At 48.5% G+C, this 72,089-nt stretch overlaps 2 protein-coding genes across 4 annotated transcripts in view; both read right to left on the reverse strand.

Annotated features, from left to right (window-relative positions):
* MNAT1 (MNAT1 component of CDK activating kinase) overlaps positions 1 to 3,464 on the reverse strand; it is a 432,825-nt gene extending 429,361 nt beyond the window's left edge. The window contains exon 1 of one of the 3 annotated variants that reach the window (XM_063947711.1): positions 3,262 to 3,462. In XM_063947711.1, the coding sequence (XP_063803781.1) occupies positions 3,262 to 3,350 (89 nt within the window). In that variant the 5' untranslated portion in view covers positions 3,351 to 3,462. Of the gene's footprint in view, positions 1 to 3,261 lie in introns of all 3 variants that reach the window. The other 2 variants (XM_063947710.1, XM_063947709.1) reach the window with 2 other exon arrangements.
* Positions 3,465 to 28,397: 24,933 nt separating this feature from the next.
* LOC134979930 (WD repeat-containing protein 82-like) lies at positions 28,398 to 29,312 on the reverse strand. The gene has a single exon (XM_063946541.1). It carries the CDS (start codon positions 29,310 to 29,312, stop codon positions 28,398 to 28,400), a length of 915 nt encoding a protein of 304 aa, XP_063802611.1.
* Positions 29,313 to 72,089: the final 42,777 nt, after the last annotated feature.

Below are 72,089 nucleotides of genomic sequence, written 5' to 3' on the forward strand. Positions count from 1 at the left end.
TATCATGGCAGACGCCGTATTCTCAGGAGAAGCTAGAAATGCTGAAGGTGTGCAGACAGAAGGAAAATATGGAAAGATGCACTGTACAAGAATAGAAATGTCACATCAAGGTCCAACCTCTCACCACTGTACAACTGCCCCTGTTAAATAATATTTTTTAAAGAGTTTTTCTCTGAAAATGCTGCTACATTTAAGGTTCTTGTTAATCATGCAAGTGGTGCGATGCCTTGAAATGCGCTTCTCTGCTGCCACATAACTGGAAGGTGTAAAATTAGCGATTTTAAAAGTACAGGACTATTCTACATCAGTTTAGAGTTTGCCAAAATAAAGTCCTATAGTACAGATAAAATGTCTACGCACTCCTGCAAAATAAATGCCTATAAATGCCCCTCTCCATCTCTTCATGTCATTCCAATCATCTTGCTGTCAATAATGAAATGTTGTTTGCACCACTCTGTGCACTATGGGCATAATCCAGACCTAATCGCTGCTGTGCGTTTTCGCACAGCAGCAGATCAGGTCTGAACTGCGCATGCGCCGGCACATGCCAGACAGCCGACCGCCGTCTCAGCCCTGCGATCGCCTCTGCCTGATTGACAGGCAGAGGTGGTCGCTGGGCAGGAGGGGGCGGGCTGGCGGCACTTGGCCACCGTTTTAGGGGCGTGGTCCGGGCAACGCAGACGTGCCTGGACCGTGCAGGGGGGGGGGGGGGGCGCGGCAGCTGCGTGACGTCACACACAGCCGCATGCAACCCCGAGAGCGATGAGTAGCTCCCTGTCAGCGTGCAGGAGCTGCGCTGGCAGGGAGCTACTCTTCAGGTACAAAAGCATGGCCACCGTGCGATGCTTTTGTACTTGTGCGGCGGGGCATAGACAGACATGCGGGGCACGGCTACGATCAACTCTGAATTAAACCCTGTGTACCTACTTCACATTTCACAAGAAACACTCACTCTGGCTGGTCACTGCAACTGCTCCCACACAATCATCTCTATCTTTCTTTACAAACCCTTCTATGGGGTTGAGTCAATTCAACACAAATTGAACAGCACCAGGTAGGAGGCCCCGGAGCTAGTTAAGTCCGACTAGTGGATTTCTGCTCGCACCCCTCCTCCTCCCCTGTTTAAGGAGCGAGTACTGGCATTCTCTGACATAGCAGCATTGAATTGCTTCGGGATCTCCTTCCTGGCGCTATTCAATTTGCGCTGAATTCAATAGACCTCTATGTAATTTATATCGGAGAAGAATGAAATAATGAAAGATTCAAGTCACCATTTGAAAAGCCAAGACTCAAAGGAAACGTGTCACGTTTTACATGATAATACATCTGTAGTCAAATACCGGAACTCTTCTAAACAGTCATACAACATTTCACTATATAGTCACATACCCTCCAACAATTTACACAGAAAAAAAATCGGTACAAATTCGAAAAGGGGGTGTAGCCATGGGGTAAAGTGGTGTGACCACGCCCCTTTTCGTATACTTTCAATGGAAGTTTGGAGAGCCAGAAATCAGTACAGACCACAAAAAAAAAAAAAAGTACAGTCGGAGTCATTACAGGTAATTTCTTTCCTTTAGCTTTCCTGGCCCATGCACACTCATGAGGAAGGGGAGTTGTGATGTAAGAAAGCAGGTGACAGGGTTTTTTTTTTTTTTTTTTTACAGAATTTGCAATAACCAAATTAACCTAACATGGAAATAACATCAAAAATTAAAATTTGGCGCTGATGTAATGAAATATACTAGATTTTTCTTGGATTTCAGACTAATAGGTAAGTTGCTCATTGTACACTGCCATATTGCAAATACATGTGAACTTAGCACTGCATATTGATGTGATAATAAAGTATGCAGTCAAATTGTCGATATTCAGACTGTCGACATGGTCTACGGTCACATAATTTTGACAGCCAATTTTGAGTTAAGGTTAGATTAGGCTTAACATTGAAAGGTCTGTTGTTGACATTCTGAATAGGTCATCCCACATACATGTCCGGCATATGACCACAAGTATATTGCACTAACGTCAAACCACAAACATAAGAGGGGTGTACATACATATATGGATTTACAGTTTGTAATAAAAGTATAATACATACAAGATTTGTGATGCTGTATAAAAGCTTGTGAGAAAGACTTGAGCAGCATGCCAAATAGAAACAGAAACCATGAACTTTACATATAAAAAATATTTTCCAGCATTATGTCCACTATGGGGTGAATTGAAACAGACTAGCCTTGTGCGTCCATGTGGCTATATGTAAGTGGTATGTGGACATGTTCAGTATGTCGGCAATAGGGTAGTGTACAAAAACCTGTGAGTGTAGGGCGAGATTGTGCTTCGTGAGGGCAAGATGAGGTGCTGTTACTGACGTCTCCCACGCCATTGTAACAGCAACTCACGGCTAACTTATGGACACTTATGGGGGAGATGCAATTGTTTATTTGGGCGCTCTAAAGGTGCATACACGGTAAACGATGCGGCGTCATCTAGTGTTTCTCCTCCCGGGCCGGGCGGTCGCGACCTGCCGTACACACTGAGCGATATGACCGTTCATGTCGCTCAGTGACGTCACGCAGCGGCCGGGCAGGCAGCTCCTGGGTGACAGTCCAGATTGAGCATGCACGCACTGCCGACACCAAGGGTCATTAATGTCCTGCGGTGCCACACATCGGTCGTCGCTGCCGAGAAAGTGAACGGCGTTGCTCGGGAAGGGTGAAAATGAGCGATGTCGTTAATTTTATCGGTAAGTGTGTATGCACCTTACGTAATGTGCACCTCATGAAGCTACTTAATCAGGCACGACTGCTGTGGTCGCCTATGATTTCTTATTGCACCCTCCTGAGGCGGCTAGTGGAAATTGTCGTAAAGTCTCTACTGGGTGCCCAATAGTTTAATCAGGTTTAACCACGGCATTCGCAATTAGTAATGGGCTCCCGCAGCAGTCACTCCCAATCACAGCAACAACTGAATAGCTCCTTTGGGTGAAAAATTACTTTGAGCACCAACAAATTACAACTGAATCTCCCCCTATGAGTCTAATTTACTTTGTACTCAGTATCCACTTTATTATTGCCTCTAGTACTTACTCAAGTAGCACGGAACTACAAGTCCCAGCATGCTCTGCCTAGACTTCTCTGTAACACCTGGAAATCCACAAAGGTGACCAGCTATAGAGACGCCATGGAGCTACTGCAGGGCACACACAGCCACCCCCCTCAAGGAACACAACAGACTGGCAAGACGGGTCAGACTTACAGAGTGTGCCCACACACGTTCACCATCAGCTTCAGGGAAGGGTTGCGGTATTTAGTGGTCTTACACCGTGGACAGCCCAGATCATCCATGTCTGCTCGAGCCTCTGTCGGCGTGGTGCGCCGCAAACACCGTACCCCACAGGAACTGCTCCCTGGCACATTGGTTCCGTCTCCACTCAACGTCCGTGCATGTGACAGACACAGAATGATAGATACTTATAATGAGTTACTAAAGTGTGTCCGACTCCTGCTACTGACCAGTACTCTCCGAATACTTCGCATTGTTTGAATCAAATTTATGTATTCTATTATCACAAGTGCCAATATAATTCTTATTAGAATAACCGAATTGGTGACTGTTACTGATTGATTTTAGTTTAAAATAATGATGATTATGATATTATATTGACCTCCCCGCAAAAAATAATATATATATATATATATATATATATATATATATATATATATATATAATATTAATATATATATATATATATATATATATATATATATATATATATATATATATATATATATAGCGATCCAATTGAAAACGGCACTCGGAGAACATAAACCATATGAAAAAGTTTTAATTCATGGCATTAACGTTTCGGGGCGGCAAGCCCCGAAACGTTAATGCAAAACTTTTTCATATGGTTTATGTTCTCCGAGTGCCGTTTTCAATTGGATCGCTATCATTCTGCTTTAACTGGCACCGGAGCATGCTGATTGTGAGATTTGAGTGCCGGCACATACTGGAAGGATATATATATATATATATATATATATTAGTGCTGGGCATAAGACAATATCGGCGATTAATATTTTTTACGGAGTTAACGCTGCTGATGCTACGCCGGAAGCAGTAATTCATCTGACCCCCTGGATAGAGAAGCCGCTTAATGCCGCCGGAGAAAAGGAAGCCGCCAGCCGCCAAAACCTCTTGAGACTGAGACTCCGGTAAGCTTGTCCACAACACACATAGTTAAATGGGGAAAAAAATTGTGTGGGGACCCCCTCCTAAGCTTAACCAGCCTCGTGCTCTTTGAGCTGGTCCTGGTTTTAAAAATACAAGGGAAAAATTGCGTAGGGTTCCCCCATATTTAAACAACCAGCAGCGGGCTCTGCGCCTGGTCCTGGTTCCAAAAATACGGGGGGAAAAAGACGTAGGGGTCCCCCGTATTTTTAAAACCAGCACCGGGCTCCACTAGCCATAGAGATAATGCCACAGCCGGGGGACACTTTTATATAGGTCCCTGCGGCCGTGGCATTACCCCCCCAACTAGTCACCTCTGGCTGGGGTTCCCTGGAGGAGTGGGAACCCCTTCAAACAAGGGGTCCCCCCCTCCAGGCACCCAAGGGCGAGGGGTGAAGCCCGAGGCTGTGCCCCCTATCCGTGGGCGGTGGATGGGAGGCTGATAGCCTTTGTGTAAAAAGTAGAATATTGTTTTTTGTGGTAGAACTACAAGTCCCAGCAAGCTTCCCCGCAAGCTGGTACTTGGAGAACCACAACTACCAGCATGCGGGGAAATAATGGGCCCGCTGGTACCTGTAGTTCTACTACAAAAAAAATACCCCAATAAAAACAGGACACACACACCGTGACAGTACAACTTTATTACATACATGCACACCAACATACACACATACTTACCAATGTTCCCACGAGGCTCGGTCCTCTTCTCCATGTAGAATCCTAGGGGTACCTGTGAAAAAAATAATACTCACATAATCCAGTGAAGAATCCGACCTTTGAATAATCCACGTACTTGGCAAAAAAATAAAACGGAAACCCGACCACGCACTGAAAGGGGTCCCATGTTGACACGAAGCAGTCGGTCCTCTTCTCCAGTAGAATCCACGGGGTACCTGAAAAAAAAGATTATACTCTCAAACAATCCTGTGTAGATCGGTCCTCTACTTTTCCGACGTAATCCACGTACTTGATTAAAATAAAAACACGGAAACCCAATCCACGCGACTAAAGGGGTTCCATGTTTACACATGGAACCCCTTTTCCCGAATGTCGGGACCCCCCGTGACTTGTGTCACTGAAGGTCCCTGTAGCCAATCAGGGAGCGCCATGTCATGGCGCTCTCCTGATTGGCTGTGCACTCCTGCCCTATCAATCAGGACGAGCGCACTTCCTAGAATGGAGGGGAGCGCCCCTCCATTCTAGTCAATGATGGGAACTTTGCGGTCTGCGGTAGACCGCGAGGTTAATTGGCGTCGCTCTTGTGGGTGACCCCAATTAACCTCTTGCACCAAAGTTGTACTTTTACGGTGTGTGCGTTGTGTTTTTTGGGGGGTATTATTTTTGTAGTAGAACTACAGGTACCACCGGGCCCGTTATTTCCCTGCATGCTGGTACTTGTGGTTCTCCAAGTACCAGCTTGCGGGGGAGGCTTGCTGGGACTTGTAGGGGAGGAGCGGAGCCAGGCTGCATTTGGCAACATGGCCCCTGTAAACAATATTGCACATGAGACCTGAGGTGCAATGCCGAATACAACCCGGGGGAGCATGCATCGTATCCTGTATCAAGTGTACACACTATACAATATCGCAACGAACCAGCCGATATCAGCCGGATCGTATGCGATAGTGTGTATGCACCCTTACTCACAACTTCAGTTTGACATAGCAAGTTGATGGCCTTTCTCAAAACAGAACCTCCGCAATAATGCAGAACAGGTCTCTTCGCATGCCTCGCAGTAGTCCACGTGGATGGTAAAGCATGAAAAAGTTGAAAATATTAAAAAACTCACCAAAAACTTGTCGACCATATATTGTGTCAACCAATGTCATGTCCACCATTTGAACTTGTCAACCTTTTGACCATGTCAGCTATATGATGTCGACCTATGGACAGGATACTATCAGGGCTGCCAAGAGAAATCCTGGGCCCCAGTACAATGACTTCCCAGGCCCGCCGGAGTCGGTGTAGCCATAGTATGTATATTTATCTCTTTCAATATATAGGTATATATATATATATATATGGTGTGCTCTGGCCTGGGCCCAGGTGATCTGTACCTAGGCTCCTCCCCCCCCCTCTCTCGACACCACTGGATACTATAATGGAAGTCTGTTTCTGACAGATATCTTGCACCAAGCATAAGGCTGGTGCAAGTGCCTATAATAACAATGTTGCTGTACAGACTCTCACATTAGCCTATGTATACAGGTACACCATTGATCTTCCGGCATCCTCAGTTCCAGTGCCGTGCCAGATTGATTTTGCCGGATTAACGGTGGAACGTTTTTTTTAACTAATTTTGCACCTTCAGACATTTCTAAAGCAATAAACAGTAAAATACTGTATATGCTACAGTATAATATTAATTAATGAATAAACACAGTAGTGTATATAAAACTGTTTATAAGCAAAACAGGTATCAGGCACATTTTGAACAAACATTAACAGTAAGTAAAGTAGCCTCACTGATGCTTGCTTTGTCACCTGCAGTGCCCGCAGAAGCTGTACTAACTGACGCTTGCTCATGCTGTGTGTTCTGCCCATGTGCGGTACTTGCTGTGACCTTGGACGCCATAACAGCCCCACTGATGCTTGCTTTGTCACCTGCAGTGCCCGCAGAAGCTGTACTAACTGACGCTTGCTCATGCTGTGTGTTCTGCCCATGTGCGGTACTTGCTGTGACCTTGGACGCCATAACAGCCCCACTGATGCTTGCTGTGTCACCTGCAGTACTCTCAGAAGCTGTATTCAATGACACTTGTGCGTGCTGTGTGTTCCGCCCAAGTGCGGTACTTGCTGTGACCTTGGACTCCATAACAGCCCCACTGATGCTTGCTGTGTCACCTGCAGTGTCTGCGGAAGCTGTACCCACTGACACTTGCGCGTATTGCGTGTTACGCCCATGCACAGAAAATGTTCCGGATTAAAAGACGTCCCTAACCTGCTTTAATCCGGACAAAGCAAACTTGTCCAGATTAAAAGAGGTTCTGGATCATCGGTTGCCGGAAAATCGGTGGTGTATCTGTATATGCATATAGACATTTACATATAGCACAATTAGTCAGGTCAATAATGTTGCAGGGGTCCCATCCCTCATTGAAACTAGGGGCGGATTGGGAACTAAAAGTGGCCCTGTAAAACTTTGCAGAAGTGGCCCGACATGGGCAGCACAAGATGTATAACATACCGTGTAGCCATGGCACGGCCATGTACTGCAGAGATGGTATAACAAAATTAATGGGGACAATGCAGTGTACCGGGGGTCCGATTCAGACCCTGACACAGATGTGTTAAAATCGCTACGAAGCGATTTCTGCACATGCGCGTACACTGGTACGCGCATGTGCAAGGTCCTAAACTACGTTCTCTTCAGAACGCAGTTTAAGACCTGAAGGGGGGCGGGAACCGGGCATCAATGCCACGTTTTGTCGGCGTCAACGCTCTGTTTTAGGGTCGCGGCCTGGATAAAGGAGGAGTGTTCGGACAGTTAGAGGGGTGTGCCACGGTGGCTGCGTGACACACACAGCCACTGCGACCCTTAACATGGCAGGTAGCCATCTGCATTCTTAGCTAGGTTGCGCAGGCAGAGGGCTGCTCGAAACATGCAAAAGCATCACCGCCATGCAATGCTTTTGCCCCTGCTGGGCCTCCCCCCGCATGTTAGAGAAATTGATCGTAGATGTGCGTTTTCTCGCACGTCTACGATCAGGTCTGAATTAGGCCCTGAGTGTGGTGGGCTATCTTGTGGGGGGATGGAGGTCACATGACAACACACAAAACAGGCCCCACAGACGCGTCAGCCTACCGGGAATCTTCCTTGTGAACCCTATGGACAATTCGCCCCTGGGGGAGAGGGTACAAATTACCCGGGTCCAGGTCTGATGGAGGGGACCAGTGGAGCCCAGGACCCCTTACCCCCTTACCCGGCAGCAGCAGCAGTAATTGCATCTCTTCTCCTTAGCCTAGCACACGCTGCTGTGTGCTGGGGTGCAGTGTGGCCAGGGAGACGCTTCAAATACAATTTCTCTAGCATCCATAAGGGATATTGGGGAAAGATTAGTACGATGGGGTATAGACGGGTCCAAAGGGGCCAGTGCACTTTAAATTTCTTCAACTGGGTGTGCTGGCTCCTCCCCTCTATGCCTCCTCCTACAGCCCAGTTTAGAAAAAAGTGCCCTCAGGAGAGGATGCACACTCTGCGAGCTCCAGAGTTTTTCTTCAATTTCTTTTTAAAAGTTTTATTTCTTTCGGTATGCTGTTTGGGCAACAGCATACCTGCACCCTGGGAGTTAGGGAAGGGACGGTCACTGGCCTCTTGAGGTGCAAAGCCGCTTCCCCGCTGCAGGACCACTGTCCTGAGGGGCTGTTTGTTCAGCGGGGCATGGCGCCTTGGCTGTCGCAGTCACAGCATGCTGCACACACCTAACGCTGCCTGAAGGTGATCATCGGTGGTGAGTACCAACCGGGGGCCCCGCTAGGGGGGGTCCCCCGGTTTTACTGTGCGGCTGAAAGCGTGGGTGTGGCCTACGGGTTCCTCCTGGGGGGGACCTGCTATAGCCCCTGCGTGAGACTAAATATAGTAAACCAAGCATTTATGTGAGGTTGTACATATTGGGAGACATGGCCAGTATAAAAATACAGAAGCAACTCCGGCGCCATGGCGGGGGGACGGAGAGCGGGCTCAGTGGCATTTTGGCACCTTCCTCTGCATAGCAGCAGCAGCCTCCACAACTCCTCCAAACAGTCCCTGGGTCGCTGGTACCCGGTGTAGAGGGGGAGAGCCGCTATACTAGAGCACAATAACATCCTTCTGTGCGATTTTATCATATTACAGTCTCACTGAGTTTACACATAAAAACGCTGACAGCCTCACTGGGGCTGTACAGCGTGGGGTGTGTTGGGGTCCTCTCTCCTGTGTCCTCTCACATGCAATAGGGCAGGCTTGCAATATATCAATATCATGCCGTGTTGTATGTGTATTATACCTGTTTTTCTGATTCACAATGGTAAAACAGAAGTCATGCAGTGTATGTAATGCTAGATTCTCTCCTAGTTCATCTGGCTCAATATGTGAGCAGTGTAGTCAGCCATCTCAGAATGCTGATTTCAGTGTGGGGGAGAGTCCAGAGCCCTCCTGGTTGGGGGCTATCAGAAATATGATGGGGGTCTTTACGAGTTGATCGCTCTTTAGCTAATTTTAGCAGCCGTGCAAACGTTATGCCGCCGCCCACTAGGGAGTGTATTTTAGCCTAGCAGAAGTGCGAACGCATGTGCAGCCGAGCTCTGCAAAAACAGTTTGTGCAGTTTCTGAGTAGCTCTGAACCTACTCAGCGCTTGCGATCACTTCAGCCTATTCGTGTCAGTATTTGACGTCATACACCCGCCCAGCGAATGCCCAGCCACGCCTGCATTTTTTCAGACACGCCTGCGTTTTTGCAAAAACTCCCTGAAAACGGTCAGTTGACACCCAGAAACGCCCCCTTCCTGTCAATCTTCTTGCGGCCGTCAGTGCGACTGAAAACTTCGCTAGAGCCTGTGCACAACCACAACGGGCTTTGTACCCGTACGATGTGCTTGCGCAGAAATGCAGCTTTTAAGCCTGATCGCTGCGCTGTGAACAACAGCAGCTAGCGATCAACTCGGAATGACCCCCGATGTCTGATATGTCATCTCAGCTCACTGCAAATGCAAATAAGAATCAGGAACTGTAACAAGCAGTGGCAAGTCTACCTGCTAAACATCCCCCCCCCCCCCCCCTGTCTACTACAGGTGCACAAAAACGTGCTCTACCTGCACTCCTATCAGATACTGATGATGGGGACGGTGTGGACCCCATAAGTGGGAATTCCACCCCTACCCAGGGTATTGAACACCCTCATATTGGCCATTAGGGATGTGCTAAAGCTCCCCCTGGAGTATGCTACTACTCAGCAGTAATTTTTCCTCCCACAGGACAAACTGACAGTCACATTTCCTGATTCCAAGGAATTGGATGACTTATTTAAAATAGCCTGGAAGACTCCAGATAAGAAATATCAGGTGTCAAAACGGTTTTTGCATACATTCCCCTTTGCCCCTGAAGGCAGGAAATTCTGGGAGGAGTCTCCAGCAGTTGACGTCTCAGTCTCTCGCTCAATTATGCTCAATTGCAAATTTGCAAAAGGATCATTCCGACAACCAATACCATTATTCATTAGTATCCCTTTGACCACTGTTTCTCCTAAACCATGGTCAATCTGAGCATAATTGAGCATATCTCAACTTTTCTAATATTTTTCATCCGTGTCATATCTCAGAGTTGGTGCATCACCTGATACTGTAGCACTGCACGAACGGCCACAAAGGTTGAATAATGATACGAACTATCAGTTCTTCCACAAGCCACATGTGATATAGGGCAATATTATCCATTAGCGTGTTATATCTTCCAAGCACAAGCTAGACTTTATTTATTTCTGTGTGAAGGGACTATCATTTTGTAGTGTCTATAGTGCTCAACCTGCTTAATTTTTAGGCTCTGTGGTAATATTTACCTATTGTGTGTATGAGAAGACTATCACACTGCAATGTTTATAGTGATCAACCTAGCCTAATCTTTACGCACCGAGGCAATACTTACTTATTTGTGCAGCAGTCATATATGGGTGTAGTACTGTATGCCGGCGGCCGGGCTCCCGGCGACCAGCATACCAGCGCCGGGATCCCGACCGCCGGCATACCAACAGCGCGGCGAGCGCAAATCTACGCGCGCCACGCTATTTATTCTCCCTCCAGGGGGGTCGTGGACTCCCAAGAGGGAGAAAAAGTGTCGGTATGCCGGCTGTCGGGATTTCGGCGCCGGTATCCCGACAGCCGGCAAACTGAAGACCACCCGTCATATATAACATGCACGCAAACTACTAAACAATCAGCCAATGGTCGATCAGCATTTGTTATATTTAGAATAAGTATTAAAAGTATCTCACCCAACTATAGTTGTTTCCTTTCCACAATGGATACAGAGTCAGGTTATCTATACTAAAAAATGTAACCTGTGAATAAAGTTGGAAACTCTACTACACTTATTCGGTGAACTCTCACCTGTGATCCAGGACTAATCTCCTGCCTAACACAGACAGCAGATTCACCATACTGTATTTTTCACTTTCCTAATACTTCTTTAGGACACCTGCCCAACGTATATATTCTCTGATGTAATCTACTTTTCTGGTGCTCTCTCATTAGTGGTTTTATCAGTTCAGAGACTCTACTACCATACCACACCACATATGCCCGATCTCGTCTGATCTAAGAAGCCAAGCGGTTTGGGCTTGGTTAGTACCTGGAAGGGCGACCGCCAAGGAATACCAAGTGTTGTAGCGGTCTAGAGAACCACTAGGACATCGATAAAACCTTTAACATTAACAGCAGAAGCACCTCTATCTTTCTTCCATATAGCACGTGTCATTATTTCTATATGAGGGGATACTTAATAATTTTTTTCTCTATAAAATATCATTATTACATGTACAGTGCCACCTAAACCCAGGTGGGGCTCTTTGTAATGCCTGGCCATTTGTGGCCTAATTAATACAGTTTATCTGTACTGGTCAGGGTGGCAGGTTACAGTCCAGATATATGGCTGCATACCCCCAACCCATATTATATGGAGATTGACCAGAACATACAGAATTTTTAGCATCACTATTTTTTATTGTAAGAGTGCGGGTGAACCCCTATATTTGGAGACTCTAATGATGAAGTTGCACATCGCAAGATAATTCGTTCACCTTGCATTTTTCCACACCGTGTATATCTTTTCTAGCTGTTTTCTGTGAGCCAAATAAGCATTTAAGATGCATATTATTAAACGTTATGTTTTAGAGTCTATATATAATACACGGCATTTACCGACTGTTAAGAGTGCGCACACAAAAGAGTCGTCCTTAAATCCTTACCTGAAGGTTGTCACGCCGCCGCCCCGGGCCCCTTACTTACCTCTCCGGGTGCGCTGGTCCTGTCTGCGGCCGTCCTCGCTGGCGGCTCCCGGCTCCCGTCGCTCGGCCCGGCGTCTCGGCGGGTGATTTCATCAGGCACTTCCCACCAACCAGCTGGTGGTGGGAAGTATAAATTCAGGCACCAGGAATCATCAGTGCCTGAGTATCAGGCATCAGTGCCTAAGTATCATCAGTTCCCCAGGAGTGGTGATCGCCAGACTTCCGTGCCTCCAAGCACCTCCGTGCCTCCGAGCATCTCCGTGCCTCCAAGCACCTCCGTGCCTCCGAGCATCTCCGTGCCTCCAAGCACCTCCGTGCCTCAAGCACCTCCGTGCCTCCGAGCATCTCCGCGCCTCCAAGCACCTCCGTGCCTCAAGCACCTCCGTGCCTCCAAGCACCTCCGTGCCTCCAAGCGCCTTAGCGCCTCCAAGCACCTCAGTGTCTCCACGCGCCTCAGCGCCTCCAATCGCCTTAGCGCCTCCAAGCACCTCAGTGTCTCCACGCGCCTCAGCGCCTCCAAGCACCTCAGTACCTCCAAGCGCCTTAGCGCCTCCAAGCACCTCAGTGTCTCCACGCGCCTCAGCGCCTCCAAGCACCTCAGTGCCTCCAAGCGCCTCAGCGCCTCCAAGCACCTCAGTGTCTCCAAGCGCCTCCAAGCACTTCAGCGCCTCCCTGCACCTCAGTGCCTCCAAGCACTTCACCGCCTACAAACACTTCAGTGTCTCCAAGCCCCAGCGCACGTAAGCGCAGTTGTGCCTCCAGCACCTGGTAGTCTTCTCTGATTCACCAGCACCTTTCAAGTTCTGTTTCAGGAGACCTTCAGCGTCCACGTGTGCCTCCTGTTTGCCGACCCGATCCTGCATGAGGAAAACTTACATTTGGCCATCTCTGCTGCGGCCCAGTTGCGGTTCCTCTTCCCGGTCACCGGAAGAAACCATAATGAGGCTCTGAGAGCTGCTTTCTGGAACGGTCTCTCAGATCGCCTGAAGGATGAGTTGGTCACTCGGGAGCTTCCGGATTCTTTAGAGGAATTGATCTCTCTCTGTGTCAAGGTAGATCTCCGGATGCAGGAACGTGGAGGTGAACGTAGTCGATCGGATCGTTCTAGGTTCCGGCTTCCCCATGCAAGGCAAGCGGTGGTCCCAAGTCCAGACGAACCCATGCAGATTAACCGATCCCGATTGTCCCCGGAGGAGCGACAGCGTCGTCATGAGGGTAAACTCTGTCTGTACTGCGGAGCTGCGGGGCACTTCATCAAGTCTTGCAAATCCCGTCCGGGAGACGGGCAGGCCTAGCTTGTTCCGGAGGAGTCAAGTTGGGGGTTACGACCAAATCTTCTCCGACTTCGGACTGTTTGCTTCCTGTAACGTTAACCACCAAGGTTACTTCCAAGTCTTTTGAAGCCCTGTTAGACTCCGGGGCTGCGGGGAATTTTGTTTCTTCCCTCTGTGTCCAAAGCCTGAATTTGGAAGTACGGTCCATCGAACGGCCTATTTCCTTGACAGCTATCAATGGTACTAGGATATCCAAGGGTATCATAACAGAACACATGGTTCCAGTTAAATTACAGGTCGGGGCTCTACATCAAGAATATTTGGAGTTCCTGGTGATTCCGGAGATGCATCACGATCTGGTTCTCGGAATGCCTTGGCTCAGAATTCACAATCCCCATATCGATTGGAAGACAGCACAGATTCGGTCTTGGAGTTCTTTTTGTCACGCTAACTATCTCACTCCTGTCTGTCCACTTCGTGTTTCTACTAAGGCGGAGGAAGAACTTATCCCGGAGGCGTACCAAGAGTTCAAGGATGTGTTCTCGGAACAGGCGGCTGACCAGTTACCACCCCATAGGTCTTGGGACTGCCCCATTGACCTCATCCCAGGTCGCATTTATCCTCTGTCCCTTCCAGAGACACAAGCTATGTCAGACTATATCAAGTCCAATCTTCACAAGGGATTCATTCGCCCCTCTATCTCCCCGGCTGGAGCGGGCTTCTTCTTCGTGAAAAAGAAGGACGGAGGGTTAAGACCATGTATCGACTACCGCGGCCTAAATGATATTACCATCAAAAATAAATACCCCTTGCCTCTAATCACAGAGCTATTTGATAGAGTTCGTGGTGCCCACGTTTTTTCCAAGCTCGATTTGAGGGGGGCCTATAACCTTATACGCATCAGAGAGGGAGATGAATGGAAGACCGCCTTCAATACCCGGGATGGGCATTATGAGTATCTGGTGATGCCGTTCGGTCTTAGCAATGCTCCTGCTGTCTTCCAGGGATTCATCAACGAAATCTTCCGAGACATGTTATACCTAAGTGTCGTGGTGTATTTGGATGACATACTGATTTTTTCCAAAGACCTTGCTGAACACAGGATACAGGTCAAAGAGGTACTCTGCCGTCTACGTGAGAATCATCTCTATGCCAAGTTATCCAAGTGTACCTTCGAAGTAACATCAATACCGTTCCTCGGTTATATCATCTCGGGGATGGAGTTTTGCATGGACCCGGAGAAACTTTCCGCCATTCGGGACTGGGCACAGCCACTCTCCTTGAAAGCAATACAGAGATTCCTGGGTTTTGCAAACTATTATAGAAAGTTCATTAGAAGTTTCTCCACCATTGTTGCACCCATTACCGCCTTGACGAGGAAGGGTTCCAACCCGGGTTTGTGGCCCCCCGAAGCCATAGAGGCCTTTTCCCACTTGAAATCGGCTTTTATGTCTGCTCCAGTACTCCAACAACCAAATTTCGAGGAACCTTTCTTCCTAGAAGTTGACGCATCCTCGGTCGGAGTTGGGGCCGTTCTCTCTCAGTACGCCTCAAATAAGAAATTACATCCGTGTGGCTTTCACTCTCGTAAATTCTCTCCGGCTGAACGAAATTACACTATTGGAGACCAGGAACTCTTGGCAATTAAATCTGCCTTGGAAGAGTGGAGATATCTCTTAGAAGGGGCCAAACATGTGATTACCATTTACACTGATCACAAAAATTTGTTGTATATCAAAACCGCACAGTGCTTGAATCCTCGCCAAGCTAGATGGGCACTCTACTTCACTCGATTTTCTTTTGTTATCAAGTACCGAGCCGGGACTTTAAATACTAAAGCGGATGCACTGTCCCGTTCACAAACTCCCACAGATGAAGAGGATTCTTTTGAGCGGAGTTTAATTCTGAATCCAATTTCTGTCTCCGCTGCCTCAACTACTCCAGGTCCTCCCCCTGGAAGAATATCCGTACCAGCTAAATTCCGGTCGAGGATACTACAGTGGGCCCATATCTCCAAGTTTTCCGGTCATCCCGGCGCCCAGAAGATGTACAAGTTTCTGCAAAGATCTTACTGGTGGGACTCCATGAGGAAGGATGTACAGGATTACGTTAATTCTTGTCCACAGTGTACACAGCATAAATCTCCCCATCTACCTCCTGCTGGGTTACTTCGTCCTCTGCCCATTCCTATGAAACCGTGGACTCACATTTCCATGGACTTCGTCACCTACTTGCCCTATTCCAAAGGTTTCAACACTGTCTGGGTGATCGTCGACCGTTTTTCGAAGATGGCGCATTTCGTTCCTTTGACTGGTCTGCCGACAGCTCCTAAATTAGCTCTAATATTTGTCAGAGAACATTTTCGGTTGCATGGGTTGCCTCAAGAAATAGTCTCTGATCGAGGGTTACAGTTCACCGCAAGGTTTTGGAAAGCTCTCTTCTTGGCCTTACAAATTAAACGTAAGTTTTCGTCCGCTTATCACCCCCAAACTAATGGGCAAACGGAACGAGTCAATCAAGACTTGGAGACTTTCCTCCGCCTGTATCTATCCCCTTCACAGGACAACTGGGTAGAGTTATTGCCTTGGGCAGAGTTTGCACATAACCATTCATTTCAATCCTCCACTGGCGAATCTCCGTTCTTCATCAACTATGGCTTCCACCCACAAATTCCGGAATTACCAATTCTTCCAACAGGAGAGGTTCCAGCTGTGACTTCCACTCTACTACACTTCAGACAAATTTGGAGTAAGGTTCATGCTAGTCTTAAAAAGGTTTCTGTCCGATACAAGTTCTTCGCGGACAAGAAACGGCGAGCCGTTCCTCAATACAAGGTTGGAGACAGGGTATGGCTCTCCACACGTAACCTCCGGCTAAAGGTACCAACCATGAAGTTCGCCCCAAGGTTCATCGGTCCAAACCCTGTGCTACAAATCCTGAATCCTGTGGTCTGCAAGTTGGGATTACCTTCCCATCTACGCATACCAAATGCCTTTCATGTTTCTCTCCTTCGTCCTCTCATCCTTAATTGTTTTCATTCTAAGCCCTCAAGCCCCACTTCGGTAGAAACTGAAACTGGGACAGACTTCGAGATCAAAACTATTCTGGACTCTCGTTATCTTCATAAGAACCTGCAATATCTGGTAGAATGGAAAGGTTATGGTCCTGAGGAGAGAAGTTGGATAGGAGCTTCTGAGGTCTCAGCTCCTCGACTAATCCGGATCTTCCATGCCAAGCACCCTACGAAACCTGGGAAGTGTCCAGGGGCCACCCCTAGAGGAGGGGGTACTGTCATGCTGCCGCCCCGGGCCCCTTACTTACCTCTCCGGGTGCGCTGGTCCTCTCTGCGGCCGTCCTCGCTGTCGGCTCCCGACGCTCGGCCCGGCGTCTGGGCGGGTGACGTCATCAGGCACTTCCCACCAACCAGCTGGTGGTGGGAAGTATAAATTCAGGCACCAGGAACTGCATCAGTGCCTGAGTATCATCAGTTCCCCAGGAGTGGTGATCGCCAGACTTCCATGCCTCCAAGCACCTCCGTGCCTCCCAGCACCTCCGTGCCTCCGAGCATCTCCGTGCCTCCAAGCACCTCCGTGCCTCCGAGCATTTCCGTGCCTCCGAGCACCTCCGTGCCTCAAGCACCTCCGTGCCTCAAGCACCTCAGTGCCTCCAATCGCCTTAGCGCCTCCAAGCACCTCAGTGTCTCCACGCGCCTCAGCGCCTCCAAGCACCTCAGTGCCTCCAAGCGCCTTAGCGCCTCCAAGCACCTCAGTGTCTCCACGCGCCTCAGCGCCTCCAAGCACCTCAGTGCCTCCAAGCGCCTTAGCGCCTCCAAGCACCTCAGTGTCTCCACGGGCCTCAGCGCTTCCAAGCACCTCAGTGCCTCCAAGCGCCTCAGTGCCTCCAAGCACCTCAGTGTCTCCAAGCGCCTCCAAGCACTTCAGCGCCTCCCTGCACCTCAGTGCCTCCAAGCACTTCAGCGCCTACAAACACTTCAGTGTCTCCAAGCCCCAGCGCACGTAAGCGCAGTTGTGCCTCCAGCACCTGGTATTCTTCTCTGATTCACCAGCACCTTTCAAGTTCTGTCTTTCAGGAGACCTTCAGCGTCCACGTGTGCCTCCTGTTTGCCGACCTGATCCTGCATGAGGAAAACTTACATTCGGCCATCTCTGCTGCGGCCCAGTTGCGGTTCCTCTTCCCGGTCACCGGAAGAAACCCTGAGTCCACAACACTCCCAAACCAGGTCAGTGATAAAGGTTTTCAAATTCAAGGAATCTTTGACAGCGGTGATTGCAGGCCTGGAACAACAGGAATTCCTTGTGTCCCTGTATATCAAGGAAGCTTACCTACATATCCCAATTTGGCCTCCTCATCATGCCTATCTGAGGTTTGCCCTGCTGAACGATCACTACCAGTTTCAGGCATTCCCCTTCGGCCTGTCTACAGCTCCGAGGGTGTTCACGAAGGTGATGGCGGAAATTATGTTTCAACTCAGGGTCCAGGGGGTCAATGTTATTCCAAACCTGGACGATCTCCTGATAAAAGTGAGCTCCAGGGAGCTTTTAATACTCCATATAGATCGCACTATCCAACTTCTGTCACACCACGGGTGAATCCTCAATCTGCAGAAGTCCCACCTGGAACCCTCTCAACAGCTCCTGTTTCTGGGGATGCTGCTGGATACTGTAGCACAGAAAGTGTTCCTCCCAAAGGACAAAGTAAGAACACTTCAAGAAATGGTTTGCATGGTGCTCCGACCTACTCGAGTCTCCATTCATCTTTGCATAAAATTGTTGGGAAAGATGGTGGCCTTGTACGAAGCGATTCAAGACGGAAGGTTTCATGCCAGACCGTTCCAATTGGACATCCTGAACAAGTGGTCCGGTTCCCATCTTCAGATGCACCGGATGATTCGGCTATCCCCTCAGGCCAGAATCTCTCTCCTGTGGTGGCTACAGTCTTCCAACCTGCTGGAAGGTCGACACTTTGGGATTCATGATTAGATCCTCCTCACGATGGATGCGAGTCTGAGAGAATGGGGAGCTGTCACCCAGGGGGCGCAGTTCCAGGGCAGGTGGTCTGCCCAATAGGCCCTTCTTCCGATCAACATTTTGGAACTTTGGGCTATCTACAATGCTCTGATTCAGGCATCCCCTCTACTCCGGGTTCAGGCGATCCAGGTGCAGTCGGACAACGCCACAGCGGTGACGTACATCCATCGACAAGCAGGGAAAAAAAGCAAGGCCTGCGTGCGAGAAGTGTCAAGAATACTCCTCTGGGCGGAAAGAAATGCAAGAGCACTGTCCATGATCTTTATTCCGGGGGTGGACAACTGGGCAGCGGACTTCCTAAGTCGACACAACCTCCATCCGGGGGAGTGGGGACTACATCCTCAGGTGTTTCAGCAAATCATCGACAGGTGGGATTGCCTACAGATCGACTTGATGGCCTCTCGTCTCAACAAGAAGCTTCGCTGCTTCTACCTATTTCCTCTAATTCCGCTGATCCCAAGGGTGCTCAAGTGTATCAGATATCAAAGAGTGGAAGCAATCTTGATTGCCCTGGATTGTCCCCGAAGAACGTGGTATGCGGCTCTTCTGGACATATCCGTAGAGGACCCTTGGACTCTACTGCTAAGAAGGGATCTTCTTCAACAAGGACCATTCGTCTACCCGGACTTACAGCGGCTTCATTTGACGGCATGGAAGTTGAGTGGAACATCCTAGCTCACAAAGGACTTTTAAAAAAGGTCAATGCCATTATGGTGCAAGCCAGAAAACCTGTGATGTCAAAACACTATCATCATATCTGGTGGAGATATGTCTCTTGGTGTGAGGAACGCACATATCCCTCTGCAGAATTCAACATGGGAATTCCTGCAGGCTGGAGTGGATAAAGACTTACGTCTGGGATCCATTAAGGTCCAGATTTCAGCTCTTTCCATCTTCTTCCAGAAGAAGTTGTCTCTCTTGCCAGAAGTTTAGACCTTCTTGCAAGGGGTGCTTCACATACAATCTCCATTCATGCCGCCTACGGTACCTTGGGATCTGGATGTAGTGTTACGTTTTCTACAGTCCTCCTGGTTTGAACCTCTGACGACAGTAGAAGATAAGTACCTCACGTAGAAAACGGTGATGTTACTGCCCTGGCTTCTGCTAGGCGTGTCTCAGAAATGGGATCCTTGTCGTGCAAAAGTCCGTGCTTGATCTTTTACGAGAACATAGAGGAGCTCAGGACTAGACAGCAGGTCCTGCCGAAGGTGATCTCCGCGTTTCACTTGAATTAACCTATCGTGATTCAGTCCAGATCTGACACTTCTGCTCCTCCGGAGGCATTGGATGCTGTGCGTGCCTTGAAAATTGATATCAAAAGGACGGCTCGGATCAGAAAGACAGATTCCTTGTCGCAGAAAAAGGGTTTCCCTGCTTCTAAGCAGTCTATTGCTCGTTGGATTAGGCTTACTATCCAACAGGCCTATGCATCGGCAGCCTTACCGGATCCGCAGTCTCTGAAGGCCCACTCTACAAGATCAGTGGGCTCTTCCTGGGCGGCTGCCCTGGTCAGGGAAGAACACCTTTGTGAAGTACTACAAGTTTGATACCCTGACCAAAGAGGATACCCAGTTTGGGCAGGCGGTGCTGCAGAAGTCTACACACGTCCCCTCCCGTTCTGGAAGCTTTGGGACATCCCCATCGTACTAATCTGTCCCCAATATCCCTTATGGATGCTAGAGAAAATAAGATTTTAAATACCTACTGGCAGATCCTTTTCTCGTAGTCCATAAGGGATATTGGGCGCCCGCCTCTGTGCGGTGACTTTCTGCAGGTTCTGTTATGTGTTCCTGTTCAGCTGTTGCTGTTAATGTTGCCAGATGTTGCTTGCTAAGTTATATATTGGTGTGCTGGTGTGAAAATCTCACCACACTTTTTTTCTCTTACGTCCTAGAGGATGCTGGGGACTCAAAAAGGACCATGGGGTATAGACGGGATCCGCAGGAGCTTGGGCACACTAAAAAGACTTTGGGTGTGAACTGGCTCCTCCCTCTATGCCCCTCCTTCAGACCTCAGTTAGACTTTGTGCCCAGGAGTGACTGGACACACACTAGGGGAGCTCTACTGAGTTTCTCTGGAAAAATACTTTTTGTTAGGTTTTTTATTTTCAGGAAGACCTGCTGGCTACAGGCTCCCTGCAGAGGAGAGAAGTCAGACCTTCTTCTGCTTAGTTAAGGGCTCTGCTTCTTAGGCTACTGGACACCATTAGCTCCAGAGGGTTCGATCACTTGGTTCGCCTAGCTGCTTGTTCCCGGAGCCGCGCCGTCACCCCCCTCACAGAAGCCAGAAGACAGAAGCCGGGTGAGTATTAGAATAACCGAGGACTTCAGACGGCAGAAGACTTCAGTAACGGAGGTACAGTGCAGCGGTAGCGCTGCGCTCCATGCTCCCACACATACCACTAACGGCACTCACAGGGTGCAGGGCGCTGGGGGGGGGCACCTTGGGCAGCAGTTACTGAGGTATTTTAAACTGGTAAAAGACATATTCGGTGCCCGGACACCGTATATCGGACCCCCGCCAGTATAAAAAATTCAAATTCAGGCGGGACCGAAGCGCCCGGGAAGGGGCGGGGCTTAGCCGCACAGCTCACCAGCGCCATTTTCTTCTCTCCACAGACGCTGCAGAGAACGCTGGCCCGGACCTCCAAGCTCCTCACACGTAAAAGGGAGCAAAACGGGGCGGGGGGGGGGACACACAAATATTTTGGTGCTTTTATAATTTATCAGTACAGCGCTGGACATATATTGCTGTGGTGTAATATATGGGCGCTGGGGTGTGAGCTGGCATACTTCCTCTGTGTTTCTCTCTCTGGGCTTCCCTATAGGCTGTCCCCTTTATTGGTGAGTGTGTGTGTTGGGTGTCGGTACTTCGTGTCGGCATGTCTGAGGCTGAGTGTTCCTCCCCGGAGGAAGTTACTGGGGGCGCAGAAAAGGAGCTGGAAATGGCTCTGTCGACACAGTCGACAACTGATTGGGTTGCTATGTTGAGTACACTTAATGCTAATGTTGCTTTGTTGTCTAAGAGGTTGGATAAATCTGATTCTTAGACACAGACATGGAGAAAATCCATGGAGGATGCTTTGGCTCAGGTGCAGACCCCCTCAGGGTCACAAAAACGTTAATTTACCCAGATGGTAGATACAGATGCCGACACGGACTCGGATTCCGATGTCGATTTTAATGAGGCTACTTTACACCCAAGGGTAGTTAAGAGTATTCAGTACATGATTGTGGCTATTAAAGAGGTCTTACATATTTCTGACGAACCTGCGGTTCAGGAAACTAGGATTTGCCTATTTAAAGGGAAAAAACCTGAGGTGAAGTTTCCCCCTTCTCATGAAATGAATGCTCTTTGTGAAAAAGCTTGGGAGTCGCCAGACAAGAGGTGGCAGATTCCCAAGAGAATTTTTATGGCGTATCCTTTCCACTCTGATGACAGGGAAAAATGGGAGTCATCTCTGAATGTCGACAAGGCTCTATCCCGTTTGTCCAAGAAGGTGGCGCTGCCGTCCCCTGACACGGCTGCTCTCAAAGACCCGGCGGATCGCAAGCTGGAAACGTCTTTGAAGGCCATTTTCGTTAATACGGGTGCATTGCTCAGACCTGCTGTGGCGTCGGTATTGGTGAGTAGTGCTATTTCTAAATGGGCTGATAATTTAGCTTCTGATATGGATACCCTTGATAAAGATAATATTCTTTTGACTCTTGGTTATATCAAGGACGCTGCAGATTACCTAAAGGATGCGGCGAGAGATGTTGGCCTCTTGGGATCAAGAGCCAATGCCATGGCGGTCTCGGCCAGGAGGGCGCTGTGGATCCATCAATGGAATGCTGATGCCGACTCCAAGAAAAATATGGAAGCTCTCCCCTTCAAAGGTAGTGTCTTGTTTGGTGACGGCCTGGCTGACCTGGTGTCTACCGCTACTGCGGGTAAGTCATCTTTTCTTCCTTATGTTCCCACACAACAGAAAAAGGCACCCCATCAACAGATGCAGTCCTTTCGACCTAATAAATACAAACGAGGTAAAGGCTCGTCCTTCCTCGCTTCAAAGGGTAGAGGAAGGGGAAAGAAGTCGCCTGCAGGATCAGGCACCCAGGACCAAAAATCCTCCCCCGCCTCTACCAAGTCCACCACATGACGCTGGGGCTTCCCTGTGGGAGTCCGTGCCGGTGGGGGGCCGTCTCCGGATCTTCAGTCAGGTCTGGGTTCAATCAGCCCTGGATCCTTGGGTCTTAGACATAGTGTCCAAAGGGTACAAGCTGGAGTTTCAGGAGATGCCCCCTCGCCGCTTTTTCATATCGGTCTTGCCAGTTTCTCTTCCGGAAAGAGAAGTAGTAAATGCTGCGATACAAAAGTTGTGTCAACAGAGGGTCATTGTTCCCGTTCCCCCGTCCCAACGGGGGGAAGGGTTCTATTCGAGCCTCTTTGTCGTACCGAAGCCAGACGGTTCGGTCAGACCGATTCTGAACCTAAAATCCCTCAATCCATACTTGAAGACTTTCAAATTCAAGATGGAATCTCTTCGAGCTCTAATCTCCAGCCTAGAAGGGGGATTTTATGGCGTCAGTCGACATAAAGGATGCCTACTTACACGTCCCAATATATCCTCCGCATCAGGCCTTCCTGAGATTTGCGGTGCAGGATTGTCATTACCAATTTCAGACGTTGCCGTTTGGGCTTTCCATGGCCCCCGAGGGTTTTCACCAAGGTTATGGCAGAAATGATGGTTCTCCTTCGCAAGCAAGGGGTCACAATTATCCCGTACTTGGACGATCTCCTGATAAAGGCGAGGTCCGAGGAACAGTTGTTAAGAAATGTGGATCTCTCCCTGTCGGTTTCTACGACAACACGGTTGGGTTCTAAATTTGCCAAAGTCTCAGTTGATCCCTGCCACTCGGCTGCCCTTCCTGGGCATGATCCTGGACACGGAGCTACAGAGAGTGTTTCTTCCGGAGGACAAAGCTCTGGAAATCCAGACCATGGTCAGGGAGCTTCTGAGGCCGACAAGTGTGTTGATTCATCAATGCACTCGGGTTCTAGGGAAGATGGTTGCGGCTTACGAAGCCATTCCGTTCGGCAGGTTTCATGCCCGGGTGTTTCAGTGGGATCTGCTGAACAAATGGTCCGGGTCTCACCTGCACATGCACCGGAAAATAAGTATATCTTCCAGGGCCAGGATTTCTCTCCTGTGGTGGCTGCAAGGCTCTCACCTTCTAGAGGGACGCCGATTCGGAATCCAGGACTGGGTCCTGCTGACAACAGATGCAAGTCTCCGAGGCTGGGGCGCAGTCGCGCAAGGAAGAAATTTCCAGGGAAAATGGTCAAGCCAGGAATCTTGTCTCCACATAAATGTTCTCGAGTTAAGAGCCATTTACAACGGCCTGCTGCAAGCGAAGAACCTTCTTCACGGTCTACCTGTCCTGATCCAGTCGGACAACAACAGCGGTGGCGTACGTAAACCGCCAAGGCGGAAGAAGGAGCAGGGCGGCTATGGCGGAGGCCACAAGAATCCTTCGCTGGGCGGAACAGCATGTGAGCGCTCGGTCAGCAGTCTTCCTCCCGGGCGTGGACAACTGGGAAGCAGACTTCCTCAGCAGACACGATCTCCATCCGGGAGAGTGGGCTCTTCATCAAGAGGTATTTGCAGAAGTGACAAGGCGTTGGGGAATTCCTCTGATAGACATGATGGCGTCTCACCTCAACAAGAAGCTTCCGTGGTATTGTTCCAGGTCACGGGACCCCCAAGCCAGTGCAGTGGACGCCTTGGTAACTCCATGGGTGTTTCCGTCGGTGTATGTGTTCCCTCCGCTTCCTCTCATTCCAAAGGTGCTGAGGATCGTAAGACGAACAAGGGTTCAGGCAATACTCGTCGTTCCAGATTGGCCACGCAGGGCCTGGTATCCGGATCTTCAGGAATTGCTTGTGGAAGATCCTTGGTCGCTTCCTCTGAGAGAGGACCTGTTACTGCAGGGGCCCTGCGCGTTTCCGGACTTACCGCGGCTGCGTTTGACGGCGTGGAAGTTGAGCGCCAAATCTTAGCTCGGAAGGGTATTCCCGGGGAGGTCATCCCCACTCTCCTTAAAGCTAGGAAGGAGGTTACGGCGAAACATTATCACCGTATTTGGAGAAAGTATGTGTCGTGGTGTGAAACCAAAGCAGCTCCTGCGGAGGAGTTTCACTTGGGTCGGTTTCTCCATTTTTTGCAGGCAGGCGTCGATGCAGGCCTGAAATTGGGTTCCATCAAAGTGCAGATTTCGGCTTTATCTATTTTCTTTCAAAAAGAATTGGCCGTCCTTCCTGAGGTTCAGACTTTCGTGAAGGGAGTGCTGCATATCCATCCTCCATTTGTGCCACCTGTGGCGCCGTGGGATCTTGAAGTGGTGTTGCAGTTTCTTATGTCTCACTGGTTTGAACCTTTGCGTAAGGTTGAGTTAAAGTTTCTCACTTGGAAAGTGGTCATGCTTTTGATTCTGGCGTCTGCCAGACGAGAGTCCGAGTTGGCAGCTTTGTCTCACAAGAGTCCGTATTTGATTTTTCATTCGGATAGAGCGGAATTGAGGATTCGTCAGCAATTTCTACCGAAGGTGGTTTCTTCGTTTCACATAAACCAACCTATTGTGGTACCTGTGGCTACAGATGCTGTAGCGGTCCCAAAATCTCTTGACGTTGTAAGAGCTTTGAAAATTTATGTCGCTAGAACGGCTCTTACTAGACAGACAGAGGCTCTATTTGTCCTGTATGCTTCCAACAAGATTGGAAATCCTGCTTCTAAGCAAACTATTGCACGCTGGATTTGTAATACGATTCAGCACGCTCATTCTTCGGCTGGGCTACCGTTGCCGAAGTCAGTAAAGGCCCATTCTACCAGGAAGGTGGGCTCCTCTTTGGCGGCTGCCCGAGGGGTCTCGGCACTTCAACTTTGCCGAGCAGCTACGTGGTCGGGTTCAAACACTTTTGCTAAGTTCTACAAGTTTGATACCCTGGCTGATGAGGACCTCATGTTTGCTCAGTCGGTGCTACAGAGTTGTCCGCACTCTCCCGCCCGCTCTGGAGCTTTGATATAGACCCCATGGTCCTTTTGGAGTCCCCAGCATCCTCTAGGACGTAAGAGAAAATAGGATTTTAATACCTACCGGTAAATCCTTTTCTCCTAGTCCGTAGAGGATGCTGGGCGCCCATCCTAGTTAGAGATGAGCGGATTCGGTTTTACTCGGTTTTACTCGGTTCTCAAAACCGAATCTTATTGGCTATCCAAAACACGTGACATCCGTGAGCCAATTAGATGCCGTTTTGAGAACCGAGTAAAACCGAGTAAAACCGAACCCGCTCATCTCTAATCCTAGTGCGGACTGTTCCTTGCAGTTGTATTGATACTGGTTATTTTCGGTTACACGAGGTTTGTGTATCAGTTATATTCAGCTTGTTGCTGTTGTTAGTTCATACTGTTATCTGGTTTCATGCTGCTCCAGTTGTACGGTATGTTTGTGGTGTGGGCTGGTATGTTTCTCGCCCTTAGTTTAACAAAAATCCTTTCCTCGAAATGTCCATCTCTCCTGGGCACAGTTCCTATAACTGAGGTCTGGAGGAGGGGCATAGAGGGAGGAGCCAGTTCACACCCAGTCAAAGTCTTTTTAGTGTGCCCAAGCTCCTGCAAATTCCGTCTATACCCCATGGTCCTTTTGGAGTCCCCAGCATCCTCTACGGACTAGGAGAAAAGGATTTACCGGTAGGTATTAAAATCCTATTTTTGTTATGTTCCTTCTCTCAAGTATGTCATTCTCCTTCGGGCACTGTTTACCTATAACTGAGCTGTAGGAAGAGGCATAGAGGGGAGGAGCCAGCACACCCAGTGGAAGAAATTTAAAGTGCACTGGCTCCTTTGGACCCATCTATACCCCATCGTACTAATCTGTCCTTAATATCCTTTATGGACTACAAGAAAAGGATTTATCGGTAGGTATTTAAAATCCTATTTTTTTCTGTATTTTATTCTAAAGGTACATGGCCATCCCCTGTGATCAGGCCACTCCCCTCTGGAAAGTACCTGGGCCTAGCCAGTCTCTCTACTGCCTTGTGCAGCACTGACACACTGGGCTAGGTCAACATAGCAGAGGCGCAGAGCTGTCGCCAGGCCACTGTAGGGAAGTAGGAAAGCGCTCCAACCAGGCAGGAGACACTAAGGCAGAGTTCTGCTAGCAGGGTATGGAAAGGAGACTATATTCATTGAATACTGTGAGGGGGTCGGAGTGGGCTGCTAGGCACACAGAGTATTATTTACATATATTTCTGCAGCGGGGTACACTGGTATTTCACAGGGAATAACATTGGGGTGCAGAGTTGGATCTTGATCCGAGGCACCAACAGGATAAAGCTTTGACTGTTCCCAGGATGCACTGCACTGCCTCCTCTATAGCCCCGCCTCCAGGCACTGGAGTTAAGTTTGTAAGTTGGTGCCTGCAGTGCAGGCAGCTAACAGGAGAGCTTTTTAAGAAGAAAGAAGACTTCAAGGGCCTCAGCACAGGCACTAGATGCTGTGTATGTCATGCTGACATTCTGTGCTGCGGCTCCATCACCTCCCACAGCGGCGCTGTATACTCCCGCGCCCTGGTTGCTGGGTACTTGCAGCAGAGCGCTCTGGTCATCAGACACACGTCACCGCTGCTGCTCTCCTGGATCGTGTGGACGCACTTCAGGGAGGAGGTAAGAGGGTTTCGATCCGGTCGTGGTCCCAGGAGACGGGCCGCGCCACTGGCTTGGACACTGGCTGTGCAGGGACCCCACTATATCCACCAGGGCAGGGAGCACAGGTCGGATTTACTCAAAATTCCGTTTATTATAGGCTCCATAATACCGGGTGGTGAAGTCCAGCAAAGGGGAGAAGGCACCATCTAAAGCAGTTGTTCCTGCCCTGGAGCTGCATCTCTCTCTCTCTCTCCCTCACTCCCTGTCAGCGTTTGGGCGCCATTTCACAGAGCTGCACTGATCCTGGGACTGCTGGGCACTGTCTCCTCTGTAATGCCGCCTGTCTCATCAGCGCTGTGCATTTACAGGACACTTAAGTATTCTACATGTCGTTTAAACAGCGTTAGTTATGAAACAAGTGCACTACTACAGTAAATTAATATTTAGTACAAGTATTCTGTGATATACATCCAGTGTTTACTGTGCATTGTTTTATCTGTATACATCAGGGGTGTCAGAACATTTTTTGGTTGGGCGGTCCAAGATAAAATCTCAGTTTGGCGCCCCTAGCTCCTGGCCACCTTAGACAGGTCTCTTGCACCTGTATGGAACTCTATGGAGCAGCTGGGAGTTGTCCCTTATACACATTACACCTGGTAGAGCCCCTTATACACATTATGCCAGGTAGAGCCCATTACACACATTATGCTAAGTGGAGCTCATTATACACATTTTGCCTGGTAGAGCCGCTTGTACACATTACACGTGGTAGAGCCCCTATACACATTATGCCAGGTAGAGTCCATTATACATATAACGCCAGATATAGCCCATTATAGACATTATGCCTGGTAGAGCCCATTATACACACATACGCCTGGTAGAGCCCATTACACATGTTACACATTACACCTGGTAGAGCCCATTACACATGTTACACATTATGTCTGGTAGAGCCCATTACACATGTTACACATTACGCCTGGTAGAGCCCATTACACATGTTACACATTATGTCTGGTAGAGCCCATTACACATGTTACACATTACGCCTGGTAGAGCCCATTACACATGTTACACATTACACCCGGTAGAGCTCATTATACACATTACGTCTGGTAGAGTCCATTATACACATCTGCTAGTTAAGTGCCTCCTCCTCCTCATTGCTCATCTCCCTACTCCTTCCCCACCCAATGCAATGCAAAGGTCATGAACTTGGGATTGAACTGTAAGCAGGTGATGGGTCTGGTGTGCTTGCCATCCAGTATGGCCACTTTCATGCCGCTCTCTCCATTCCATACATGGATCTTGCCATCTTCCGACCCGATCATAATGAACTGAGAATCCGGGGTGAAAGAAGCTTCTAGTGTGACCATTTTACTGTTATAACCCCCAAAGGTGTGTAGCATGGCCCCTTTAAATGCATCAACCAACCTCAGGAAGCCGCCGTTGGTAGAGAGAAGAATTAATTTTCCATCGTTGCTAAATTCGAGTGACGTCCATTCGCAGTTGCGGTCATAGTTCATCTTAAAGGTGGCAAATGGACCCTTATCAAAAGAGCGAAGATCATACAGATTCACCATCTCGGAACTAACTCCTGCAGCAAAAATAAGACCCTTTGGATCAAATGAGCACACTAGCTTCCCCTGTAAGTGCATCATACCCTGGCAGTTGGGAGACTGGAGGTCCCATAGGTGGATACTTTTATCGAAGGACCCAGAAATAAACGCATCATCCTCCGGAGACATAGATAACGCAACGGCCCTTTTATTGTGGCCTGGGAAATAACGGCTATAGTTATTACCATGAAGAGAGAGGTACCGGATGGTATCATCAATTTTGTTGGAGCTATAAACCACGGTATTTGCTGAATGTGTGTATTGGATGAGATCCACACAGTACTTCTTGCTGTACAGCGTCCTCTTGGGCTTGCCCTCCTGGCAGTCGTACAGCATGATGGAGTCGTCGTCGCAGCTGGAAATGACTGTCTCCCCGCCAGAACTGAAGTCAAAGCAGTTGATCTTATCGGAGTTCTCGTGGAAAACCTTTGCCACCCGGAAGCTGTGCAGCACGTTGTCGGTCAGCTTCATAGCTGCCCCAGGGGGTAGGGTGATGCTCCCCGATGCAGAAGGGCCACAGAATATGGGGGTGCAGGCAGGGGCGGATTGGGATTGAAAACCAGCCCGGGAAATGTATGGAAACAGCACTAATAGGGGGGGGGTGGAGTCTGTCAAGTGGGCGGGATTACTGATCAGAAGGCCTGAGTATAGGTATGTATGTAAAGTGCACGCAGCAGGCGTGCTGCAAAAATTTAGGGGCGTGGCTTCATGGGGAAGGGCGTGGCCACATAATAGTGCCAATTCACATTACACCACACAGTAGTGCTGATTATATACATTGCACCAGGTAAAAGCTCCTATACACACTGCGCCAGATAGAGCATGTTGTACATATTGAGCCAGATAGAGCACGTTCTACACTTTGCGCCAGGTAGAGCGCGGTATACACTTTGCGCCAGGCAGAACACGTTATACACTTTGCGCCAGGCAGAGCACATTATACACATTGCACCAGGTAAAGCACATTATACACATTGCACCAGGTAGAGCACGTTATACACTTTGCGCCAAGCAGAGCACGTTATACACTTTGCGCCAGGCAGACCACATTATTACACATTGCACCAGGTAAAGTACATTATGCACATTGGTAGTGACTGACGCCTCAGAATACTATGCATTATGGGGAGGAGGGGTTGCTGCGCATGTGCAGAAGCTCAGATGGCGGCAATTTTCAAAGTGCTTCACTGAGCTTCTGTGCATGCGCAGAAGCTTTCAGTTAACGCTGCCCCGATCGTGGCTGGCGGCCTGCATGGGGGTAGCGGGCAGTCAATGAGGGGATGGCTGGACCGGCCAAACAGAATCCGGTCCGATGTCCCGGCATGCCAATCCGCCGCTGGGAATAACTTTCCTGATACTGCAGCTCTCCCTGGCACCCAGCCCACACTGTAGAGTCAAGGTGCATATACACGGTGAGATTCGGGCTAACCCCGATTCTCACTGTGCGATAGGGACTAGGTCGGTATCACAAGCACATAACTGACTCACTAGCTGCTTTTAGCAGCAGTGCAAATGCTAAGCCGCCTCCCTCTGGGAGTGTATCTTAGCTTAGCAGAAGTACGAACGAGAGGATCGCAGAACGGCGTCTAAATTTTTTCTAGCAGTTTCTGAGTAGCTGCAGACCTACTCCTAGCTTGCGATCACTTCAGACTATTTAGTTCCTGTTTTGACGTCACAAACACGCCCTGTGGTCGGCCAGCCACTCCCCTGTTTCCCCAGGCACGCCTGCGTTTGTATCTGACATGCCTGCGTTTTTCAGCACACTCCCTGAAAACGGTCAGTTACCTCCCAGAAACGTCCCATTCCTGTCAATCACTCAGCAATCAGCAGTGCGACTGAAAAGCGTCGCTAGACCTTGTGTGAAACTGCATTGGCTTTTGTGAAAGTACGTTGCGCGTGCGCACTGCGCACCATACGCATGCGCAGAAGTGCAGATTTTTTTGCCTGATCGCTGCGCTGCGAACAACGGCAGCTAGCGATCAACTCGGAATGAGGGCCTATGTGCGATTTTGGTCTAGTGTCAATTTTGACAATTTTTTCTACGAGATAGTCAAAATTGACTTGCCTGCACAGCCTAGGACTGCGCATCGGCATCGCATCAGCATCGGCGATCTGCACTAACTTTTCTTAAGATTTTGACTATGTAGTCAAAATCGTAAGAAAAATTCTCACCGTGTGTACACACCTTCAGACACAGATGAGCAAAGAGTCACCGGCACTAACCTGTACGCATGCGTCTGTCTGAGGACAAGGTCTCACTTCCATTTCCTGCAGGCTGTTGGTTCCTTGTGCCCAATGGCTGTATGGCTCCAGGATGACCCTGTGCAATTACATGGCTTGGACGGCTCTGCACACCTGGCCACTCAGTCAGTGCCCTGGCTGCCCCAGGTCATTTACGTTGATGGCAGCACTCTTCATGGCTGCGGCTCCGGCTTTAATTCCGCGGCTCCGGCAGCACGCTTCATTGCGGTGGCTCGGGCTTGCGTGGCTTCAGCAGCACACTTCATTGCTTCCTGCTTGCATGAGCTTCTGCTCTGATCATGGCAGCAGCATGATCAGAGAGGGGATGTGTTGGGGCACAGGGAGTTGGGGGAGCTGTTGGTTCACAGGAAGAGGGGAAGTGTTGGGGCACACAGAGAGGGGGATGTTGGGCTACAGATATGGGGGAACAGGGAATGGCCTGAGCAGTAATATGAATCCTCACACCGGCCCTCCCCTGGCTGTCAGGCACTGTGTGGTGACTGGTACACACCCCTGGGGCCGGTGGCTGGTGGTGACTGAGCTTGAGTTCCCAGAGGCAGGAACACAGGGATGGCAGTGACCAGCGGCTCAAAGTTGGCGCCTCCCGCCCGCGCTCAGACACTGCAGGAAACGAGGTGGGGGGCGGAGCGCATGGGGAAGGTAGCTTCAGCGCTGCCCGCCGTGTAAATTTATAGTAGCAGTGCCGGACTCTCTGATGCTAATACAGCGCGGGTAGCGCTGAAGCTGGTGGCTGAGGCTGCACAGGCGTGCGGGTTCGGGTAATAATTTCTGCGTTGTACCTGTGACTGTGTGTGCCTATAGCTACTGTGTGGATTCTATTTTGTGTATCACATATATTGATATCAATATATTCTGTACCCTGGGGAATTAAGTGCATCAGGGTCTCATATACCATATTGTGTTCCACAGGATATACTGTTTTGTATTTTTCACTGTGTGTTTCAGTCACCCCATACCACTTAAATCCTCTGTTTGTGCTCTGCAATTGCAATCACAGATCTTAGGTTTTTTTTGTCAGGTATTGTGTTTGTCTGGATATATTGTACTGATACACCTTAAGGCTACATTCCCAATAATGTCTGCTGCACAGGGCGGGAAATCCGCAGACGCTCCTGCATCATGCAGTGCTGGCGCCACGGATTTACCTGAGGAAATAATTTCTGTTGAGGGTCCAGGTACTGGGTGTTCTGCACCCCCTAGTCAGCCCGCAGCACCTATGGCAGATCCACCTTAGACTGCATTTTCAAATATGCTGACTACGCTTGTAACAAGACTTACGCCCCCTGTGGGACCTCCTCTGCCATTACAGCCATATATTGTCCCTGTAGTTAATCCACCATAGGCGGATACTCTGTCAACCCAGTTACAGCAATTAAATCAGTCCTTGGTAAAACAAAAACCTAACCCTCGCCCTACTGGGACCAAAGGGTCATCTAAGCGGGCCATTTCTTCCTCATAATCCACAAATATTTTGGATGATTCTTCCGATTCGGATGCGGAATATACTGATCCATCAGATGCTGATACTGCTGCTTCTGATGAAGATTCTACAACACAGGTTGATGTTCCTGACCTAGTGGAGGCTATCAAGCTGATTCTTCAGATTGATGATGAGATTGACCCTCCTGATACGTCTAAGAAACCTGATAAGTTTAAACGTTAGAAGGTTACTAAATTAATCTTACCACATTCTGACCATTTAATTGACATACGTCAGGAATCCTGGTCTTCTCCAGGAAATAAATTTTCCCTGTTTAGAAAGATGCTAGCTCGTTATCCTATCTCTGTGGAGTTGAGTAACAGGTGGGAAACCCCGCCTCCAGTGGACTCACATGTAGCCCATCTTGTGGTGTCATCTACTCTGCCTGTCACCACAGTCACCTCTTTGAAGGAACCGACGGATAAGCGTGTGGAGGGTTGATTGAAGTCTATTTACACTCTTATAGGTGCTGTACATAGACCCACTATGGCAGCCTCTTGGGCTGCAAAAGGCATTGAAGCATGGGTTCAAGCAATTGTCTGATGCAGGTGTTATGGTGGCCAAGGCATCTACTACGTCTATCCTGGCTCGCCGGATTCTGTGGTTACGGTCCTGGTCAGTGGACCTGGACTCTAAGAAGTACTTGGCGGTATTCCCTTTTAAGGGAGATATACTATTTGGAGATGATCTGAACAGAATTGTGACCTACTTGGCGTCGGCCAAGACTGCGTTTCTCCCAAGTACTAATTCTTTGGTTCCGAAGGCTAAGAGTACTACTTTTCGTTCCTTTTGACCTCCAGGTAAAGCAAAGGGTGAGGCGTACCCGAGACAGGCTCGCACTGCCAAGTCCTCTAAGCCCAAGCCTAAACGTTCTTGGGCCGCCCGACAGCCTGCTTCCAAACTGGACAAGCCTGCTGCATGACAGGGCGGGCCTCCCCCTGGGGGACCCCAGGGTGGGAGGCCGACTTCTGCAGTTCACCATGGTATGGTTAAAGATCACTTCAGACGCCTGGGTGCAGGAAGTGGTCTCTCACGGGTATGCGATCTCTTTCAAGAGACGTCCCCCTCGCCAGTTTTGCTCAACAGTTATCCCTTCGGACCCGTTAAAAGCACAAACTCTACATTTGGTTATCCAATCCCTCCTGGATACTGAAGTGATAATGCCGGCGCCTCTGTCTCAGAGAGGCAGGGGATACTATTCAACGCTGTTTCTAGTTCCGAAGCCGAATGGATCCTCCCGACCTATACTTAACCTCAAATCTTTGATCAAATTTGTGAGGGTGTCCAAATTCTGTATGGAAACTTTGCGCTCTATTGTACTGGCTATGGAACCCAAGGACTATATGGTATACCTGGATATACAGGATGCTTACTTACACATACCTATTGCCATGTTGCATCAGCAATATCTTCGGTTTGCTATTGGCAACCTTCATTATCAGTTCCAAGCCTTGCCTTTCTGACTGACCACGGCTCCTCGGATCTTCACCAAGGTCATGGCGGTCATGACGGCCCTTCTGCGCCGTCAGGGTTTCAGAATCCTGCCGTATCTGGACGATTTGTTGATCCTGGTGAACTCCACAGAGGTTCTCCTCTGTCATCTGGAACTGTCGGTGTTAGGCGCCGGGGTCCGCTCGTCGGTGCGGCCCGGCGCCTAGCAACCAGGGACGCCGTGCGCGTACAGCCGCCGGCTCCCTGGCAACGCTAGACGCCGGGCGCACGGAGCCGCACGGACCCTAGCAACGGGGACGCCACTGGCGGACCGCGTTCCCCGTTGCTGGGTCCATTTAAATTAATAGGGCACCTGTTTCCTGGCCGTGCAGCAAGGCAGCTGCACGGCATTTAATCCAATCAGCCTCTGAACAGCTGATTGGAGGACTCCCTGTTAAGTACACTTCCAGGGCTTCTCACAGACGCCGGTAATAGCTTCCTGCATGCTGTATCTGTTTGCTGAGAGTGTTTCCAGTCCTGCTGTACCCGGTCGTTCCTGTCCTCAGTTGTCCTGCACTCGGAAGTCGTCATCTGTTCCTGGAGTCCTGGCTGAGCACCTTTAAACATCCAGTGGTGTTCGTGAGTCACGGCGTAGCCGTGTGTTGCGGCTTGGCCGCTTTATTACTTATTATTTATTATTTGTGTTTCGGAGCATTTGCGGAGGATTCCGCTCCCACAGATCCACTCTGGTATCCAGCGGTGCTGGGTAGGAGTAACGGACTAGTGGATTTTGGTTGTCCTTTTATCTGGCGGTTTTTCCGCGCATACTTCTGGTTTGGTTAGTTAGCTTGTTGCCCCTGGCCTGTTGTCAGTCAGAGGTCCTCTTGTCATCATCCTGCCTCGGATTTCCCTTTGTCTCTCACTAAGACCGGGGGGCACCGGAGTTGGGCAGACATAATCCGCCTTTCAAACGTGGCTGCCAGGGGCTCAAGAAACCATAGTCTCGCAAGGGATTTTCGATAGCACGGGTGAGACAATAGAGTTAGGGCGCCAGGGGCAACTAGTCTTTCTAGCTCCCGTAACCAGCATTCCCCTTCCAGTACTCTGGTCATTGTCATTAGATCTCCTCCGGTCAGGAGTACTGGAATCATAACATTATTACCGGCCATACCAAAACTTAAAATTAAACAGGGTTTGATTTTTTCCTTATTCAGTTTTGTAAGAGTTATCGGCCTCATGAATCCCACAGGTTTAGGGCCAAATCCTGGCCAGCTCCTAGTCAGCCAGATTCAAGAACTTACTCAGATGGTTCAGGATCTTTCCCTTCGGGTGAAGTCGCAGGAAGATCTTTTACGAACTTCCCCGAGGGTAGTCCCTGAACCAAAAATGCACTTGCCTGACCGTTTTTCTGGTGATAGGAAGGAGTTTTTTAATTTTAAAGAATCCTGTAAACTTTATTTTCGTTTAAGACCGATCTCCTCAGGTACTGAATCTCAGCGGGTCGGAATTATTATTTCTTTGCTCCAGGGGGATCCTCAGACCTGGGCTTTTGGTTTAAAAGCAGAGGATCCGGCATTGTTGTCAGTAGACGCCTTTTTGGGGTCTTTAGGGCTTTTGTATGATGACCCTGATAGAGAGGCATCCGCTGAGAGTCAGTTACGCGCTCTCAGACAGGGTAGAAATCCTGCAGAGGTTTATTGTACAGAGTTTCGCCGTTGGTCGAACGACTGTGGCTGGAATGACCCAGCCCTGCGCAGTCAGTTTCGCCTCGGCTTATCTGAGTCTATAAAAGACAGTCTCCTTCAGTATCCCGCTCCTGAGACTCTCGATAAACTCATGGAGCTTTCTATTAAGATTGATCGTCGTCTCAGAGAGCGGAGGGCTGAAAAAGGAGCACCTGTCTGGTCTACTCCATGTGTATTTTCCATTCCTGAGGACATAGAGGAGCCCATGCAGATGGGTCTCTCCCGGCTGTCTCCAGAAGAAAGAGCCAGAAGGCAAAACTCTGGTCTTTGTTTGTACTGTGGGGGTAAGGGACATTTTGCCCGTAATTGTCCGAACAAGTCGGAAAACGCCTCGACCAAGTGAATTGTGAGGGGGTTCACTTTGGTCTGCAGCTTATCTCCTCGAATAACTCCCTTTTAGTCCCAGCTAAAGGTTCCTTTGGCAGCCTCAGTTCTTCGGTGTCGGCTTTTGTTGACAGTGGAGCTGCAGGGAACTTTATGGACTTAACGTGGGCCAAAGCCTTAGGTATTCCTCAGTTAGCCTTGGGTAGGTGTATCACCATGCATGGTTTAGATGGGAGTCCCTTGTCCAATGGGGTTATTTCCCTCCGTACACCCCCTATACTACTTACGGTAGGAGCTCTTCATTCCGAAAAGATCGAGTTTTTTCTTACCCATTGCCCAGCAGTTCCAGTGGTTCTGGGTCACCCTTGGCTGGCCTTTCATAATCCCATCATTGATTGGCAGTCGGGGGAGATTTCACAATGGGGTACCATCTGTAATAAGGAATGTATTACGTTTCCCGTCAGAATAGCTGCTGCCATTCCCGAACTCATTCCCGTGGAATACCAGGACTTTGTTGATGTGTTTTCCAAGGGCAATGCGGACATTCTGCCTCCCCATCGGCCTTATGATTGTGCTATTGAGCTAATTCCTGGTGCCACATTGCCAAAGGGAAGGTTATATGCATTATCCGGGCCAGAAACTGCGGCCATGAATGAGTATGTTAAGGAGAGCCTAGGGAAAGGATTTATCAGGCCATCTAAATCCCCTTTAAGTGCAGGCTTCTTCTTTGTGGAGAAAAAAGATGGATCACTCAGACCTTGCATTGACTTTAGAACCCTGAATAAGATCTCAGTTAAAAATACTTACCCTCTGCCGCTGATTTCTGTCCTCTTTGATCAGCTGCGTTCGGCTGTGATTTTTTCTAAAATTGACCTGAGGGGAGCGTATAACCTCATCCGAATCAAGTCGGGAGATGAGTGGAAGACGGCTTTCAGTACTCAGTCGGGTCACTACGAGTATCTGGTGATGCCGTTTGGCTTGTCTAACGCTCCGGCAGTTTTCCAGGATCTCATTAACGATGTGCTCCGTGATTTTCTAGGAAGATTAGTGGTCGTTTACTTAGACGACATCCTGATCTATTCTGACTCAATTGAACAACATGTTACCCAGGTGCGTCAGGTTCTTCAAAAATTACGTGAAAATCACCTATATGCCAAGCTGGAGAAGTGTGAGTTTCATGTCACGGAGGTATCCTTTTTAGGGTACATTATTTCCCCTCGGGGATTCTGTATGGAACCTAAGAAGCTCCAAGCCATCCTTAGTTGGGCGCAACCCACCAACTTAAAAGCAATTCAGCGCTTTTTAGGGTTTGCGAATTATTATCGAAGATTTATTCATTCTTTTTCCGACCTGGTTGCTCCCATTGTGGCACTGACTAAGAAGGGAGCGGATCCTACCAACTGGTCACGTGAAGCTGAGTTATCCTTTCAGGCCTTGAAACAAGCTTTTGTCTCAGCTCCAGTCCTCAGACATCCCAACCCAGAATTGCCCTTCATTGTTGAGGTTGATGCCTCGGAGGTTGGAGTGGGGGCTATCCTATCTCAGAAGGATCCGGACTCTCTGGAACTACATCCTTGTGCCTTTATGTCCAGGAAATTCTCATCTGCTGAATCCAACTACGATGTTGGTAACCGGGAGTTACTGGCTATTAAATGGGCTTTCGAGGAGTGGAGGCATTGGCTTGAGGGAGCAACACATACCATTTCAGTATTGACTGACCACAAAAATCTTCAGTACATCGAATCAGCTAAGCGGCTGAATGCCCGGCAGGCTCGTTGGGCTTTATTTTTTACTCGTTTCAAGTTTATTATCACTTTTAGGCCAGGTTCCAAGAATACCAAGGCGGATGCCCTGTCACGCAGTTTTCTTCCAGTTCATAATAACACTCCTGTTACTCCCATACTTCCGTCTTCAGTCATTTGGGCAGGCCTCACACAAGATTTGTTTACCCAGTTAAAGCAGCTTCAACATCAAGCTCCTGGAAATACTCCTGCTGGTCGTCTTTACGTCCCTGAGTTTTTGAGAGCTACTGTTTTGACTGAGTTTCATGATAGCAAAGTTGCCGGGCATCCGGGGATCTCTAAGACTTTGGAATTAGTCTCCCGCTCAGTATGGTGGCCTGGTCTTTCTAAAGACATTAAGGAGTTTGTTTTTTCTTGTCAGGTCTGTGCACAGCATAAGGTTCCCCGTTCCTTGCCTATCGGGCAACTTATGCCCTTAAATGTTCCTCTCAGGCCATGGTCTCATATTTCCATGGATTTTGTGGTAGACCTCCCTCTGTCAGCCGGATTCCGAGTCATATGGGTGGTAGTGGACCGTTTTAGCAAGATGGCCCATTTCATTGCTCTTCCCCGACTGCCATCTGCCCAGGGATTGGTTGTTTTGTTTCTCCGCCATGTTTTCAGACTTCATGGGTTGCCCACTGATATTGTTTCTGATTGGGGTCCACAATTCATTGCACAATTCTGGAAGTCTTTTTGTGCCTCATTAAAGATGAAATTGTCTTTAACATCCGGCTATCATCCCCAATCCAACGGGCAGACCGAGCGAGTTAATCAATCATTAAAACAGTATTTGCGTTTGTACTCAGCCAAACTCCAGAATGATTGGTCCGAGTTTCTTCCTTTGGCGGAGTTTGCTTACAACAATTCTTGTCATTCCTCCACTAATGTGTCTCCATTCTTTTCAGTTTTTGGTTTTCACCCCAGAGCTAATTCTTTTTTTCAACATTCCTCTGTTTCCTCGCTAACCTTAACCTCTCATCTCAGAGTCATTTGGAAAAAAGTGCACCTTGCTCTCAGAAAAGCGGCATTTCGAGAGAAAAAGTTTTCTGACAGGCTCCGGCGTCCTTGCACTTTTAAGGTGGGAGACAGGGTATGGTTGTCGACTCGTAACATTAGACTTCGACAAACTTCAGCTAGATTGGGCCCCAAATTTATTGGACCATTTCATATTATTAAAAAAATCAATCCAGTTGCTTTCCGGTTACGTTTACCAAGAGCTCTCCGAATCGGAAATACGTTCCATTGCTCCCTGTTGAAACCATACGTTTCTTCCAGTAGATTTCCTCAGAAGATCTCTCAGGGGAAATCACCAGTAGATGTACAGGGACATCAGGAGTTCTTGGTGGAGAAGGTTCTCGATTCCAAATTGTCCCGGGGTCGGCTTTATTTTCTGGTGCACTGGAAGGGCTATGGTCCAGAGGAAAGGTCTTGGGTCCTGGATAAGGATCTCCATGCCCCGAGGCTCAAGAGGGCATTTTTTCGGGAATTTCCTCGGAAACCTGGCTTTAGGGGTTCCTTGACCCCTCCTCAAGGGGGGGGGGGTACTGTTAGGCGCTGGGGTCCGCTCGTCGGTGCGGCCCGGCGCCTAGCAACCAGGGACACCGTGCGCGTACAGCCGCCGGCTCCCTGGCAACGCTAGACGCCGGGCGCACGGAGCCGCACGGACCCTAGCAACGGGGACGCCACTGGCGGACCGCGTTCCCCGTTGCTGGGTCCATTTAAATTAATAGGGCACCTGTTTCCTGGCCGTGCAGCAAGGCAGCTGCACGGCATTTAATCCAATCAGCCTCTGAACAGCTGATTGGAGGACTCCCTGTTAAGTACACTTCCAGGGCTTCTCACAGACGCCGGTAATAGCTTCCTGCATGCTGTATCTGTTTGCTGAGAGTGTTTCCAGTCCTGCTGTACCCGGTCGTTCCTGTCCTCAGTTGTCCTGCACTCGGAAGTCGTCATCTGTTCCTGGAGTCCTGACTGAGCACCTTTAAACATCCAGTGGTGTTCGTGAGTCACGGCGTAGCCGTGTGTTGCGGCTTGGCCGCTTTATTACTTATTATTTATTATTTGTGTTTCGGAGCTTTTGCGGAGGATTCCGCTCCCACAGATCCACTCTGGTATCCAGCGGTGCTGGGTAGGAGTAACGGACTAGTGGATTTTGGTTGTCCTTTTATCTGGCGGTTTTTCCGCGCATACTTCTGGTTTGGTTAGTTAGCTTGTTGCCCCTGGCCTGTTGTCAGTCAGAGGTCCTCTTGTCATCATCCTGCCTCGGATTTCCCTTTGTCTCTCACTAAGACCGGGGGGCACCGGAGTTGGGCAGACATAATCCGCCTTTCAAACGTGGCTGCCAGGGGCTCAAGAAACCATAGTCTCGCAAGGGATTTTCGATAGCACGGGTGAGACAATAGAGTTAGGGCGCCAGGGGCAACTAGTCTTTCTAGCTCCCGTAACCAGCATTCCCCTTCCAGTACTCTGGCCATTGTCATTAGATCTCCTCCGGTCAGGAGTACTGGAATCATAACAGTCGGTCCAATTCCTGCAAGCCCACGGGTGGCTCATCAACTGGAAGAAATCCACACTGGTCCCTGCTCAGAGCATGGTACACTTGGGGGCATTACTGGACACACACAACCAACTTTGTTCTTGTCTCCAGAGAAGGTCCTGAAACTTCAGGACAGAATCAGATACTTCCTCTCTCGCCAAAGAGTTTCGATACACTCGGCGATGCAAGTACTAGGCCTCATGGTGTCGGCTTTCGATATGGTATAGAGTACGCTCAGTTTCATTCCCTCCCTATGCAGAGGTTAATCCTTTCCAAGTGTGTCGGCCTGCCTCACCGGATCAGGTCTCAAATGCTCTCCTTTTCTCCGGAGGTTCGTCTGTCTCTGAGTTGGTGGCTACAGGACCAACAATTGAGCAAGGGTTGTCCCTTCTGGATCTCCAACTGGGTCTTCTTAACGACGGATGCTAGTCTGCGGGGTTGGGGTGCAGTGTTGGAGCAACACTCTCTCCAGAGTTGGTGGACCAGGAGGAATCTCTCCTCCCGATAAACATTCTGAAACTACGGGCAGTGTTCAATGCGTTAACACTGGCCCTGCCTTTCATACAGAACAGGCCTGTTCAAGTACAATCAGACAACGCCACGACGGTGGCGTACATAAATCATCAAGGCGGCACTCGAAGCCACCGCATGGCAATGATGGAAGTGTCAAAAATTCTTCGATGAGTGGAACGCCATCTGCCAGCAATATCAGCAGTGTTCATTCCGGGAGTCCTCAACTGGGAAGCAGACTTCCTCAGTCATCAGGATGTACACGCCGGGGAGTGAAGCCTTCATCCGCAGGTCTTCCAACTCCTTGTGGACAAGTGGGGTCTACCAGATGTAGACCTGATGGCGTCTCGACACAATCACAAGGTTCCGGGTCTTCAGAGCAATGACAAGGGATCCTCAAGCAGCGTTCGTGGATGCACTGGCAATTCCATGGAACTTTCAGCTGCCATACGTGTTCCCTCCAGTATCAATCCTGCCCAGGGTACTACGGAAGTTCAAGAAAGAAGGAGGAATACTGCTTCTAGTCACTCCAGCTTGTCCCAGATGACATTGGTTCTCAGACCTGCAGGGTCTCTCGATCGAGCGTCCTCTTCTACTTCCTCAATGCCCAAACCTCCTCGTTCAGGGCCGTTGTGTCTACCAGGACCTGGCAAGACTGGCTTTGGCAGCGTGGCTCTTGAAGCTTCACTCCTGAGTGCCAAAGGATTTTCTGAGGCGGTTATTCAAACTATGTTGAAGGCCCGAAAACTGGCTTCTGCATGAATTTATTATAGGGTCTAGAATTTTTACTTCATCTGGTGTGCTGCTAAGAATTATGATGCAAACAAGTTTAACTGTTGGCTTTTTTGCAACAAGGCCTGGATTTAGGACTTTGCCTGGCCTCCCTCAAGGTTCACATTTCTGCCTTGTCGGTGTGGTTTCGGCGAGAAATTGCATCTATTCCTGATGTTCATATGTTCACTTACGGCGGTTTCAGCCTTCCTATGTCCCTCCTGTTGCTCCATGGGATCTGTCTGTTGTTCTTAATTCCCTTCAAGAGTCTCCATTTGAACCTCTTGAGTCTGTGGACCTTAAATGCCTTACGCTTAAGGTTATTTTACTGTTGGCTATTGCCTCTGTTAGGAGGGTGTCAGACTTAGGCACTTTGTCCTGTCGTCCACCCTTTCTGCTTTTTCACCATGACCGGGCAGTTCTTAGAACTCGCCCTGGTTATCTACCTAAGGTGGTGTCATCTTTCCACCTTAACCAAGAGATTGTGGTTTCCGGTATTCATCTCTCCTGGTTTGTCCTCCAAAGAGCGGTCTTTGGATGTGGTACGGGCTATCCGTATATATGTAGAAAGGAGGTCAGATTCTCTTTTTGTACTTTTTGATTTTAACAAACGTGTCTGGCCAGTGAATAAGTAGAACTTGGGAAGATGGATTAGAATGGTGATTGCACAAGCTTATGCGCAGGCTGGACTCCCAGCTCCTGCTGCTATCAAGGCCCATTCTACTCGGTCTGTTGGACCTTCTTGGGTGGCCCGCCATGGCACAATCGCTGAACAATTGTGCAAGGTGGCTACATGGTCCTCAGTGAACACGTTGATCAGGTTTTATGCCTTTGATACTTCCAGGATGCTTCCTTTGGACGCCGGGTTCTTGTGTCCGCTACAGTGCGTCCCCTCCCATGAGGAACTGCTTTAGGACATCCTCGATGTTATTCCCGGTGGAATGCCAGTGCAACCCGCTGCAGAAAAGGAGATTTATGGTAAAACTTACCATTGTTAAATCTCTTTCTGCGAGGTACACTGGATTCCGCAGGGCGCCCACCCTGACGCACTTAGCTTCTTTGGGTTTGTATGGCATTTGCCGCTAGTCCCTTCTCCTGTCTTGAGAATGTGGGTCTATGTGACTAACATCTACCGTCTCTCTTACCTGCTACTCCATTGGACTGGTTAACAAAACTGAGCCCCTGTGCCTGGAGGTGGGGCTATAGAGGAGGTGGTGCAGTGCATCCTAGGAACAGTCAAAGCATTAGCCTGTTGATGCCTCAGATCAAGGTTCAACTCTACACCCCGATGTTATTCCCTGTGGAAACCAGTGTACCTCGCAGAAAGAGATTTAACAATGGTAAGTCTTACCATGAATCTCCTTTTATATATATATATATATATATATATATATATATATATATATATGTGTGTGGTCAATTGCCGGCACTCTCTCCACAAAAATGAACAAATGCCCGGGTGCCTCCCAATTGGTCTCCCGACCATACAGGTAGATTCAACAAACAGTGGCACTCACAGGGCTTTAGACCATGAAAGAACGGACACGGAGGTCTCTGCTTCTAACGATCAACGTTTCGATAATTTAATATCGTCATCAGAGACTTTCAACAAGTTTGCAGTAACAAAAACGTGTGTTTAATCCATCACTCCAAATACATTGCCAACGTTTTGGGGCTGTGGCGCCCCTTTGCCAAGGTGACATAAACAACGGGGCGCCACAGCCCCGAAACGTTGGCTATGTATTTGGAGTTATGGATTAAACACACTTTTTTGTTACTGCAAACTTGTTGAAAGTCTCTGCTCAAAAAAATAAAGGGAACACTTAAACAACACTATGTAATTCCAAGTCAATCACAGTTCTGTGAAATCAAACTGTCCACTTAGGAAGCAACACTGATTGACAATCAATTATGTTGTGCAAATGGAATAGACAACAGGTGGAAATTATAGGCAATTAGCAAAACACCCCCAATAAAGGAGTTGTTCTGCAGGTGGTGACCACAGACCACTTCTCAGCTTCAATGCTTTCTGGCTGATGTTTTGGTCACTTTTGAAAGCTAGTGGTAGCATGAGACGGAGTCTACAACCCACACAAGTGGCTCAGGTAGTGCAGCTCATCCAGGATGGCACATCAATGCGAGCTGTGGCAAGAAGGTTTGCTGTGTCTGTCAGCGTAGTGTCCAGAGCATGGAGGCGCTACCAGGAGACAGGCCAGTACATCAGGAGACGTGGAGGAGGCCGTAGGAGGGCAACAACCCAGCAGCAGGACCGCTACCTCCGCCTTTGTGCAAGGAGGAACAGGAGGAGCGCTGCCAGAGCCCTGCAAAATGACCTCCAGCAAGCCACAAATGTGCATGTGTCTACTCAAACGATCAGAAACATGACTCCATGAGGGTGGTATGAGGGCCCGACATCCACAGGTGGGGGATGTGCTTACAGCCCAACACCGTGCAGGACGTTTGGCATTTGCCAGAGAACACCAAGATTGGCAAATTCGCCACTGGCACCCTGTGCTCTTCACAGATGAAAGCAGGTTCTCACTGAGCACATGTGACAGATGTGACAGAGTCTGGAGACGCCAAGGAGAACGTTCTGCTGCCTGCAACATCCTCCAGCATGACCGGTTTGGCAGTGGGTCAGTAATGGTGTGGGGTGGCATTTCTTTGGGGGGCCACACAGCTCTCCATGTGCTCGCCAGAGGTAGCCTGACTGCCATTAGGTACCGAGATGAGATCCTCAGACCCTTTGTGAAACCATATGCTGGTGCAGTTGGCCCTGGGTTCCTCCTAATGCAAGACAATGCTAGACCTCATGTGGCTGGAGTGTGTCAGCAGTTCCTGCAAGATGAAGGCATTGAGGCTATGGACTGGCCCGCCCGTTCCCCAGACCTGAATCCAATTGAGCACATCTGGGACATCATGTCTCGCTCCATCCACCAATGCCACGTTGCACCACAGACTGTCCAGGAGTTGGCGGATGCTTTAGTCCAGGTCTGGGAGGAGATCCCTCAGGAGACCATCCGCCACCTCATCAGGAGCATGTCCAGGCATTGTAGGGAGGTCATACAAGCACGTGGAGGCCACACACACTACTGAGCCTCATTTTGACTTGTTTTAAGGACATTACATCAAAGTTGGATTAGCCTGTAGTGTGTTTTTCCACTTTAAATTTGAGTGTGACTCCAAATCCAGACCTACATGGGTTAATAAATTTGCTTTCCATTGATACTTTTTGTGTGATTTTGTCGTCAGCACATTCAACAATGTAAAGAACAAAGTATTTAATAAGAATATTTCATTCATTCAGATCTAGGATGTGTTATTTTAGTGTTCCCTTTATTTTTTTGAGCAGTGTATATATATAATATTGTCTCCCTGGTGTGGACTGGCTAGTCTCCTTCGGAATTTAGGAATCAGGCTGCACTCCATGGATTTTTTGAAAGACAATCAAATCCATAGAAATTCAGTGCATTACAATCAAAAAAGCATTGTGCAATAGAGCCGACGTTTCAACGCCTTACAGGCATTTTTTTCAAGGTGCCAAATGCTGAAAAGTGCAAAAAACAAAATAAACCAAGCATCCAATCCCGGGATTGAAACCAGGGGGTAAATTTACTAAGGTGGGAGTTTTTTAGAACTGGTGATGTTGCCTATAGCAACCAATCAGATTATATCTATTATCTTCTAGAAGCAGCTTGATAAATGTTAAGTAGAATCTGATTGGTTGCTATGGGCAACATCACTAGTTCTAAAAAACTCCCGACTTAGTAAATTGAACCCCAGGCCGATTTTTGGCCTAAATCCCGGAATCCTGCCAATCCCGATCCCAGGATTGGCCACCCTAGTGACAATGTCATGCTTTAATATGGTCATGCATCTGGGCAGATAATACATCCCTGTTCCTAATGAGGAACTATTTAGCCTCGTTCTTTTGAGTAGTTGACAGTGTCTCTGGCACCTTCACTTTAAGAACAGTGGGGTTGAAGATACTGGTGGGCAAGGTTCAACTGACAGGGCTAACCTTTCAGGGTTTAGTTAGGTTAACGTGGTACATTTGTTCAGGCTTTCTCTTGCCTAATTGGTATACTGTATAGTTAACCTAATTCACTTTCTCACTAATATCAAAATGGACCTTGCCATTTAGCCAAACACTTGCTTAACACTGTGGGTATGCAAATAAAGAACTCTCTCTTTACCAAGGGGCAAATGTACATATCCGGGCATTCCATTTACACTCCCTGTTGAGCTGTTGGGTCTGTTCCATGTGCTCCTTGACAATGGGCACCACGGCCGCAATACTGTCCTGCATCTGTGATACATTGTCAATAATACTTTTATAAGGAGTGGGCTGCCCTTCCCACACCTCTTTAGCAATATCTAACAACCCTCTGGGGTGTCTCCCATACAACAAATCAAATGGAGAAGATCCTGTAGAGGACTGAGGAACCCCTCTCTAATGACCAACAACAAATATGGCAATAAGTATTTCCAGTTTTCCATCCTTGTCAACAAGTTTTTTCAGCATGCTTTGTAAGTTTTTTTTTAACCTTTCTGCCAACCCAGAAGTTTGGGGATGATAAACTGATGTCTTGAGGTGAGTAAAAACTATTTGCTTAGTTCCTTCATGATTCTAGACATAAAGGGGTTTCCTTGGTTTGTCAAAATTTATTTTTTCCCACCTTACTAAAGACATGCATCAGCTCCCTAGCTATTGTCTTGTTTGACATATTGAGCAAAGGGACATCCTGAGGATATCAAGTAGCATAATCCACTATTACAAGGATATACTAATGACCCCAAGCAGCCTTTAACAAGGGCCCAACAAAATCCATGGCTATCCTGTTAAACTGGACTTGAAATGGTGTCTGGGAGCATGATACTGGCACCTGGAACAGGAAGAACAATATTCTAACACTTATTTATATCCACCGTGCCTAAAGAACTGCTGCAAAATCCTCTCAGTGGTCTTTTCAGACCCTAAGTGTCCTGCTGTGATGTGCCCATGAGCTAGGTCTAATCGGTTCTCTTATATGGCTGGGGAACCACAAGCTGTTCTACTATCATCCTCGACCCTTTTTGTCACTTGGTACAACAGTTCATTACATGGCATTTTCTCTGGCTTTTATTAAGGTGGGGTCTTTCAACTTTTATGATGCAAACAGTTCCTTTCTCACCTCATGGTTAGGCATACTTTCAGCTCTGTCTACTGCTTCTCCTTCCTCTATAGGAGGTGTCTCATTTTGAGCCTCATTATCTACTACTTCCCCAGCCATACAAGCGAAAGGACATGGGTCTGAAGGTTCAGATGCCATATCTAATGCCAGCACATCACCAGGATGATCAAAAGGCTCTATACTGTTCACACCTGTGATCATACAGGATTCTCATTATTTCCGAAAATGGGGAAAATCTGTCACTACTATAGCACCATGTACCAAGGAAGGAACCAATACCACCTTAACAATAGCTGAACTGCAAGGTGTCTCAATATTCACTTCAGCAGTGTCATCATGTGTGCAAGTCACATTCACTGGAACTTTGAAGCTATTACTAATACTAACCCATCTTTCACAAGGGTAATTAAGCTTCTGGAGTCTAACAGTGCCTCTATATGTTGCCCTCAATAAAAATGACACACATTTGTTTTCAGGCTCAGTCGAAGGTACAACAGTACAGGTTACCATGGCAAAGTAAGACATTCTGCATCACAATGCATGGGTTCAGGAACAACTGGGCAATTATCAACAAAATGTCCTGGCATACCAAACCTAAAATATTTACACACATAATTGTCATGTCCTTTGAGTGGCAATGCCCTTTCTGGCACCACTGGCCAATCTCTAGGCTGAGTGCTTACAGTCCCTTAATTTCTAAGTTCTCTTAACTGCCCAGTACTCTTTTCCCACAGAACAGTCTTAGCAGGTTTTACTAAAGTGCGCTTCCGTGGATCTAGAGACCATTGCAGTGTGGTCAGTAGTTCCTCTGCCGCTAGATACCTCTCCACCATCTCTACCAACTAGTTAGCTGCCTTAGGATCTCCATGGCTCACCCACTTGCACAAAACTATAGGCAGGGACCTCAAATACTGGCCCATGACAACTTTTTCAACTATATGAGGTCTGGTTAATGTCTCTTGTTGTAACTATTTGTCAGATGGATGAGGACATTGGTGAGCAGGGAGGCTTGTCCATGGAGTACACCTATTGATGCACCTGTTGTGCTCAGACTGGCAGAGTAACTCCCAGGCAAGTCAGGATTTCCATTTTAGCTTCTCATAGTCCAGAGCATCTGCAGTGCTTAAGTCAAAGTAAGGTTTTTGAGACAAGCCTGAAAGAAAGGCTGCCAGCAGGCTGGCCCACTGTTCTTAAGTCCAGCTCTCATGCTCAGTAGTCCTCTCAAATGTGGTGAGATATGCCTCCACATCATCAGCCACAGTCATATTTGAAGGAAGTGACTAGCCTATATGGAGCAGGAGCTGGCAGGATCATTTGGAGAACCATTTCCAGGCCATGTTGCGAGATGCTGCATCATCTCTTTTAAGATCTCACTGTCCTGGTTCTGCATATTACCTCAACATCCAATTGATGTTGCCTGGTAGCTTCTTGTTGGACCTTGGTGGCTTCCTACTGTGCTGCTGAAGCCTGTAGCAAGGCCTTAATTATGTCTTCCCTGTTATCAGGTTTTTCCAGCAACTTTGTAGCCGTTTTTAACCCTGACATATATCAGCACTGTTTTTCCAAAACTGGAGGATCTGGTCCACAACCGTGCAGACAAAGCACTATTTGGACTTGCTTTTGTATGCAAGGGTACCAGCTTCATCACATGTCACACTGTAAAAGAAGCCTCTGCAGAGTATCACTCCTGCAGTTTTACTCTGTACTGTATTTATAGTCTGGCTTCTGTCCAGGTAAACACAGACCTGCTTCCTGCAGGTTTCTCAAGGCTGCTGCTCATTTCACTATGCGCAGATCAGGTGCAAGCAAATTCTCTGCCACGTTGTAACAGGATTAGGGAAAGTGGGAAACATATACCATCACTTGGGGCAGATAGTAGTGCACAGCAGCCGAGAGATCACACAAGTCTTAAGGCCAGTACTCACTGGCCGACGTGGGAGAGATGTATGCTGAGCGAACCGCTCAGCACACATCTCTCCCGCCGCTCAGCACAGCGCAATCTAGCACCAGCGTTAGCGATGCGCGGGGCTGCGCATCGCTATCGCTGTGGGGGGTACACACGGAGCGATCACGCTTAAAATCTAAGCAATCTAGTCACATTGCTTAGATTTTAAGCAGCGATCGCTCCGTGAGTACCCCCCTTAACGTTTCTGGTGCAACTGGCCTCAACCAGTTTTATTAACCACTTGCCTGGCATGGTTGCATCAGATATGACCACACCAGCAAGTGCTTTATAGGACCTGGTCGCACACAGGATACAACCAGTCAGATACACAGTGTTTGCAGTTGCAGGGAAGAGAAACATTCCTCTGCTGCTGCTGTCAGAAGCAGGCCCAGTGCAACCCACTCAGCAAAGGGATGCAGAGCAGGAAACGCCAGGCTGGAGAGGCGCTCTTCCTGCTCTGCCTCCCTGTGGTCCCTGCTGCTGCTGGCTGCTGTGCCTCTCACACTGTATATCAGGCAGTGGCGATGGCAGCTGTGTGGATATAGAGAGAGAAGACCAGGCACCGGCAAATCCCCCCCCCCCCCCCCCCAGTGAGAATGCAGCAAGCTCTTGTTTTGTTCATATGTTTGTAAATTCAGTCATATGGACACAGAGACATGTGAGTTCACTGCTGTGCTGTTTTTATTCCATCACCAACTCCAGACACACTGCACACTGGACCACCCACTTCCCAGCATCCCCCTGGTCCCAGGGACCATCACTGAAGATTCAGGCTTACTAATATGTGTAAGGGAGTGTCTACAAATATTAAGCATTCTAATACATTAACATCACATCCTCTTTTCTTTAAAGATAAGCCCTGTACGCTTCAATGCAACAATTAACAACGTCATATTAAGAACATCATCTAACACGTTTCAATGAGTCTCTCAGGTCTGCGTATTTCCCTTTTGGGTCTTTCATACACAGTCTGTGTTTCATCTACCATGTTGGACCTTTCTAGAATCGTGGTTTGTTCACCATTATGAGGATCATCATACATGTCAGATGAAGGGTATTCTTCAGTCATGTTGTCTTCATTATGGTTAGGTTGAGATCTTAAATCCACCCGATTTCTTATTACTTCCGTTCCACGCTCTGTACGTATAGTATAAGATCTTGGTGCTACTTGTCTTGCACAATACCTTTCTGCACCCAAATACCTTTCTCGTGATCTCTGAGACGGACTTGGTCACCCGATTTTAGATCAGATAAGCTTTTTGTTCGCCTGTGATGGAACGTTTCTGTTTCGCCTGTTGACGTTCCTTACTCAGTCTGACCAACGCTGAGTTATGTGTATTAAGCAGTTCATCATGTATCGGGAGATTTGCTCTAATCCTCCTTCCCATCAGCATTTGTGCAGGAGAAAGTCCATTCTGTAAAGGTGTACTGTGGTAGATTAAAAGACTTTTGTAGAAATCTTCTTTACCTTCTTCAGCTTTTTTCATGAGACTCTTTACAGTTTTTACTGAACTTTCCACCAACCCATTTGAGCGTGGATAGTGAGGACTTGACGTAGTATGGACAAATTCCCACTCATCAGCAAATTGTCTAAATTCAGAACTGGAAAACTGAGGACTATTGTCAGTGAACACTTCTAGAGGAACACCATGCCTTGCAAAGATTGACTTCATGCAATTGATTACGGCTTTACTAGTAGTTGTATGTAGTGTCTTCACCTCAGGGTAGTTAGAGTAATAATCAGTCACAACAATGTACGTTTTCCCATTACAATCAAACAAATCTGCGCCAACTTTATGGTACGGTCTCTGGCACTGCGTGAGGACTCAGTGACTCGACTTGTTGTTTCGGTCTATACATAAGACATAATTCACATGTAGCTGTAGTCTGTGCTATGTCTTGGTTCATTCTTGGCCAATACATAACTTCACGCGCTCTCCGTTTACATTTTTCTTCTCCTAAGTGGCCTTCATGTATCTTGCACAGCATAGTTTTTCTTAGTCGTGCAGGTATGACAAACCTATTGCCTTTGTAAATAATACCATCGACAACTGTAAGGTCACTGCGGTACATCCAGTAATCATGGATAGACAGCGGGCACGCATGTTTTTCTGCTGGCCAACCTTTCAGAATGATATCTTTTAACACTTTCATTGTGTCATCTGTCTTAGTTTCTTTCCTAATCTGTTCTTGTCTTGCAAGAGACACTGGTAGAGAAGCTACGATCAAAGTAACATAGGCTTCTATCTCTTCATCCATCAGACTTTTGGATCCTTCACTTTTGTCCACAGCACGAGAAAGTGTATCAGCAATGTACATGTATTTGCCGGGACAGTACAGCAAGTGTACATCATATTTCTGTAGTCTGATAAGCATTCGTGGAATTCTCATGGGACAGTCATGTAATGATTTAGTCATGATAGCTACCAATGGCTTGTGGTCAGTTTCCACTTTAAATGTTTGACCATACACAAACTGATGAAATCGCTCACATGCATATGTGATCGCTAGAAGTTCTTTTTCTATCTGAGCATACCTTGTTTCAGCACTTGTCAGTGCTCTTGATGCATAGATTACTGGCTGCCATGTATCCTCATGTTCTTGTAACAGCACTGAGCCTAGGCCAAATTGTGAAGCATCTGCTGAAATTCTTATTCTTTTCGCAGGATCAAAGAATTTTAGCACTGGTTGCTCTGTAATGATCTGTTTCAAGTTTTGCCAACTTTCTTCTTGTTCATGTGACCACATCCACTCGTTATCTTTGTCCAACAACCATCTAAGAGAGGCTGTTCATTCAGAGAGTTGAGAAATAAACTTTCCTAAGTAAGTATTCATTCCTAGGAATCTTCTGACGTCGTCTTTGTTGTTAGGACATTCCATGTTCACTATGGCTGATATTTTCCTTGGGTCTGGTTTTACACCTTGATCCGAGATCACGTCGCCCATAAAGGTAAGTGTATTCACGCCAAATTCACATTTGTCCTTGTTTAGCTTTAGATTCACTTTCTTGACAAGTTCCATTACTTGTCTCAATCTAGAATCATGTTCTTCCTCTGTAGATCCCCAGACAATAATGTCATCCATCATTGTTTCAACACCTGGAATATGTTCAAAAATCATGTGTATCTTTTTGTGATATACTTCTGGAGCAGATAATATTCCATATGGTAGTCGAAGAAATCTGTATCTACCTTCTGGTGTATTAAATGTACAAAGCTTTGAGCTGGCCTCATCTAGCTTCATTTGCCAGAATCCTGAAGATGTGTCCAATTTACTGAACCATTTTGCTCCCGCAAATTGCGACATGATTTCATCTCTGGTTGGTAGTTTGAAATGTTCTCATTTAATAGCTTTGTTTAAATCTCTGGGGTCTAGACATATTCTGAGTTGTCCATTTTTCTTTTCAACAATTACTAAGGAGCTTACCCATTCAGTAGGCTCATCAACTTTCTGTATCACACCCAAGGCTTCCATGCGATTTAACTCTTGTTTCAGTTTTTCTCTCAGCACAAACGGCACTTTCCTACAGGGGTGTATCACTGAAGACACTTGCGTGTCTATATTATTTTATACTCTCCAGGCAAACAACCTGGACCTTCAAACAAGTCTCTGTATTCTGTAAACATTGATTTGCAGTCATATTCTACTTGTGATTTCACCATAAAAACTTTCTTTAGCAAGCTTAGTTTTTCACAGGAACTCAATCCTAGAATCGATTGCACATTTTTATCCACAATCAGTAGAGATGTTTTAAACTGTTGTCCCTTATATTTCAGTGTCACTAAGCATGTACCTTTCACAGGAATTTCCTCCCCAGTGTACCCTGTAACTTTCACATTGGCTGGATGAATTTTAGGTTTTACTCTAAAAGTCTTATAATCTTGAAACAATATTAAATTCACCTGCACGCCAGTATCAAGCTTAAAAGGAATGACAATCTCGTTCAGAGTTAAAGGAACAATCCATTCTTTCTTATCTGCACTGCAAAGTTCAATGCAATCCATAATGAATTCCTCTGCTTTTTCAACAGCATGCACTGTGGTTATTTCACTTTTCATTTTACAGCATTTGGCAAAGTGATTTAGTCTACCACATTTCATGCAGGTTTTACCATAAGCAGGGCACATTTTAGGATTGTGAGCATTTCCACATCTACTACACATTTCCTTGTTAGACTGTGGCTTAGACTGCTTCATTCTTGAGATTGGAGGTTTGCTTGGCTCTGTTTTCTGCACTACCTGCACTACATGTTTGTTTGGCTCTGTTTTCTGCACTACATCAGCTTCCTTGTGTAACTTTGTGGCTTGAAATCTAGTTTTTTCTGCAGATCTGCACATAGGGGGTCATTCCGAGTTGTTCGCTCGTTCCTGATTTTCGCAACTAATTTCGCAACTAGCGATTAAGGCGAAAATGCGCATGTGCATGGTACGCAATGCGCTAAGTATTTTAGCACAAAACTTAGTAGATTTACTCACGCCCGAACGAAGAATTTTCATCGTTGAAGTGATCGGAGTGTGATTGACAGGAAGTGGGTGTTTCTGGGCGTAAACTGGCCATTTTCTTTGAGTGTGTGGAAAAACACAGGCGTGCCAGGAAAAACCGCGGGAGTGTCTGGAGAAACGTGGGAGTGGCTGGCCGAACGCAGGGCATGTTTGTGACGTCAAACCAGGAACGAAACGAGCTGAGCTGATCGCAGTGTAGGAGTAAGTCTCGAGCTACTCAGAAACTGCTAAGAATGTTCTATTCGCAATTCTGCTAATCTTTCGTTTGCAATTCTGCTAAGCTAAGATACACTCCCAGAGGTCGGCGTCCTAGCGTGTGCAATGCTGCTAAAAGCAGCTAGCAAGCGAACAACTCGGAATGAGGGCCATAGTCACTGCCTTTTCTAGTGTTAGGTCTTGCTCTCTCAGCAATCTCTCTCTGAGTCCATTATCAGGTATTCCACAGACAATACGATCTCTAATCAGTGAATCCTTTAAATCACCAAACTCACAGGTTTTACTGAGTGATTGCAGCTCTGTAACATACTGATCAAATCCATCTCCAGACTTCTGATCACATGTGAAAAACTTATATCTTTCATATGTCACATTTTTCCTTGGCACAAAGTAATCTTCAAACTTTTGCATTATAGAAGATAGCACCATATTCTGCCCCTCATCAAACTGAAAACTATTATAAATGTTCAGCACATCCTCTCCTATCACATGGAGAAAAATGGATGCCTTAGTTTTGTCAGCCTCTGTATCAACTCCACATGCAGCAAGATATATATTAAACCTTTGCTTAAATCTTTTCCAGTTTTCAGACAAGTTACCAGACATCAGCATGCCAGTTGGAGGAGCTAGTTTATCCATGGTTACTCACTGTTTGAAGAGAGGAGCACATGACAGGCTTTGCAGACACTGAGTATCACAGCCTTACAGACTTCTGCAGGATTCTTTCACACTGAGAGCACTAACAGTCCAAGTTAAACTTCTTCTGACACCATGTTTTGTTCATATGTTTGTAAATCCAGTCATAAGGACACAGAGACATGTGAGTTCACTGCTGTGCTGTTTTTATTCCATCACCAACTCCAGACACACTGCACACTGGACCACCCACTTCCCAGCATCCCCCTGGTCCCAGGGACCATCACTGAAGATTCAGGCTTACTAATATGTGTAAGGGAGTGTCTACAAATATTAAGCATTCTAATACATTAACATCACAGCTCTGACCCCTCTTGCTAAGCAGCGCCTCATATTGCTGCTGCGGCTGCCAGCAAGATCCCGGACTCCATACAGTGGAGGGTGTCACTGCACAGTCTGTGGGCAGAGAAGGGCAGCGCCGGAGTGAGAAACCACGCATCATCAGTAGGTGGTCGCTGCTCCGAGTGCGCACTGTGCAGCAGTTCATGTCAGTGGGCAGGGGGAACCTGGGTGCAAGCAGCCAGGTTAACATATACACTGAGACTCCAGGATCTTGCGATATTTCAGATACCTGGAAGTCTCTCTGTAGCTGGCAGTCACCACGGTTACCGCGTCGGTCTGTGCAGACACTTTGAGACAACAGCAGTGGGGAGTGGGATGCAGGAGACGGACCTATTGGATTGTGGGAGGTGAGGTCACAAGTGGCTCATAGCTAATCAGGGAGGGGGGTGCAGAGCGCCGGCCCTCTGGGTCACAGTGACTTCTAACTTTGTCAGCAGGCTCCCCTCTGTGTTCTGCCCCAGCCATTGTATCCATTCCTGTATTCTGCCCCAGTAACTATGTCACCCCCCTCTGTGTTCTGTCAGTATCACTGCCCCCCTGTATTCTGTCCAAGACATTGTCACCCCCTCTGTGTTCTGTCCCAGCCATTGTCACCCCCCCGTATTCTGTCCCAGCCGTTGTCACACACTCCCATGTTCTGTCCCAATCATTGTCACCACCCCTGTTTTCTGTCCCAGTCACTTTGTCACCCCCTCCCCTCCCCCCCGTGTTCTGTCAGTGTCACCGCCCCCCTGTATTCTGTCCCAGCCATTGTCACACCCACTCCCCTGTGTTCTCTCCCAGCCATTGTCACCGCCATTGTGTTCTGTCTAAGCCATTGTCACCTGTCACTGTGTTCTGTCCCCAGCCATTGTTGCCATTATCGTGGCCATAAACACACTGTAGAACCACAATATCTGCTGGGTGTGAAGCTGTTAGATAAAATGTCTGTCAGTTTGACCATGTATGCCCAGCATTAGTGATAAATGTTCTGTGATTATTACAACAGCACATTTCCAAGGTAATAACCAACAGGATGCATACTATTTACCTGCAGCGGGATGCCAGCTGTCAAGATACGGACAGCGGCATTCCGTCCACCAGTATGCCGGCAGCGGGGCGAACGCTAGAAAGCCCCTTGTGGGTTCACTGCGGTCGCCACGCTGCAGGCACGGTGGCTCGCTGCACTCGCCACAAGTTATATTCTCCCTCAAATGGAGAAAAGCCTGTGGTGCTGGTATTCCAGTGGTGGCAAATTTATTTATTTAGCACAGTCTATGAAATGACAGAAGTTGATTGGTGCTTCGGGCAACTTCTCCACTTTATCTCTCTCCAAGGCTTGATACACCTCCCCTAATATCTGATATTTAGCTATGAGCTAAAATACACATGTGGTACTTGCCCAACAAAAAATGTAAAACTTGCACTAAATAATGCTAACTACTGGGATTATGTACTAAGAAAAAATGTATACATCCATAGAGTAAACAAATCTTCTGCTGAGTCTCTGAATAATTAAGGATATGTTATTATTACTGAAGTAAGTAAACTAAAGCACTGACATGGCAACGGATTAGATGGCATTTATTTATTTCATAGCTGAATAAAAAAGCAGAATCCCATGCAGTAGCAAGGTATCCTGTCCGACATTGGGTTATACCGCAATTAGTGGTTATGGCCTATGCCATCCAGACAAAGGATCAGGAAGGAAGTCCTATCGTATTAACACAATATGAGATGGAATTACGTTTCCCAGTGGAGGAAGAGATGGAATAAGTACAATATTGTGCTGGTTAATAAACAGCTAGCAGCCCAAGGTTGAAATCCAACGGGTTTGGTCCCGATGGAATTCATCCGAGGGTTCTTATGGAGCTGCATGCTGAACTAGCAAGACCTCTATTTTTAATCTTCACGGACTCGGTTAAATCGGGTATGGTTCCCAAAGACTGGTGTATAGCGGAGGTAGTGCCGATATTTAAAAAGGGGAGCAAAGATGAACCATGTAATTATAGACCAGTTAGTCTTACATCTATAGTGGGGAAAGTATTGGAAGGTATTCTAAGGGACAGTATTCAAAAGTTCCTTGAAGCAAATAAGGTCATTAAAAGGAACCAACATGGATTTGTGAAGGACAGATTGTTAGGTGCCGCGGTCCGCGGCGCCGCTCGGTCTGCTTCCGAGCGACGCTCACGGCCGCCGCACCTCCCTTCCTGCCCGCCCAGCGCCTAGCAACGCCAGGACGCCGTACGCGCTGAGCCGCCGGGTCCCTGGCAACGCCAGGACGCCGTGCGCACTGAGCCGCCGGGTCCCAGGCAACGCTGGGACGCCGTGCGTGCGTAGCCGCCGGACCCTTAGCAATGGGGACGCCACAGACGAACCGCGTTCCCCGTTGCTTCCTATCAATCAATACACCTGTTAGCTCTGGTCGTGCAGCAGGGCAGCTGCACGACATTACTAATTAAGCTTCGCTGCAGCTATTGGAGGGCTCCCTGTTATATTCTCCCTCACTACCTGGCACAGACGCCGGTGATAGCTTCCTGTATGCTGTTCCTGCCTTGTAACGTCTGTTCCTGGTCAGCTGTATTTGGTCGATCCTGCTCCCTGTGCTCCTGAGTCCTGGAGTTCTGAAGCCGGTCCTGGGAATCCTTCCTGTTCAAGTGAACCTGTTGCAGTCATCTGGGGGTTCTCATTTGTTGGGGTTCTCTCCCGTTTTTGTGAGTAGCGGCTTCTGCCGCGTGTTGCGGCCTAGGCCGCTTAGTCCTTTTGGTACTTTTTTGTATTGGTGATTTTTGCGGAGGTTTCCGCTTTTCACTGTCCTCCCCGGAACTCGGCGGTGCCGTGTGGGGGAGTGGACAGTGATATCTTTTGTTGTTCTTTTCCTTTGGCGGCGTGCCGCACATAAATTTAGTTTTAGGGTAGTTAGTAGCCCCTAGCTTCTGTTTGCTTTAGTTAGAGGTCCCCTTGTTATTATCCTGTCTCGGTTCACGCTTTGTCTCACTCTAAGACCTGGGGGCATCGGAGTTGGGCAGACCTAATCCGCCCTTCAAACGCGGCTGCCGTGGGCCCAAGAAACCATAGTCACTCAGGCGTGAACTGACCACACGGGTAAAACAACGGAGGTAGGGTGCTAGGGGCTATTCCCGTTCCCTCCCTATTTCAGCATCACGTCCTGGTGCTCTGGACTCACTTCACAACATCTTTCTAGTTCTGAGCATCAGGAACGTAACATTATCACCGGCCCAAAAACACACAAAAAAAAAAAGTTATTTGTATTTGGTGGGCTTTGAAATTCGGCCTCATGAATCCGGCAGTATTAGGACCGAATCCCAGCCAGCTTTTGGCCAACCAGATTCAGGAACTAACTCAGATGGTTCAGGATCTTACTCTTCGGGTGAGATCGCAGGAAGATCTTTTGCGAGCCTCCCCGAGTATGATTCCAGAACCAAAGATGCATCTACCTGACCGTTTTTCGGGTAACCGAAAGGATTTTTTTAATTTCAAGGAAGCTTGTAAGCTTTATTTTCGTTTAAGGCCCCGATCCTCTGGTACTGAGTCTCAACGGGTCGGGATTGTGATGTCATTACTACAAGGCGATCCACAAACCTGGGCTTTTGGGCTAAAAGCCGATGATGTTGCCTTGCTATCTGTAGATGCCTTTTTTAAGTCCTTAGGCCTTTTGTATGATGACCCTGATAGAGAAGCGTCGGCTGAGATCCACCTGCGTGCACTTAAGCAAGGGAAAAATCCAGCAGAGGCGTATTGTACCGAGTTTAGCCGTTGGTCGAACGACTGTGGCTGGAATGACCCGGCCCTGCGCAGTCAGTTTCGCCTCGGTTTGTCTGAAGTTATTAAAGACAGTCTCCTTCAGTACCCCGCTCCAGAGACTCTAGACAAACTCATGGAGCTTGCTATTAAAATTGATCGTCGTCTCCGGGAGCGGAGGGCTGAAAGAGGAGCTAGTTTCAGGCCTAGTCCATGTGTGTATACTTTCCGTGAGGACGTCGAGGAGCCCATGCAAATGGGTCTCTCCCGGCTGTCCCCAGAGGAAAGAACCAGAAGGCTAAATTCTGGTCTTTGCTTGTATTGTGGTGGCAAGGGACATATCGCACGTAATTGCCCGAATAAGCAGGGAAACGCTCTGACCAAGTGAATAGTGAGGGGGTTCACTTGGGTCTGCAGTTAATCTCCTCTAATGATTCCTTATTAGTTCCTGTAAAAATTTCCTTTGGTAGCCTCAGTTCGTTGGTGTCGGCCTTCGTCGACAGTGGAGCTGCGGGAAATTTCATGGATCTTGGTTGGGCTCAGGCTTTGGGCATTCCACAGATACCTATGGATAAACGTATCACCATGCACGGCTTGGATGGTGGTCCGCTTTCTAACGGGGTAATCACTCACCGCACACCTCCAGTACAACTGACAGTGGGGGCCCTGCATTCAGAGAAAATCGAATTTTACCTTACCCATTGTCCGGCTGTCCCCGTAGTTCTGGGTCACCCCTGGCTTGCCTTTCATAATCCCACCATAGATTGGCAGTCTTGGGAGATTTCCCGATGGGGTCCCTTTTGTGTTAAGGAATGTATTTCCCGTCCAGTCCGGGTTGCGGCAGTCACCCCAGAACTTATTCCTTTGGAATATCAGGACTTTGCCGACGTTTTCTCCAAAGGTAATGCGGATATTCTGCCTCCTCATCGGTCCTATGACTGCGCTATTGACTTAGTTCCCGGTGCCTCTTTACCTAAGGGGAGACTATATGCCCTGTCTGCAGTGGTTAAAGTGGGCCGGAACGGGACGGAACTGCGTTCCGTCACCTCTAATTGCAGGCGGAACCAGTTCCGCCTCCGCCCGGCCACAGCATCATGTCCCTGTTCCATTATAAAGGTGGCAGCAGCCGCCAGCCAATCACGGCTCGCGGACCGGCTGCAGCACCAATTAGAAGTAGATGAGGCTTTTTCAAAATCTGGCGTGAGCCAATCACGGCTCGCAGACCGCCAGCCAATGAAAAGCTGCCAAGTGGCAGCTTCTCATTAGCTGACGGTCCAGGAGCCGTGAATGGCGCTCAGCCGGCGCCAGGTTCAAAGTGCTCTCTCTCCCCCCCTCTGCCGCTGCCACAGCCACTGGAGTGTGACTGAGCCGCGGGCTGTAACGCCCGATCCCCCCCCCCGCAGCTAACTGTTAACTGTGAGGCTGAGCAGCGGCCAGTAATGCCCGTGTCCACTCCCCATCTTTCTGCCATGCCAGCGCAGCAGCTTAAATTCCACCCCACCCCTAAGCTTAGTGACCCGCGGCCTGTAATGCCCTCCCCACCTCCACCGGAACGCTGTCTGCAAGTGAATGACGGTCCGAGGCCCTATCCTAACCATGGCACACCCCTGGCATACGCGCACGCAGGGGGGTTTCCGAGTACCTAGAAACCCCCCCCCTGCACGCCGATCCATCGTCTCAGCTGATTAATCATATCCGCAAATAGACTGTGCGGTGCGGCTGCCGGCAGCTGCCTCCACTAACTGAGGAGAGGACGGAGGCAGGCTGGCTGAATGTACGGGGAGCAACAGTAGCTGCAGAGAAAGTTGCAGCTCCTCCCAGGCAGACCTCCCATGTGACAGAGCTGGCCGGCCGGGTGAGGCAGGACGGAAATGTTTGCAGTGAACTGTACTGCAGTTGAGCACAGGTATTTGTTTTAAGTGTAGGGGGGGGCTTAGTTGGCCGGGTGAGGAACCCACTGCCCTGGTGTTTGGAAGGAAGAGGGGGGTGCTATGTGTTTATAAGCTACGTGTGTATCATGTGCTGTGTGCATGTATCCTGTGTGTGTATCATGTGCTGTGTTCATGTATCCTATGTGTGTATCATGTGCTGTGTGCATGTATCCTGTGTGTGTATCATGTGCTGTGTTCATGTATCCTATGTGTGTATCATGTGCTGTGTGCATGTATCCTGTGTGTGTATCATGTGCTGTGTTCATGTATCCTATGTGTGTATCATGTGCTGTGTGCATGTATCCTGTGTGTGTATCATGTGCTGTGTTCATGTATCCTGTGTGTGTATCATGTGCTGTGTGCATGTATCCTGTGTGTGTATCATGTGCTGTGTGCATGTATCCTGTGTGTGTGTATCATGTGCTGTGTGCATGTATCCCGTGTGTGTATCATGTGCTGTGTGCATGTATCCTGTGTGTGTATCATGTGCTGTGTGCATGTATCCTATGTGTGTATCATGTGGTGTGTGCATGTATCCTATATGTGTATCATGTGCTGTGTGTATCATGTGCCGTGTGTATGTATCCTATGTGTGTATATGTATCCTATGTGTGTGTATGTGCTGTGTGTATGCATGCTGTGTGTATGTATGCTCTGTGTGTATATGTATGCATGCTCTGTGTGTATGCATGCATGTATGGTGTGTGTGTGTGTGTGTGTATGTACGTACGTACGTACGTACGTACGTACGTACGTACGTACGTACGTACGTACGTACGCATGCTCCGTGTGTGTCTGCAGTGTGTATGTTTGATCCGAGTAGTTATGTATATATGTTTTTGAAAGTACGCCATGCATGTATGTATGCTGTGTGTAAGTATGTATGTATATCTACAGAAGTGTATGTATGTGTGTATATATAGATATATATATATATATATATATATATATATATCTATCACAACATATGTACATGCATACGTGAACGGAAACCCCCCCAAGAAAATCCTGCGTTTGCCCCTGCCTGGGCGTCTGGTAGGAGAGTCAACTCGCCCTCCTCGTGAAGACCTCCAGGTAACTGCTGCCACAATTCACAGCTCTGGGTGCCCAGTCTTTCTGCTGCTGATATTCTCTCTCTCTCTCCATGTCTCTCTCTCTCTCTCTCTCTCTCTCTCTCCATGTCACTCTATTTTGCCATGTCTCCCCTTCATCTCTCTCTCTCTTGCAATGTCTCTATCTCCATGTCTCTCTCACCCTCTCTTGCCATGTCACTCTTTTTGTCTGTTTTTGCACTTTCAAGACTCTGAGTGTGTGTGTGTATGTATGTATATATATATATATATATATATATATATATATAGAAAACCCCCCCATAAAATCCTGCGTTTGCCCCTGGAAGGGGCTCTACCTGTCGTACTGTGTAAAAGGGGACGCTGTCTGCCGTACTGTGTAAAAGGGGGCTCCGCCTCCCGTACTGTGTAAAAGGGGGGACTCTGCTATTGTGGGCATTGTGTGTGTAAAGGGCACTAGTATGTGGGGCGGGCAATGTGAATAAGATTGTGCTACTGTGAAGCATTATTTTGAATTGGTGGTACTTTTGTGTGGCCACGCCCCTTCCTTGTGAGGCCACACCCTTTCTGTGGCATTGCAGGTGAGGTGAGTTCCCCCACCTCTCCAAGACCACTTTAAGCCCTGCCTGTCTGGGCCGGAAACTACGGCAATGAATGATTATGTACAGGAGAGCCTAAAAAAAGGCTTCATTAGGCCCTCGAAATCTCCATTGAGTGCAGGGTTCTTTTTTGTTGAGAAAAAAGATGGGTCGCTCAGACCATGTATTGATTTTCGGGCTTTGAATAAAATCTCTGTTAAAAACACCTACCCCTTGCCACTGATTTCAGTACTATTTGATCAGCTCCGGACTGCCGTTATCTTTTCCAAGATCGATCTTAGAGGGGCTTACAATCTCATCCGAATTAAATCTGGGGATGAGTGGAAGACGGCTTCCAGCACACAGTCGGGACATTATGAATACCTGGTGATGCCGTTTGGACTGTCAAATGCTCCTGCTGTATTTCAAGATCTCATTAACGATGTCCTTCGCGACTTTCTAGGAAAGTTCGTGGTCGTTTATTTAGACGACATTTTGATTTACTCCGAGTGTTTAGAACAACATATTACCCATGTGCGACTGGTCCTTCAGAAGTTACGGGAAAATCATTTATACGCCAAACTGGAGAAATGTGATTTCCACATCACAGAAGTGTCCTTCCTGGGGTATATTATTTCTCCTAAGGGGTTTTTCATGGAACCAAAAAAACTCCAGGCCATCCTAAATTGGGCACAACCCACGAACTTAAAAGCAATACAGCGCTTTTTAGGGTTTGCAAATTACTATAGGCGTTTTATTCATACCTTCTCAGGTTTGGTTGCTCCTATTGTGGCATTGACTAAAAAAGGAGCGGACCCTTCCAATTGGTCGCCTGAAGCCAAGTCTGCCTTCCTGGCCTTAAAGCAGGCCTTTGTCTCAGCTCCAGTACTCAGTCACCCTAACCCGCATCTCCCCTTTATTGTCGAGGTAGATGCCTCAGAGGTTGGAGTGGGGGCTATCCTATCTCAGGAAGACCCGGAGTCTCAGGAATTACACCCATGTGCCTTCATGTCCAGAAAATTCTCCTCCGCAGAATCCAACTATGATGTTGGTAATCGAGAATTGTTGTCAGTTAAATGGGCTTTCGAGGAGTGGAGGCACTGGCTGGAAGATGCAAGGCATACCATTACGGTGTTTACTGACCACAAGAACCTGCAGTATATTGAGTCAGCTAAACGGCTTAATGCTCGACAGGCACGTTGGGCGCTGTTGTTTACTCGTTTCAGGTTTATTATCACCTTCAGGCCCGGTTCCAAGAATACAAAAGCCGATGCCCTGTCACGTTGTTTTCTTCCGGTTCACAATAACCACCCGGCTACTACCCCCATAGTCCCATCGTCTGTCATCCGGGCTGGCCTCACACAGGATTTATTTACACAGCTAGTCCAGCTTCAGCAGCAGGCTCCCAAAGTCACTCCTGCAGATCGTCTCTTCGTCCCTGAATTTCTGAGAGGCACTGTTCTAGCTGAGTTTCATGATAATAAGGTTTCTGGTCATCCGGGTATCACTAAGACCTTGGAGTTAATCTCTCGCTCAGTGTGGTGGCCTAATCTTTCTAAAGATGTAAGGGAATTTGTCCGTTCCTGTCAGGTTTGTGCTCAGTACAAGGTATCTCGATCGTTGCCGGTCGGGCAACTCATGCCTCTAGCCGTTCCTCTCAGGCCATGGTCACATATATCCATGGATTTCGTGGTGGACCTTCCTCTTTCAGCTGGATTTCGAGTCATTTGGGTGGTAGTAGACCGTTTTAGTAAGATGGCCCACTTCATTGCTCTCCCCCGATTACCCTCTGCTCAAGGGTTGGCAGTTTTGTTTCTCCGCCATGTGTTCAGGCTCCATGGTTTACCCAGGGATATTGTCTCTGATCGGGGACCGCAATTCATCGCCCGTTTCTGGAAACGTTTTTGTGCCTCATTAAATATGAAACTCTCTTTAACATCTGGGTACCTTCCACAGTCTAACGGACAAACTGAACGTGTTAATCAGTCGTTAAAACAGTATTTACGGCTATATTCGGCCAAACTTCAGAATTATTGGTCTGAATTTCTTCCTTTGGCCGAGTTTGCCTATAATAACTCTTGTCATTCTTCCACCAAGGAGTCCCCATTCTTTTCGGTCTTGGGCTTTCATCCTAGAGCCAATTCTTTTTACCCTCATTTTCCAGTCTCCTCGTTGACCTTAACTTCCCATCTCAGAATGATTTGGAAAAAGGTGCACCTTGCCCTTAAGAAGGCTGCCTTCCGAGAAAAAAAAATTTCTGATAGGTTCCGACGCCCATGCACTTTTAAGGTGGGAGATAAGGTGTGGTTGTCAACCCGCAACATCAAGCTCTGACAACCCTCGGCTAGATTGGGACCCAAATTTATTGGACCGTTCCTTATCGTTAAGAAGGTCAACCCAGTTGCTTTTCGGCTACGCTTGCCTAAATCACTCAAAATTGGCAATACTTTTCACTGTTCCCTTCTAAAGCAGTATTTTTCTTCCAGGAAATTCCCTCGGAAGACTTCCCAGGGTAGACCTCCGGTGGATGTTCAGGGGCAACAAGAGTTCTTGGTGGAGAAGGTTTTAGATTCCAAAGTTTCTCGGGGCCGGCTTTATTTTTTGGTTCACTGGAAAGGCTATGGCCCGGAAGAATGGTCTTGGGTCCTGGATAACAATTTACATGCCCCTAAACTTAAGAGATTATTCTTTCAGGAATTTCCTCAGAAACCCGGCTTTAGGGGTTCTTTAACCCCTCCTCAAGGGGGGGTACTGTTAGGTGCCGCGGTCCGCGGCGCCGCTCGGTCTGCTTCCGAGTGACGCTCACGGCCGCCGCACCTCCCTCCCTGCCCGCCCGGCGCCTAGCAATGCCAGGACGCCGTGCGTACTGTAGCCGCCGGGTCCCTGGCAACGCTAGGATCCCGGGCGTCCTCAGCCGCTGGGTCCATAGCAACGGGGACGCCATTGGAGGACCGCGTTCCCCGTTGCCAGATAGGATTGATTAGTGGCTCGTGCAGCAGGGCAGCTGCATGGCAACTAGTAATTAGGGTCTGGGGGCTGGTCTTGCTGGCCCTCCTGTCATTGGCCAGCAGGGTCTTTTTATGGGAGCCAGCACACTGCAGCCTCACCGGTGATAGCTGCCTGTATACTGTTCCTGCCTTGCAACGTCTGTTCCTGGTCAGCTGTATCTGGTCGATCCTGCTCCCTGTGCTCCTGAGTCCTGGAGTTCTGAAGCCGGTCCTGGGAATCCTTCCTGTCCAAGTGAACCTGTTGCAGTCATCTGGGGGTTCTCGCTTGTTGGGGTTCTCTCCCGGTTTCGTGAGTAGCGGCTTCTGCCGCATGTTGCGGCCTAGGCCGCTTAGTCCTTGTGTTAATTTTGTATTGGTGGTTTTTGCGGAGGTTTCCGCTTTTCACTGTCCTCCCCGGAACTCGGCGGTGCCGTGTGGGGGAGTAGACAGTGGTATCTTTTGTTGTTCTTTTCCTTTGGCGGCGTGCCGCACATATATTTAGTTTTAGGGTAGTTAGTAGCCCCTAGCTTTCTGTTTGCTTTAGTTAGAGGTCCCCTTGTTATTATCCTGTCTCGGTTCACGCCTTGTCCCACTCTAAGACCTGGGGGCATCGGAGTTGGGCAGACCTAATCCGCCCTTCAAACGCGGCTGCCGTGGGCCCAAGAAACCATAGTCACTCAGGCGTGAACTGACCACACGGGTAAAACAATGGAGGTAGGGTGCTAGGGGCTATTCCCGTACCACCCCTTATTTCAGCGTCACGTCCTGGTGCTCTGGACTCACTACGCAACATCTCTCTAGTTCTGAGCATCAGGAACGTAACAGTTACGTTCCTGATGCTCAAAGGAAAAGAACAACAAAAGATATCACTGTCCACTCCCCCACACGGCACCTCCGAGTTCCGGGGAGGACAGTGAAAAGCGGAAACCTCCGCAAAAACCACCAATACAAAATTAACACAAGGACTAAGCGGCCTAGGCCGCAACATGCGGCAGAAGCCGCAACTCACGAAACCGGGAGAGAACCCCAACAAGCGAGAACCCCCAGATGACTGCAACAGGTTCACTTGGACAGGAAGGATTCCCAGGACCGGCTTCAGAACTCCAGAACTCAGGAGCACAGGGAGCAGGATCAACCAGATACAGCTGACCAGGAACAGACGTTGCAAGGCAGGAACAGCATACAGGAAGCTATCACCGGCGAGGCTGCAGTGTGCTGGCTCCCATAAAAAGACCCTGCTGGCCAATGACAGGAGGGCCAGCAAGACCAGCCCCCAGACCCTAATTACTAATTGCCGTGCAGCTGCCCTGCTGCACGAGCAACTAATCAATCCTATCTGGCAACGGGGAACGCGGTCCGCCAATTGCATCCCCGTTGCTATGGATCCAGCGGCTGAGGACGCCCGGCGTCCTAGCATTGCCAGGGACCCGGCAGCTACAGTACGCACGGCGTCCTGGCATTGCTAGGCGCCGGGCGGGCAGGGAGGGAGGTGCGGCGGCCGTGAGCGTCGCTCGGAAGCAGACCGAGCGGCGCCGCGGACCGCGGCACCTAACACTGACAAGGCGGAACGAAGAGCAGAGCGGCAATGTCAGAGGTGACAAGAATACTCCTCTGGACAGAAAAGCACACGTTGGCGCTGTCAGCCATCTTCATTCCGGGAGTAGACTACTGGGAAGCAGACTTCCTCAGCAGACACGATCTCCATCCAGGAGAGTGGGGCCTCCATCCGGAGGTGTTCAAGGAAATAACAGATCTTTGGGGTTTACCCCAAATAGACATGATGGCCTCTCGTCTCAACAAGACGCTTCGGCGTAATTGTTCCAAGTCGAAGGACCACAGGCAGTGGCAGTGGACGCCCTGGTGTCTCCGTGGGTGTTCCAGTCAGTGTACGTGTTTCCACCACTCCCACTCATCCCAAGAATCCTAAAGCTCATAAGGAGAACAAGGGTTCAAGCGATCCTCATTGCCCCAGACTGGCCAAGAAGGGCTTGGTACGCAGAACTTCTGGATCTACTGCAAGAAGAGCCGAGGCCTCTTCCTCTTCGGGAGGACCTGCTGCAGCAGGGGCCGTTCGCCTATCAAGACTTACCGTGGCTACGTTTGACGGCGTGGAAGTTGAGCACCTGATTCTTGCTCGGAAGGGCATTCCAAAGAAGGTTATTCCTACCCTCATACAGGCTAGGAAAGTAGTAACGTCTAAACATTACCATCGTATTTGGAAGAAATATGTCTATTGGTGTAAGTCCAAGAAGTTTCCTACGGTGGAGTTTCAACTGGGACGTTTCCTTCTCTTCCTGCAAGCAGGAGTGGATATGGGTCTGAGGTTGGAATCTGTGAAGGTCCAGATTTCATCCCTATCCATTTTCTTTTAGAAACATTTGGCTACCCTCCCTTTGGTTCAGACCTTTTTGAAGGGAGTTCTGCATATCCAGCCTCGCTTTGTACCGCCTACGGCGCCTTGGGACCTTAACGTGGTGTTGCAGTTCCTCCAGTCGGATTGGTTTGAGCCTCTACAGGAGGTGGAGGTCAAATTTCTTATATGGAAGGTGGTCACTCTGTTGGCCTTAGCTTCTGCTAGTCGTGTGTCCAAGCTCGGGGCTTTATCCTGTAAAAGCCCTTACTTGATCTTCCACGAAGATAGAGCTGAGCTCCAGACTCGTCAGCAGTTTCTTCCGAAGGTTGTGTCGGCATTTCATATCAACCAACCTATTGTGGTGCCAGTGGCTACTGACTCCTCGATTACATCGAAGTCCTTGGATGTTATAAGGGCTCTGAAGAGAACTTCTCGTCACAGAAAGTCGGACTCTCTGTTTGTCCTATATTATCCCAAGAAAATTGGGTGTCCTGCCTCTAAGCAGATGATCTCTCGCTGGATCAGGTTCACTATCCAGCACGCTTATTCTACGGCAGGACTGCCGTGTCCAAAATCTGTTAAGGCCCACTCTACTCGTAAGGTGGGGTCTTCCTGGGCGGCTGCCCGGGGTGTCTCGGCAGTACAACTTTGCCGAGCTGCAACTTGGTCGGGGTCGAACACGTTTGCAAAGTTTTACAAGTTCGATACTTTGGCCTCTGATGATCTGAAGTCCAGTCAATCAGTTCTGCAGGAGCCTCCGCGCTCTCCCTCCAGTTCTAGGAGCTTTGGCAGATCCCCATGGTACTAATGTGGACCCCAGTATCCTCTAGGACGTAAGAGAAAATAGGATTTTGGTACCTTCCGGTAAATCCTTTTCTTGTAGTCCATAGAGGATGCTGGGCCCCCGCCCAGTGCTTCGTTTTCCTGCAAATGTTATTTGGTTCAGTACAACTTCGTTTTAGTTGAGTATTGCACTGTTACTTGGTAAGTAATGTTTCAGCTGTTGCTGAGTAGTTCAAGCTAGTTGGCTTGACGTGCCTTGTATGTGTGAGCTGGTATGAATCTCAACACTATCTGTGTATAATCCTTCTCTCGAAGTATGTCGTCTCCTCGGGCACAGTTTCTAGACTAAGTCTGATAGGAGGGGCATAGAGGGAGGAACCAGCCCACACTCTCAAACTGGTGGACCCGTCTATACCCCATATTACTAATGTGGACCCCAGCATCCTCTACGAACTATGAGAAAAGGATTTACCGGTAGGTAAAAAAATCCTATTTTTTGAGACTCCTGAGTGCCGCCTTTTACATTATGGCACAAAACACTTTTTAACTCACATGTAATGAATGATATAGAATGATAAAGAATTATATATGTATGCAGTTAAATGAAAATTTGATGTTACACTGTTTTTATCACTGTTGCCTGGACTTGTGTCCACAGGACTCCAGCAGCGGGATCCGGCGGACGTCACTTCTGCTGCTGACGTCAGCGCCGATACCAGAAGTGCATGAATGGACGCCGGGTGGACGGACTGGAGCCTGGAGGGAAAGTCCATAGGAGATGTAAGTATAAATGTTTGTACTTTTGCTCTGTATGGTTATCCTGATGACGGGGTCGACGGGGTCACGTACCCCAAAACGTTGACCTAATAAAGCACTTTTTTTCACACAAGAAAAAGTCTTGGAATGCCACCTATCATCGCTGTCTATTGTACTGGATATATATATATATATATATATATATACACTGCTCAAAAAAATAAAGGGAACACTTAAACAACACAATGTAACTCCAAGTCAATCACACTTCTGTGAAATCAAACTGTCCACTTAGGAAGCAACACTGATTGACAATCAATTTCACATGCTGTTGTGCAAATGGAATAGACAACAGGTGGGAATTATAGGCAATTAGCAAGACACCCCCAATAAAGGAGTTGTCCTGCAGGTGGTGACCACAGACCACTTCTCATCTCCTATGCTTTCTGGCTGATGTTTTGGTCACTTTTGAAAGCTGGCGGTGCTTTCACTCTAGTGGTAGCATGAGACGGTGTCTACAACCCACACAAGTGGCTCAGGTAGGGCAGCTCATCCAGGATGGCACATCAATGTGAACTGTGGCAAGAAGGTTTGCTGTGTCTGTCAGCGTAGATCCCTCAGGAGACCATCCGCCACCTCATCAGGAGCATGCCCAGGTGTTGTAGGGATGTCATACAGGCATGTGGAGGCCACACACACTACTGAGCCTCATTTTGACTTGTTTTAAGGACATTACATCAAAGTTGGATCAGCCTGTAGTGTGTTTTTCCACTTTATTTTTGAGTGTGACTCCAAATCCAGACCTCCATGGGTTAATAAATTTGATTTCCATTGATAATTTTGTGTGATTTTGTTGTCAGCACATTCAACTATGTAAAGAACAAAGTATTTAATAAGAATATTTCATTCATTCAGATCTAGGATGTGTTATTTTAGTGTTCCCTTTATTTTTTTTGAGCAGTATATATATATATATATATATATATATATATATATGGCAAAATAGTTAGGCACTCAGTGTGTCTGTATAAACTGCAGCTTGCTCCGGTGCCCCTCCTCCTAAGACATATATACAGCTCCAAATGGGGATGGCACTTTCAGGGTGATTCTTTCTATGCGGACGTTAGGCTCCATGAGTGCCATCCCTATTTGGAGCTGTGTATATATATATATATATATATATATATACAGATGCAGTTTTTGTGATTATTTATGCAGCATGTCGTATATACCGTGACCCTGTAGCTGCACCAAGTTAGCAGGATCCGTTAGATCAGGTATGTTAGCGAATATTTCTAATGAAGCACTAGTGAGTACTCTTTGCCTACTCTGAGTATAACTCATTGTTGAAATTCGATTTCCAGATGCACATTCTATACCCACTTCTAAGACTAGTATGGCTGCGTCCTGATATGCTACCTTATTGTGCTACAAATCTTTGACCAAGTTTGATCTGATCTCAGGTGAGCTTTTTCTATATTTCATGGCATTATGAGTCTGGGAGGCTCTGACACAGGTGATGGTGGTGAATTAGTGTATAATAAATATGGTCTTACACTTTTGGTATTGGTGAGATGATCCATAGTTGAATTTATTCTGGGAAGTAGAACAGATGTGATTTGGCCTGGGAGGCGTAGTTCCCTGCATATGTGAATATGTCTATACTTTGTTGTTTTTTTCACAGACACATGATTATGATGAATGATGTTAACCTAAAGAGCTATTAGTCTTGAAAAAGGTTCGTTATGCGGACCGAAACGTCGACTCATAAGGCTTTTGGATTTTCACAATAAAAATCGTTTTATGAAAGGACTTCATTTATTATAGCGAGAGTGCACCTTCCACCTCGTGGAAATTTTGCTGTTCAAGTGGACCTGACCGGGTTCATTAGGAGCACCCGCAACGTTGGAATTTATGGGATGAGAGTGCAGGATCACCGTGGATATATATATATATATATATATACTAGGTGCTTCATCGCGCCCTACGGGCGCTCTTCACACCGTCGCAAGGGGCTACGCCCCCTTAACCCTTGCATGCCTTTCTGGGGTTCAACAATTCTATTATATTGAGTATTACCTGCATTCCTTTGTTAGTGGTTAAATATTGCACAATGAAAGGGCGTGCGATGGTGAAGGAGGCGCAGCCCCTTGCGACGGCGTGAACAGCACCTGCAGGGCATGATGTGCAGAATGTAGCGGGTGCGGGGGGGACTGCGGATGTGGGAGGGTGTCTGTAGATGCTGCGGGTGGAGGGGGGGCGGAAGCGGGGGGGGGGCCCGGATGGGGAAGGGTCGGGAGGTGCTGCGGATGGGGGAGGGGCAGAGGAGTGGTGGCTGCAGATGAGGGAGGGGTCCGGAAGCACTGCAGGTGGGGGAGGGGCAGGGGGGCCACGGGTGGGAGAGGGGCAGGTGCGGGGATGTTGCGGATGGGTGAAGGGTTCCGGAGGTGCTGTGGGATGGGAAGGGGCGGGGGTGCCAGGGGTGGGGTACGGGGTCCAGAGGCACCATGGGTGGGGGAGGAGCAGGTACTGGTGGTGCGGCGGATGGGGAAGGGGGTCAGCGAGGCGCTGCAGGTGGTGGAGGGACAGGTGTGGGGGTGCAGTGGGTGGGGGAGGGGTGGGTGAGGGGGGAGAACATGGATTGAGGAGGGTGTCTGCAGATGCTGTGGGTGGAGGGGGGGGCAGGTGTGGGGGGAGACATATATGGGGGGTGGATGGTGGAGGGGGCCTGGAGGTGCTGTGGGTGATGGAGGGGCGGGGGAGTGGGAGCCGCGGGTGGTGTAGGGGCTCTGGAGGCACAGCGTGTGGGGGAGGGGTGGAGTGCCGCATGTGGTGGAGGGAAAGGTACGGAGGTGTGGTGCATTGGAGAGGGGTCTGGAGGCACTGCGGGTACTGTACTTGCCAAAAAGGTAGTTGGAGGGTATGCAGTAACAGGGCCAGGACAGGGGTGACAGGGTCAGAACAGGGGTGACAGGGCCAGGACAGGGGTGACAGGGCCAGAACAGGGGTGACGAGGCCAGGACAGGGGTGACGGGGCCAGGACAGGGGTGACGGGGCCAGGACAGGGGTGACGGGGCCAGGACAGGGGTGACGGGGCCAGGACAGGGGTGACGGGGCCAGGACAGGGGCGACGGGGCCAGGACAGAAATGACAGGGACCGGATAGGGGTGACATGGCCAGGGTAGGGGCGGCAGGACCAGGACAAGGGTGACAGGGCCAGTATAGGGTTGACAGGGCAAGCACAGGGGTGACAAGGCCTGGATAGGGGTAACAGGGCCAGCATAAGGGTGACAGGGCCAGGATAAGGGTGAAAGGGCCAGGATAAGGGTGA

Source organism: Pseudophryne corroboree, chromosome 12 (genome assembly GCF_028390025.1).
Source record: "Pseudophryne corroboree isolate aPseCor3 chromosome 12, aPseCor3.hap2, whole genome shotgun sequence".
NCBI classification, from domain to species: domain Eukaryota; kingdom Metazoa; phylum Chordata; class Amphibia; order Anura; family Myobatrachidae; genus Pseudophryne; species Pseudophryne corroboree.

Coding starts and splice junctions, on each gene's coding strand:
- LOC134979930 (XM_063946541.1), bottom strand. CDS start 29,312: ATGAAGCTGACCGACAACGTGCTGCACAGCTTCCGGGTGGCAAAGGTT.